This window comes from Periplaneta americana, chromosome 4, assembly GCF_040183065.1.
Source record: "Periplaneta americana isolate PAMFEO1 chromosome 4, P.americana_PAMFEO1_priV1, whole genome shotgun sequence".
Taxonomy (NCBI): Eukaryota; Metazoa; Arthropoda; class Insecta; order Blattodea; family Blattidae; genus Periplaneta; species Periplaneta americana.
In genome coordinates, this window is record NC_091120.1 from 83,842,751 (window position 1) to 83,909,969 (window position 67,219).

The 67,219-nt window shown below is 33.9% G+C and overlaps 2 protein-coding genes and 1 non-coding gene across 3 annotated transcripts; 1 reads left to right on the forward strand and 2 right to left on the reverse strand.

Moving 5' to 3' along the window:
• Positions 1-7,291: 7,291 nt before the first annotated feature.
• On the reverse strand, positions 7,292-40,938 carry LOC138697993 (protein TAPT1 homolog). The gene is made up of 9 exons (XM_069823634.1): positions 40,671-40,938; positions 40,246-40,427; positions 40,022-40,119; positions 39,762-39,939; positions 38,822-38,957; positions 30,063-30,160; positions 22,828-22,978; positions 19,070-19,239; positions 7,292-17,384 (listed from the first exon to the last, which is right to left on the reverse strand). Exons 1-9 carry the CDS (start codon positions 40,936-40,938, stop codon positions 16,599-16,601), a joined length of 2,067 nt encoding a protein of 688 aa, XP_069679735.1. The 3' UTR covers positions 7,292-16,598.
• Positions 37,400-37,476, reverse strand: TRNAC-ACA (transfer RNA cysteine (anticodon ACA)). The gene has a single exon. It is a non-coding gene; the product is annotated as a tRNA-Cys (tRNA).
• An 85-nt stretch (positions 40,939-41,023) lies between the features above and the next one.
• On the forward strand, positions 41,024-60,043 carry LOC138697994 (nuclear receptor-binding factor 2-like). Its single transcript, XM_069823636.1, has 4 exons — positions 41,024-41,292; positions 41,820-42,004; positions 43,000-43,128; positions 44,809-60,043. The coding sequence occupies exons 1-4, from the start codon at positions 41,254-41,256 to the stop codon at positions 45,386-45,388; spliced, it is 933 nt and encodes a 310-aa protein (XP_069679737.1). The 5' UTR covers positions 41,024-41,253; the 3' UTR covers positions 45,389-60,043.
• The last annotated feature ends 7,176 nt before the right edge of the window (positions 60,044-67,219 follow it).

Sequence of the window (67,219 nt, forward strand, 5' to 3'; positions counted from 1 at the left end):
CACAATACAACATCTTTCTTACTTCGTTTGAGAAAATACAGATATTTAAATTGGCAGCTGACTACTTTACAAGCATGTAATAATCTTGTTCAAAGTTGCTTTCAAGAGGCTACAACAGAATTGCAGTTACTTTGTAACGATACAAATTCACAATTGTCCCTACCTGGATTCTTCTTATGAAAGTATTACAACATAAATAGCATAGCCATACCTATCAGATGACTATCAAACTCCCTGCAGAACCAAAACACGCTACACCCACTTCACAAATTTATTAGCAACATATTCCGAGCTCTAACATTAAAATTAACATTAGCCTGAGGTGCCATCTATAGTTACATTACAACAAACCGCAGATTACATATGAGACGGTCAAGCAAAGGGATATAAGTGCACTTAAGTTATTTGTGAGAAAATATAGTTCAAAGTACTTAAGATTTCATAAATTCCGTGAAATTTTTTATTTCAACTTTAGTGTGTGATGTGGTTAAAAGATGCAGGCCTATCCCTTTGCCACTAAAATGTTAAAAGTTTTAGCTTGCCCTGGATGCACTTAACTCATGTTTTTAGAAATGTCACTTGTACCCCTTTGCTTCTGATCCTCTCATATATGAACATGTTCGGCTCACTTGCCTCGCTTAACGGACATGTTGACAAATGACGTCCTCCTTCCGTACATTTATATTGACTATTTCATATTTTGTGGTTGTGTTTCTGAAAATCAGTACAATGCTGTATTTTGTATAAAGCTAGAGTGAAGCCTGGACAGATTTCAGAGATCAATCATTACTAATAATTAAAACTCTCCGTAAATCTGGTTCCTGATATAAACTCAAAGTTCGCGTCATGGACATATTTAAGACATAAAAGACGTGAAACAAGAAGTTTTATTGCAACCAATTATTATCACTATATAAGATACAATCCGATAATCACCATATTTTGAAATTCAGGGACAGGATCACTATGACAGATGAAAATGGCAGAGCCTCCTTATAATTTAAATAAAGTTTTATAATTCTCGACTCCCCCTCCCCCCCCCCCTATTTAATTCAAGAGTTACGGTACCAGTACAGAATAAAAAAAGAGAGATAAATTTATTCCGTAAATCTGTTTCCTCCATTCGATTGGAGTGTAAACTAAGCAATTATGTTTTCTACAAAAATTTAACGGAGAAGTTCTCCTCCACCCCCCCCCCCCAAAAGTAATAATTATATTTGAAAACAAAAACTGACATTCTTAATCTGTTGAGAGAAGGGAGAGGAAACAAACATTTAACGACTATAGAGCTTTGCTTATAGTTTGTTTCCTAATACAAACATTATAACGAAAAATTGCATGGATAGCTAAATAATTATACGCACATTTTAAATATTTTCTCCACTTACATGTGGAGAGGTGGTGTGTCTGTGGTCATAGTTGTCAAAGTTTCTACCCGGATCAATCATTTTAATTATTTTTGTAGAAGAAACATCCCCACTCTGCTGTTCACCACTTGCACCAAAGAAAGCAACAAGCAGTAATCTGTTATTGACCTGTGTCTTTGTATTTGTGAGGTCGCTAACGGCTCAATTATGATGTCGCAAAAAAAAGTGTTATAAATGAATTACTTATAACTTCTGAACAAATAAACAAAGCAAAACGAGAATACCATCGTGTAGACAAAGAAGTCCCTTATCTATCATAAACATCCCTACGAAACTGGCCAAACCTTCAAGGCTGCCGAGATGGGTGAGGCAAAACATGCCTCGAAAACTGCATTCTGGCGGCCATTCTATGCGTATAACTCCTATGCGATGTCAACCAATGTGGTAACGAGTATGACGAAATAGACTACATAAATGCGAATAAAAAAATTATCCAGGGTAAATTGGATCCACAACTTTCAAAAAGTAGTCGTGAAAATTTTTTAACTTCAGATTGCTTTGAAATTCCAACATTGAGAGAACTCAAAAGTGTAGACGAGCACTACAGGAGAAAAGTGCAAGACGTATCAAACAAGTACAAGAGACAGCAGAGAGAGTGCAAGAGAATGGTGTCACATGTGAGTTCTGTGGACTTTATGGCTGTAGAACATCGACCAAAGCATCAACGAAGCATTAATATAACCAAACAACTGCACTCCAATGTTGATAATAAACAATCTCAACAATCACAACTACCACAATCACCAAAACTACCCATGATTGACTACGATAATCCAAAATTATCTACTTCTAAAACACTGTATCAATGTAGAAGTGTTTTTCTCCCAAATTGAAAAGCTCTTAGCTTGTCCTTATTCACCCTCGGTCTGTAATCATACCCTGCATGTTCAGCACAGGCAATTCTAGCCTTCAAGCGAGGTAAAACAGTTGACATAAAATCTTAGAATCACATGGAGGCACACATTTAAAAGATGCTGGTATTCTACATCACTGTTACATCTCATCTCATTCAAAGGCTGTCTGTGCTGAACATGCCTGCTGTAAACCATATATCGATCTTTAATCTGTAAGCATACACTCGGTCAATAAACAAATTCAAACATTTCTTATGCCAAGTCAGCCCAATACTTCCCTGACAAAATATGTAGTCCCAATCCATATACTCCAGCTCATTTTACTAGTCTTTTTTTGGGTCTGATGGTGTACCAGGAGCCAAAATTCATTGAAGGTTTTCAGCAATATGGGGACAGATTTCAGAAAGGAGTTGAATGCCACTCCATAACCACTACTAACAATAACATTTAGCTAGTCTGTGCCATGACTCCGACAAACTGATGAATGATTATACATGGTGTGCTAATTAGTCTTTATTTTTTCATATAAAATGTTTATAACAAGCTTCGGTTTCATAAAGTCTATTCAAGATGTACACCAAAACAGCTCACTTAAGAGCATAAACAAAATCATCTGGACACCTATTAGTGATTATTGGATTATTATAATAATCAGATATTGGAAGTTTAGGCATTATGAATCATTAAAACAGGCAGGCAAAAAGGCATTATAAATAGCTAAAATACGCAATAAAAGGCCATTACAAAAACCTTGCACTAGACCCACAACTTTGCACTTTCCACAAAGGGATTTCGCAGAAAGAAAAGCTTTACATAAGTCGAATGCAAATTGAGATTTTCGACCCAATGTTGCAATTGAGGACCGTTTTTGCAAAACATGCTAACTGAAAAAACTAAATTTTACAGGAGAGACAAGAAACTGAATGCAGACAAGTAGATTATAGGTGCAACCATCACACTTTGACACACTATAATGAAGAGAAATAATTCAATTTTACTAAGATAACTTTATCATCGTGTAGAGGCCTGCTTTATGTCAACGAATCCACCAAAATCTCTATTTTGAAAATTTTGCAGTTAGCAAGTTTTGCAAAAACGGTCCTCAATTACTGTTGGAAGCAAAAATGAAATATTTAGCTAGCTACAACATCACAATGAAAACTAAAAGAAAAATAACCAATGATTGATAAAATGGCAAACTTACTAGTGTTAATTATATAAGCACATGTGGCTTACAGCTATTTCGGTGTATAATGAAGCCACACGTGCTTATATAATTAACACTAGTAAGTTTGCCATTTTATCAATCAAGTGTTAAAGTATTGTACGCAAGATTCAAGATGAAAAAATAGCCGTTAAAAATAACGTTAGACCCCCCACTCATTTTTTTTTTATTTTTATTTTAGTGGGTTATTTTACGACGCTGTATCAACATCTAGGTTATTTAGCATCTGAATGAGATGGTGATAATACTGGTGAAATGAGTCCGGGGTCCAGCACCGAAAGTTACCCAGCATTTGCTTGTATTGGGTTGAGGGAAAACCCCGGAAAAAATCTCAACCAGGTAACTTGCCCCAACCAGGATTCGAACCCAGGCCACCTGGTTTCGCGGCCAGAAGCGCTGACCGTTACTCCACAGGTGTGGACCCACTCATTGTTGCCTTGTCAAATAAACACAAGCAATAATTAAAATGCTTACTGTTATACATTTTTGCAGGGCAGCACTCATTGTTGCAAAGAGAATATGAACTGACTGAAAGACAATAATATACATTCGGTGAAGTCACTTTCATTGTAACGGTTATAGAAATAAAATAAAATATACATGTAGGCAATTTTTAATATTAAATTAATAAATAATAGATAAATAGTCAAATTAAGGCAAAAAAAAGCATTTATTTTGTAAATTAGGCATTTATATTAAAAAAAAGGCAGAAAAGGGCAACATAAAACTGTGACTTTTCAATCACAAAGGTATAATTCGTACAGATTTACTTTCAAAATGTTTAACACATTTAAAAAGGCATTCTGCCAAAGTTCCGGTCTCTGAATAATAAAAGTAGATCTTTCTTTTTGGAAAGAAATGTCATTGGATCATTTCGAGTCAGAGACACAATGGCAGAGTATATGGAAACACCTCGAATGAAGTGAAAAGAAAAAAATATCAGAATTCATCTTACATAGTAAAAGTGGTGTTTATAGCATCCTGAGACTCAAGGGTTAATAATGAAACATCAAGAGATTTAATTGTGAACATGAATGTTATAACATGCCAAGACAAACATACAGTTCAAAACAAATGCTGAGGTCTATCAAAAGGTGTTTTAATGTTGAACAATCCACATACTGTCGTTCATACTGTTGAAATGCTTCAGAAACTAGAATTCGAGATATTGGAGTACCCTTCATTCACTCAAATTATAATCTACTTGGTTCACTCAAAGATGTCTTAAAAGATCAATTTGCTAGGGATAAAAGGCTGAAAGAAACAGTAGACATGGATGAGAGGCCAACCAAAAACTTGTTTAATTCTGAAAACAAAAACTTGCAATGCTGGAGCAAGTGCATTGAAAAGTACTGATGTGCTTGTAAGGTCTCTAGTTTTGTTACAATACATTTTAGAAATAGGGCGTGGATAATTATTGACTCCTGTACAACTAAAAGTTATAACGAAAAATCGAAGACTTTATACATTTATAAACAAATACTTTTACATTGAAATAAAGCACAACACTGTTATTTTGTATCAAATATGAATGAGGTCTCGCCCACCTCATTATATTTTGCTCGACTAGTATGACTAGTCAATTTGTTTTTATACCATTAAGTACGAGAAAAATTCGTACCGGCACCGGGAATCGAACCCAGGACCTCTCAGCTGTGTGCGCTGAGTGCTCTCTAACCAACTAAGCTATGCCGGGACCCGATTCACGACGCCGGCCGAACTCCTCTCGTAGTATCGTGTTACGGCCTTACTGCCTGCACTTGAGACGATACATGTCATATATGTACAGTACAGGAGCGCATATTACATGACTTTATGGCCATATTCAACAACAGTTTCTTTAAACTGTTAACATCATATATGTATCAAATATGAATGAGGTCTCGCCCACCTCATTATATTTTGCTCGACTAGTATGATTAGTCAGTTTGTTTTTATACCATTAAGTACGAGAAAAATTCGTACCGGCACCGGGAATCGAACCCAGGACCTCTCAGCTGTGCGCGCTGAGTGCTCTCTAACCAACTAAGCTATGCCGGGACCCGATTCATGACGCCGGCCGAACTCCTCTCGTAGTATCGTGTTACGGCCTTACTGCCTGCACTTGAGACGATACACGTCATATATGTACAGGAGCGCATATTACATGACTTTATGGCCATATTCAACACCAGTTTCTTTAAACTGTTAACATCATACATGTATCAAATATGAATGAGGTCTCGCCCACCTCATTATATTTTGCTCGACTAGTATGACTAGTCAGTTTGTTTTTATACCATTAAGTACGAGAAAAATTCCTGTACATATATGACGTGTATCGTCTCAAGTGCAGGCAGTAAGGCCGTAACACGATACTATGAGAGGAGTTCGGCCGGCGTCGTGAATCGGGTCCCGGCATAGCTTAGTTGGTTAGAGAGCACTCAGCGCGCACAGCTGAGAGGTCCTGGGTTCGATTCCCGGTGCCGGTACGAATTTTTCTCGTACTTAATGGTATAAAAACTGTTATTTTGGTGAAGAATGGGTAGAACGGAGAAAAATTCTCTCTGGCACCGGGATTCAAACCCTGATTTTCAGCTCTACGCGCTGACACTTTATCCTCTACGCCACACCAGATTCAAATTTTGATGCCAGATTGAATACTTCTCAGTTTAAGTTCTACCTCTCTGTTCCGCTTTGGTGGCCTACCCTCATGTACTGTGTCACAGAATATGTGACAGTGGCACAATGTCCAACACTGTGTACAGAGGTGCACTCATTACGAGTGACTAAGTGGCCGGGGTCAGACAGAACATGGCGCCATCTTCAATCACAAAGTGATTACCGGTACTTACACTTATCATATTACAGGTAAGAATTACTGCACGGAAATATCATATGTACTTCAGTATATCATAGTAATATGATACATCAAGCAATATAGTAACTGCTATTTCATTCATTCATAGTGTTCTGTCTGCTTTCACTGCAAACCCAGCTTTCTCCAATCTTTCCTATTTTCTGCCTTCTTCTTTGTTTCCATATATGATCCATATATTTTAAAGTCTTCTTCTGCCTCGAACTCTTAAACCATTCACCATTCCTTCCAGTGATCCTTCAGTAGGCAGTTTCTTCTCAACCAGTGACCCAGACAATTCTTCTTTCTCTTTCTGATCAGTTTCAACATCATTCTTTCTTCACCAACTCTTTCCAACACACCTTCATTTTTTATTCTGTCTGTCCACTTCACATGTTCCATACTTCTCCATATCCATATTTCAAATGCTTCTATTTGCTTCTCTTCACTTCGTCGTAATGTTCATGTTTCTACACCATGCAATGCCACACTCCATACAAAGCACTTCACTAGTCTCTTTCTTAGTTATTCTTCCAGAAGTCCGCAGAAGATGCTCCTTTTTCTATTAAAAGCCGTTATTTTATATAGGTACTTTATTACATAAGAATGACTGTCGACTTGGAAAGGAAAAGGAAACAGACTTCACACTGTCTGATTAACATTAAAAAACAGTATTATGTGGAGACCTACAAGAAAAGATCAATCTTTATTTACTTATGACCAGATAATGCAAAATAATGTCATTTTACATAGTAGCTTATGTTAAAAACAAGGTAGCGATGTTAATATGTATCCATCCCCTGACAGAAATGTCCACGTAAACAAACTTTTCATATTCTTACCTCAATGAAGTTGACAATGCTGCAGATCCCACAATGAAACATTGCAAATTCCTCTGAAAAATGTATTTTAAACAAAGAAGAAATTAACAATAATCATATAAACGTAATAATTAACTTAGTGGAATTTATTTTCAAACAAAAACATCAAGAACTGTACATAAAATTATAAACTGATGAGTAACAAATTACGAAAACTGAAAACCGGAGAGCAAAGTAGATGACACATTAAAAAAAATTCAGATTAGACTCAGTGAGGGGCAGATATATTACGTATGTCTAAAAATACTTTTCTTCTCTCAATCCTCTCACCTTGTTTTAGTATGCAATCCTGTTGCCCTCACAATTGTGTTTGGATTATTGATTTGTTACATCTATGCATCACCTTTTTTGTATTATAATTTCACATCTTTCCGCCGTTTCTCTTACAGAACAAAATACAGACTACAAATGTTCACAATTTAAGATGACATTTAAGAAACACATGCACAGCCTGACACTTAAATCAACTTTCTTTTACAGTAATATGCCTTATTCTCAAATACATGCAACTCATAAGAGTCGAAATTTTATATGACGCATAAATATCTTTACTTAGATGTCAAATAATTTAATTTTTGACAACAATAATTTCATCTGAAAACTTTAAGCACCACATTCATAAAATATTTTCTATAATCCATAAAACTCAATTAAATAAAACTGAAAGGTGACATATTTTGTTTCTAGATCTGTACAAAATGTATCCTATTACATAAGGTAAGATGCGCTTTTTATTTTAGTAACAATAATACTTTGCGGCCAGTTCTAGGTCGATAATATTGTCTTCATTTTGTTGTATTTATGCACAACTAAGTAGCCTAATCTGCTTCCTCTAAACATTGCGTAACTACAAACAACATTTGAAGCATAGCAATAACCAGAAGATGAAATTAATCATTGAACATCTAACGCATAATAAAAAATGTATTATTTCCAAACTAACAATATATTTCTCATTCTCCTGATTTAAAATTTATAGCGAGTAATGTACCGTACATAACTATCATTATCACATGCCACAAAATCTGCTCTGCATCCCGGCCACATGATCGACAACTCTAAAATAGGACATCACCACTTCTTTTACAGTCATTTTATGATACTTCATTACAACGGTAAAATGAAAAGGAAAGAAGTGTAACACACTGAGTTATGTCACTACCAGATACTGCTTGTTGGACAATGCTGCATGACTGGTTTGCAAAAGATTGAATGAACTCACAGTATATTCAATTCATTCGTAAGTTCAAATTCTGTGACTGTTTTTACAATGAGAATTTTACCATAAACATAATAGTCTGATGTAAACAGTATTGATGAACAGAGAGCGGAATTTAGGCAAAAACCAATTTTTTTCATTGATAGATACAGGCTTGAGATTTAATATTTACATTTTTCATGGAAATATAGGTATAAATAAAGGGGTTTTGTAGTGCCTATTTTTAAGTTTTAAAATTTGCATCTTTTTCGTAACTGTTTACTGTTTTTCTTAACATCCTGTACCATTTACATTCCAAGATAGATAACAACTCCTTCCTAGCAGTGAACAACACAATAGAGAAGTACTGTACCTCCAGGTCACCCCTTCTCATTCTTACAATCTTTCTATCTAAAAATTCCAACTTTCAGTTTGCCTGGGTAGCGTAGTCGGTATAGCATTGGCCTTCTGTGCTCGAGGTTGCGGGTTTGATACCAGTCCAAGTCAATGGTATTTAAGTGTGCTTAAAAGCGATAGGCATATGTCAGTAGATTTATTGGCATGTAAAAGAACTGCTGCAGGACAAATTATTATTATTATTATTATTATTATTATTATTATTATTATTATTATTATTATTATTATTATTATTATAGCTTCCTTTGTCTGTCAGCAATTTAATACAAACTCGCTGGGTTGTACTCGAATAAGCATTCTCTTACATTCCAAGACAGAAACAACCCATTCCTTTTTTCTCACCATTTGTAAGTACAGCAGTCAGTGACACAATAGCCACAATAGGTGCTGATGAAGCAAACTAAAGAAATGTGATTGGTGAATGAAAAACACTAACTTAAAGACAGAATATCTTAATTTTGTGTAGGCCTATGCATGTATATCCTTGTAAAATGTTAAATGTGTGGAGGTTTCTTTTAATCCCAGAATTTTGCATTAAATAAATGTTGAATCTTGTATTAGTGACGTTCTTCCAAAAAAAAAAAAAAAAAAAAAAAAAAAAAAAAAAAAAAAAAATTTTATTTTATAGAGCCTAAATAAAGCAGTTTAAGAGCCTATTTTAGGCGCCTAAAATGCCACTTTTTAGGGCCTAAAATTCCACTCTCTATTGATGAATTTCTATCATAAAATTTAGAATATGTTAACTTAATTTTTTTTTGTAAAATTTTCCCTGTTAATTACTATTATTATTAAAAGTTCTCTGGATTTTCTTATCGTTGCCTGTCAATTGTTCCATTATACAACATTTTCACAAATATTAACGTATATAGGCCTGTATCATACAAAAATTTAGGATTGTACAGAGTAGTGAAGTGCATTCCATTAACTTTCCTACTCAAGTCTCAATCTCAACTGCTATCCATAATAAAACCAGATTTTACAGACAAAGCTCTGAAGATTGAACCACTGCCTGTATAATTGCAACATCGAAATAGAGTAAATTATATTTTTCAATGCTGGCAGCAGTGTTGGTATTTTATTTAAGATGTTTACAACTACCAAATTACTGGGCATCAATATTCAATTGGATGAAAAATGGCTGACAAATTTTACCTTTAGCCCTCATCAAGGACACAGTTCTGTAAATCCGCAACACGGATCTCCCAGCTTTCCTTCCCTCCTGGAGAAAACCATTTCAAAGATTTGATCGCCCTGTAAATTCTATCACCCTGGGCTGGGTTTAAATCTGCAAATCTCAAATTCCACAGCTAGCACAGTGACCAACAGAATGCTGAGGACAATTCCATATGCTAGTTCAGAGGCAGTGGCAAGCCCACAATCTCAAATGACCACAAAGCCTTATGAGCTTTCCTGGACCATTCTAAATTAGTTATAATGCCTAAGCAAATACAAGTGACTAGGCTGTAACAGATAATTATACCTGATGTGGAAGGAAAGAAAACAACAAGATTGTGGTGGTGATGGTGGTGATGACGATGACGATGATGGTGGTGGTGGAGACTATGAATGATTATAAAAAAAATATGTTCAAGTTATATTCTGTACAGTCACAAGGTGCAAGAAATACTAGCAGTAAACCCTCAATTCAACAGATCTCAGATTTAACGGACAATTTTTTGCTAACATTTTTATTATTATATTTTTTTAAATAATTTTATTATTATTATTATTGTGGTCACCAGCACGCTTTATGTAGTGAAATAAAATACAGTCCTGTGTGATGCAGTGATGCAATTTGTGTCCTGCAATCATCATTCTGATTGGTCAACAGATGAATCACGCTGTATGTAGACTAGACGGCATTTTGGAAAATGGTCAGCTGCTATATGTACCGTAGCATTTCTGGTATGTGATGTCACAAGCTTGTACAGTAGAACCAATTGGAATCAATCTATAACAAGTACTTCCCGAGTTCGTTTGTTCATATGTGAGTGTTTCAATACATTGAATAAGTAAAACTGACATTTACTGTGTGTGTATAAGATAAATAACTGGAAGAAGAGACTGTAAAAAGACAAGTATTGCACAGGTAGGCGCGGAAAATAGTGTTTAAAGTGTATAATTATTTTAAAAACGTTCACATGCAGAACGTTGCCGGCCATCTTGATGCTGGCTGCAACATTGCCAACACGCAAGAAACAACTGCAGAAGCATGTGGTGTGGATTTGTAAACCGTGCAAAGAATATTGTTATAAAATTGTGAAGGAAAGAGGGTTTGTTTGGTGTCATGCTTACAGTAATCAACAGCTAAGGTCATTACTGTCTTTTGATAATTTAAATCCTCTCCTGGGCTATTTGTATTGCACATGCACGTGAAGTACGATGAGGCAATGTTGTACGCTGCCTTGCTCTATCTGTCTCTCTCGACGCAAACCTAGCAGACTACCACCTTCCGAATTTCCATCAACTCTAGTGAGATAAAAATGGACGTTAGTCCTGTATGACATGGTGATCTATTATTATGTCAGCACCAGAACAATGGTACATACATTTAATATGTAACATTAATATGTTAAAATTATAGTGTTATATTTAAAAATATTACAGTTTCTAAAAATTAGCAATTTAACAGACAGCCTTCACTCCCAACAGTGTACATTAAATCAAGGGTTTACTGTATTTTTATATAACAGCTTAAATCAATATTCTGAACGATTTTAACAAATGATATGTGCATTAAAATTAAGTTAAAAGATATCCTGAAGGAATTCCTCTTATTATAAATCACACACCTATAATACAGAAAAGTAGTATAAAAATAATAAGACAAATTGAACAACAGACCAATATTATCAAACAACCATAGTGCCAAACCCATAGTCGACATAAACGTCACAATTCTCAATGTCAATAATAATAATGAATTACGTAACTGCAAGTACAATTTCTTTTAAAAACATAACAAAAAAAAAATTAACTTGCACAACAATTAAACATAAAAAACAATAATGTGCTATTAGACAAAAGGGTCTATGCGGGCACAGTGTCATGTGGCCATTGGATTCAGGGCAGATTCATGCAATATGTATGAAACATTTTGATCTTCCTGAACTATTCACACTTAAACCTGTTACTAGTAAAATATAATCGTATATTGATGGTAAAGAAGAGTAGCACAATGTGGTAAATGAGCTTCAGGCAAGAAATGGAATTGGGGGCAGAGTGTCCTGTCAGTAAAACAGCTTCTTCATTCGTGAAAAAGTCAAGAAAAAGCCACATTACTATTAAACTAATACAACTGAAGACCGTCTATTCATTCTTGTTTCATTCTAGCAGTTTGCATAGACTTCACTCTTATGTAAGCAGTTTTAGGAAATAATCTCTGATTAGTAGTTATAACTTAAGAGAGATTTCTATGATAAGTTTACAACTTCAAGTATATGTAATGTACAAAGAAAGGTGTGGAATACAGTACATATCATGAATTTCAACTATGTAACTCAAAATAAATTTTAAATATCATTATAGTAATGAATAAGTCAAGTATGAAAACTTAAAATCACAAAATTCGTGATTCAAATATTGGAGCAGATATAATGTGCTACTCAATGCATGAAAAAATTTTATTTTATTTTACTTCAAGATGTGACATAAAATGTAGTCAACATTTTTCGCTACATAAGTATCAGAGAAAATGAATAGAAGCAACTACATCATCAAGAACACCAAAAAATATGAGAATTAGTTAAGGTATATCTAACATTATGTAAAAAAAACATATTTAACAGTCTAATTCAAACGGGGAAAAAAAATGTAAATAGGATATAAAGAGAAGAAAGAAACCTGAAAATAATGAAGTTTAAGTTTTTAAAACACAACATTTGTGCAGTATCATATTTGAAGACAAACTTTTACAAGTTTACATTACGTAAAATTCGAAATTCAACCCAAGCATATCTCAAATTTAATTAACAATATTATTTGAAGTCTTATTCCATAACTATTGATATCCATCCAATGCTTCCTTTCTATTGTTTTACATGTTTTGTTTGTTGTTCATAATGTAACAGAATATTACAAATTCAAGTTGAAGATAACAGATTCCATAATCTGCGACCATCTCTGTGTCCCAAATATTTAACAGATGAAAAGAAATACTGTGTATTCCATTTCAAGACAGTACAAAGAGAGCATAAAAATTCTCCACTTTACCCTGTTACTTCCCTCACCCAAAAAAAAAAAAAAAGCAGCACCATTGAATTTATTACAAATGGGCTACAAAAATAATAATAAATCTAAAAGAATCTAGTACAGGCTTGTTTCCTATATGTCTTATAAATTCAACATGTGGCATGTCTAATCTTGTGATGTGAAAACCCTGGATTCTAGCACCATGTTATAGTAAATAATATGTACAATGTGACACTTTACTAACCATGCTGGAAACCATAGTACAAATCCTGCTAAGTGCAATGAGAAATTTGTTGTGCAGTTGCATAAGGTTTTTGTAGGACATTTTCGCTCTCTGTGTAACTTGAATATTTTTCAACATTACCACCCATAAAATGGTGAATAGTATAATAAATGTAATGCGCGCATGAGTATCAAAATTAGTAGCAGATGCAATGAAAAATATTTTTAGACCTAGTCCAAAAACCTAGGGATGTCACATACACATAAACTCAAAATCATGTCCACATCAGATACTTCTTCAGTACTAACACTCATTTTAAAACAGTTATGCTTTGCATCATTCAAAATATAACATGTAATAACCAATTACTAAATTAATGCTCTTAAGAGTTAAATTTATGTTCCACAAAATCAGAATGACTCACCAATAAGGATATAATGCAATCAGAAAAACAAACTTCTTTTGTTATACCTTCAAACTATTTATAGCAATGAATTGAAATGTCTGTTTAAAAACCAAAATAGATACAAAAGAGAAATAAAGGAAAGTACATTAGTAATTCTGAAGTATTTTAAAGTCAACATTTTTACTAAGAAATGACAATTCTAACATTAGCGTGAATTTACTTAATGAAATATTTGTATAATTTTAAAAAGGAGTAAGCCTACATAAAACCTCGCTGAATGTAAACTTGAGCATTTTAAATAAAAATTGTTGTTCAAATCAAACTTAACTTTTGTTAACAGTAATAATCAAAGTTGCTCTTTTAATTGCTCAGAAATACATTGTTTTCAGTTTATTATTCTGAAAGTATGTTATTACAGAAATAAATAAATAAAGAAGACTCAACTAAAAAGTTATCGGAACTTAAATTAAGATTACTTCGTACATATAAGAAACAAGCCTAAAACAGCATATTGAAATGCTGCACTAACATAAAACAAATTGAACACACTCAAATATTTACAAAATTTACAATGAAGTTAGCACAATCTAATGTGTAACTTGACCAACAATATACATATATATCTCTCTCTCCATTATGATCTTGACTTCGTAAATGTTATAATTAAAAAAGAATCACAGAACACAGCTGCATGTATCTCCTTCAATACTGATGAAGGTAAATCAGTCACACTGTAAAACTATGAAGTTATCTTATTCATTATTTCAGTCATAAAATACGAGGCTTGATTACAGTAAATATATTGTAATTTTAAGTTTAATATGATATATTCAGTTACATTTATTAAGGAAATTAATTGTAATTATAGATAAAAGCCAGTATACGAAACTTTCGATATATAGGACACAATTTCATTTCAGAGTAAGAGAATGTCATATTTATAAATGGATAATAAAGCCCAAAATCTTAGCTAAATAAAAATCTGAAACTTTTATAGAAATTGAATATTTTATGTTCACAATATTGGTGACATGGAAATTTTACACACAGCTGAAATTACGTACAAAACTTGTATATTTTATTTTTATACAAAATTAAGCGCAATACTTCTTTTCCAAATACTATTATAAAAATACTTCATTGTATTTTTTGTAAACTTACTTTACTGTTATCTCAATATTATAAAAATGTAATAGGAAAGAACTTTACGATAATTTCTACTTAGGCCTACTGTCTCACAGAAGAAGAATAGTTAGGGGGAATTCTCCTGTCAGTATTGCACTTTTAACATAATTATAAATAAATGTTATTTTTGTAGAAATTCTATACAATTAAATAATATTTCATTCCCAGAAGCAGAATTTCATTAAATCTCTTAACTTACTCTTACTCACACTTAGAATTATCTCTAATGTCAATATGAGGCATCGGCATTTACAGTAATGTACATATTTTCTCAGAAATACCCCAGACTTCCTGAAATGTCATTATTACATAAACCTTTACAATGCATTACTTTTCACTTTAAACATGCAAACTTCTATGAGAAGTAACGATAAAATTAAAGGGCTAAATTTAAGTTAACATTTCTAATATATAAAACATAAGAACAGAACCTAAGTTTTAAGACATTGTATTACTTTTTACTTTCTCTGTTATTCATAATCGAAGTGTTACGTTAAAGGGTATGAGCGCGAGTGGAGGAGAAAGTGACATGTTGACAATTAAAACCCACAAATCTAAAAAATATCAATGGTATATTTGACTATGATTATGCACAGATGTGACAAATCCTGAACTAACCCTACCACGTAATAGTATAATAAAAAAAATAAAAAGGACAGCTCCAAGGTCCAAACTCATGAAGTCAATTCAAGCTTTATCTTCCCTAATACAAAATTTGTACTCAAATTCACTGAATCATAGAATTTCGTCCATACCTATTCTTCTCTAAAATAATCTGCACGTTAATATGTCTGCTTAGCTTCAACTGTAAATAAAAAAATATTTAACCCTACTGCACTTTTAAAAGCAAACGCTATAATAAACTTAGTAACAGTATTTTTATTTATGAATACTGCATTTGTAACAAAATATTTGCTTTAGATGTAATTTCAAATTCCAAAATTACCAGGAGATTTAATTTACACAATATTATCTTGTAATCTCAAGCTTTATTCTAATTCATTAGCAGTATGAATAGAAAACTAAAGGTGATGTCAATATTATTCTCGTTCCATATATTCATGCTCTTGTGCGGGTTTACTGCTTGGATTGAACATTATTTACAGGGCAAATAAGGATAATAAATTACTTAGAGATCATATTCTTTCCTATGCAGATGAGTTTTCCATTGACTGCAAATAAAGAATGCCAAGAAGACACTGATTTATTTTACATAAGTGAAGCTTTCTACGAAGCAATTCATTCAAAAATATTTAATCTTTGTGTATCTACGAGAGATTGCATCTTAAAATCATTACCTATTCGAATGCAGAGAAGGTGCACGCTAATAGGTTTAATTCTATATGTAAACACAGCGGAGTTAGCACCTATGTATTCTTTAGAGAGCTCAAATGGATATTTAATATTACACCCGTTTGTGCAAACTTCTAATCGAGATGGATGATACAAATTTCAGATTAAAATTCCCATTCAAAGCACTGTACAAAATAAAGACCTTCTTACTGCGCCAGTTTGTTCACATACTCTACTAACCAACAAAGAGCATGAAATGATGAAATAAAACCGGGAACTGTAATCAAGCCTCTTAATTACTAAGACACAAAAATGTAAAGCTTAAATGTGATACAAAATGTCAACAGAAATGGTTAGTAAATCCCATGACTTTGGTTCCTATGGAAGAACAGGCCTCTTTTTTGTGAATTCACATTCATTACAACGTAAAATAAAATAACAGTTGAAGGCACAGATTCACTATCAGGGTGGTGGCAGTTCAGTCCGTTCTGACTCGACTAGATGTGGGATTGAGGGTTCAGATTCTGCCCTTTTCTTTGCAAAATCTTCATTTGCAAAAGAGGATGAGATCTCTTGAGAAAACGATTCTTTGGTTTCACTGTCGACATTAGCATGAATATTGGGCACACTTCTTGTTAGACAGTCGTCCATATCTGTCTTTCCAGACAATTCCTTCTCTGTTTCTGCCTCCTCCTCTGCTTTTAAAAGCTCCTCATTGAGGCATACATTATTGATGCTCACTGCACTGTTGGAGAATATGGCAGCAGGACCAAGAGCACACTCGGGAGGTTTGTCCTTTTCCGATCTCTCATTCCCATCAGACAAAGGTACCAGATCCACTGTGATTGAGCGCTGGAGGGGAGGTCCGACAATGGATGAACTCAACACTCGAGTGGGGCTAGTGGTCTGATCCCGCATGTCCTTGCTGAGGTCACGCACCACTGATGATGCGGGATGGTGAGGCCGACCATTCACAGGACTTGTGGCACGACTCCAGGCAGGACTGGCTGCAGCTGCGGCCTTTTCTTGCTGATGTTGTGAGATAAGATCACACGCCTTTCCAAGAATTACAACACTATTGAGGATGCGGAAAGAGGCCAGACAGAGGTAGGATATTATGAGAAGCACTACAGCTGCTGGTCCATCCAAATGTAAGGCATGGCACAACACACGTACCATCACAACACCTAGAGGGAGTGGGATGAAGCCCATGCGACGTGCCACCAGATCTGAGTGATCAGAGAATGCCTGCAAAACAAGTGAAGGTAATCGAGTCCACCTAACAATTTAATTTTCAAGGAATTTGTAGGCCAATATCTAGAATTTTATCTGCCTACATTACTTGAGATCTTTGATTACCGTATATACTCAAATAATCCCCATATATTTTTTTGCAAAAATTGACAGCTGAAAATTGGGGTGTGGGTATTATTTGCAGTAAGGTTGGTACCCTGACCTTGAAGTAATAGCGTGTGTTGCGCAAATCTGCAGATGGATCAAGAGTGCCTGGGACTCGACTGAGCTTTAAGAAGTGTGGGATTATCAATTCATTGGATGGAACAGAAGACGATATGCTGTGGCAAGATGACGATGATGATGATTTCAACACCAACAGCTCTTTTGCCAGCGACGACAAAAGTGATTATGAATGAGGTAAGTTATTTTTTATCAATATTTTGCTGTTCTTACTCATGCAAGACGTAAAATTAGAATTATTTTTCTTTTATTGCAGGTGCTGGATTGTGTTGCAACATGAACAATATAGTAAATACATCATGTAACAATTTTTCTTTGTAATAAAAGTGGTGGGGGGGAGGGATTATTCGAGTATATACGGTATAACCCTTTGCAGCATAGTGGCTGTACAGAAGAACCACCATTTTCTTTCTTTCTAAATTTTATGGCACGGATATTCCATCAAGGAACCACCTCTTGAGTATACAGAGAGGTGTCACTTCTGTTTTGATATTGTGTGCAGAGTTAAAATGTTGAAAAAAATTGATCGAAGCTTTGTTATGATCCATGATATCAAAAATATAAAAAATTAATTTGTGCTGCAAAGGATTAAAGACAACTTGAAGCAAACCAGACCATTTATGATCTAATTTCGTGATTGAAAGGTAAATGGAAGAAAATGACAAGGATACGAAGAAAATGCACAGAAGCAGATGATGATGTACGAGGAGGAGGAGGAGGAGGAGGAGGAGGAGGAGGAGGATGCAATTCGATATAATCTGAAATATTATATAAATTGTTTTTTTTTTTTTCATTTTATTTTTATGTTAAAATTAATTAATTGTTTTTGTATATGTTGTTGATTACATTTTTTCAATTATAGTTTATTTTTACTGTAAAGGTTATATTATTAATTTATAAAAGTAGGAGGAGGGAGAGGGGGAGGGGGAGGGGGAAGGGGGGAGGAGGAGGAGGAGGAGGAGGAGGAGGAGGAGGAGGAGGAGGAGGTGGTGGTGGTGGTGGTGGTGGCTGTGGCGGTGGCTGTGATGACGATGATGATAAACAAAGAAAAAAATATAAAGATAATAAACAAGAATTGAGGAACATTATAAAATTTTGCAGTTAATGTAAGCTTAGATTGCGAAATTGTTGGTATTTTGTACCATGTTGTAAATGAAGTACCAATTTAACATTTCGGAGCTACATCATCAGGAAAAGTAAGAGATAGGGAACTTATCATTGCATGTATAATCATGAGCTATTCTCCAACACTGGATGTAGCTCTGAAATGTTGCAAGGTTTCACAATGCAAAAATCTGAAAATTTCGCACCACACTGAATATTGTGAAACTCTTGAATTTCAAGTAATGTTTACGGTTTGTATGTTAATACATTCACCAATAAAGTAACATGAAAAGTAATGCATAACAAATTGCCGAAAAATTACCAGCCTAGATCACTAACTGGATGTTACTTACGTGCTTCTGACGTGTTTGTGCCATGTCATAGGCCAAGCTGATAGTGTAATCACGATACACATCAACCTGTAGTTCATTAAAACGTGTGATAAAGGCGTGTTTAATCCAATCCACTAGCACCTCGGCAAACAGCACCATCAAACAATCTGGTATCAATACCCAGAACCTCTCTACAACAATTACAACAACTCAAGTTACATAAATCTACAATTACATATGTGAAACATAAAAATATTCAAGATTCGAGTTGAGTAATTGCTCGTCCAGAAAGATTGTCATACAATATACAATAGGAAGTGACAATGTCATTCAAATAGTCTGGACACAAGTTCACATGATACATTCAACTGTAGCAGTTATATAGTGTTAGATGCTAGAACTGTTTTTGGAAGACAACAGGCATTACCTATTTCAACATATGTTAAGTATACAACTCTGTCAAAAGAAGAAGCTCACAGTTCAGAGAGTGGAAGATGATAAAAGAAACTGATTTATAAATTTAAACACAGAAAGAAATATGTACAATCAACTCAATATAATTGAATTAATATACAGATCTGCAACTCATAAACTCCAAATGTCAATTTATACCATTCTTATCAGTAATTCTAAAATGTATGATTTCACATAAGGAATTGTACGTTTCATACAGGTCATTGCACACATCATTATTCATTATAACAGTAATTCAAAGAACACTACCGGCTCAAGGTTATGGTAGAAACCGATTTATTCTATCAATAATTCCCTTGCGCATTTTTATTCATACAGCTTCAATCAACAATAGCATGCACAAAATTTTATTTTTATTTCATAATATGAAGTGGTGCCCATTTGCAGTCACATATTACTAGCATGTTTTAATGAAATTTTCATTTACTCACAAAAGTTTTTCATCTGTAATTCTAATATGTTCCAATATTTTCAAGTTCTTCTACAGCAATGGTATTCAACCTATGGTACGGGTATGTGGGGTTGTTTCAAGGGGTATGCATCCCACTGACTATGTATGTAAAAATGCTGACATTTATTTTATTATACTTGTTGATAATTATTGCAGTTTACATATTTTCTTTTAAATTATCATCACTACTATTATTGCATCAATAACTACTGTATAATAATAATAATAATAATAATAATAATAATAATAATAATAATAATAATAATAATAATAATAATAAATTTATTTTACATATAATATCAATCACAGTCTTTTGTTATTTCTTATATAGTTGCAATAATGCAGTTTGGGGGTACAAAGGAAAAAAAAAAGTTGTATTTTGGGGCATGCTAGCAAAAAAGATTGAATACCATTGTTCTACAGTAAGCCGTTATTCCTGTAGACTTTATTTATATTTTTTAGAGTTCATCATACACAACACTCACATTCAGTATGGTTTTGAGGAACATGTGGACTATAACACTCTAGTAACGTATCCAGAGAAAAGGGATTATAAAGAATGGACACTGAGCGAACTTTCCTGTGTTTTGTTTCTCTGTGAGCCAGCGTTTAGTTTCACTTTCAAGCACTAGAGGTTAGTGTAATCGAGCATACGCTAAGATAATAACTGAGAATAGAGTTGAGACACAGGATCCAAACATCGCCTACCTTATTGCATAATCTCAGTGACAAACTAGTTGTAAAAATAATATTTTAAATTTCAGATATAATAAATTATATTATAAAATAATATAATACATTATAAAATTAAGTATCGAATTCGTTTAATATTTGTATATAATATAATATAGTATATGGTTTTACTTCTCGTAAGAGTTTTGTTTTTCCATTTTCAGCGCTATCAAATCATTACATATTTTAATTGTTGTTGGGATCAACGTCTCAACTCTCATTATAAAGGAACTCTAGAGTCTAGACATTACAGTTAATGATGGATTTATTATTTTATGGATCCAATTTATTTTATTTGAGTACATAATGTACTTAAATGTATTAATTATGCGTTATATTTCCGCTGTGTCGACTACTAGCTGGTGCAATGTCAGCGCCAACTCTAGGGAGAAAGCAGAATCTCACGCTTTAGCTGGCTTGAAGGTCACTGAAATTAGTCCGGCTACATCAAAGGTACCAATGCGAAGTGTCCATTCTTTATAATCCCTATTCGCTGATGTATCTATATATGTATTTATTAGCACTGAAATTGGGTATGCACCTGGTGGTAGTGCTGTTATATAATATACAATAACTCCTACAATAAACAATGATTTTGCCATGAAAAGAAATATCTTATTAACTGTTCTAAAAGTAGTATATTTGCGTGCAGTATCTCTCTGTACTTAAAGTAACAGGGCCCTATGGTTCTTCTTGCATTTACAGCACACCATATGCAAATATTGTAACTGAAAGAAGAATATTAGGGCCCAAATTTATTTTTAACACATTTTAAATGCAGCAGTGTACGTTATTAAAAGACAATATCTATATTTTCAACAAGACTACCACAACACACTTTGCCTGAGATTCTTTTGAATCAATAAAAAAATTTTCTGTTGACAACATCTATACTAAGAGAGTTATGGCCAGCATGTTCCCCAGATCTCACCGCGTGCAAATATTATCTGTAGAGAAACTATTTTTTTTTCTTTTTGGTTCAATGGCATGGCCCGTAACTTTGTTATTATTTACTCCAACTCTATGATTGTACTCAGAGATGTCGCCAGTGCCAAAAAGTATAGACCACTTAGTTCAATGCATTACACTCATAATTAATGATTATGATAATGAAGAATTTGTTTAACATTATTCATTGTTCGATACTCTCTTTTAACATTTATAATCACTGAATAACTTCAGGATATCTTTGCTGTGTTAACTTTTGCAATTTACCTGGCTGGCTAGTTTTGAAGTGGTATCCTTCATTGACCAAAGCCTAGTCAAGATTTCCTTGTCCTAGGCTTCGGAAAATGAAGGATACCACTTCGAAACTAGTCAGCCAGGAAATTTTGTTTAAATGTCACAGGGGAACAGGATACTCGGAGAAACCCCTACATTGCCTAAATTCAATGTGAATCAACTGGGATTTGAATCATGGCTCACTGGCTTACAAGTGCAGTGTGCTAGCACTGAATCACTGTGGCAGTTATGTAAAAAATATAAATAAAGTCTGCAGGAATAATCCATATACAACAGAGGAACTTAAATAGAATATCAGCGCAGAAATTAGTAGAAGAATTATGGATGGAGAACTTTCACAAGTGAATGAAAATTGCTTTAAAAGATGCCAGGAATGTGTGACTGCAGATTGACACCACTTCGAACAATTCCTAAAACACAGGTTACGAAATAAAAATAAAATTGTATGCATGCTACTACTGTCTGAGTGGTTATGCCGCATCTCCGTTTCCCCCACCCATTTCTCCTGGCCCCTTTGTAAAGGCTAATCTTAGCTATTTCCTGAAAACATTTTCTGTTCGGAATTGGATTTTTACATAATATTATACAATGATTTAAAAAAGGACACCATTAAGTAACTGTCACGTGATTTCCCGTATTTCGATGACCCTGCAACATAACCAAAACAGTATTAGTGTACAAGTAGAAATGCTTGGGAAGATTACTATTGAATAAAGCCAGTTTCTGGCACAACCTTGGGCCAGTAGTTCCTGAGTAGTAGCAACTGCAAGCAGAAAAAAAAATTATATATTTATATTGTAGTTGTTCGTGCTGTCAATAATGGAAGATTTCAAGAGCATGTATTAATTTAAGCATAAGCAAAAACATTGTAAATACCTACCTTCCTTCCATGAATACTCTTTCATAGTTTGCAAAACCACAATGAACAGCAACACAAAGAGATGGAAGCGTTCCCGCACATCACTGCATGAAACTTGGAATAAGTTGTTCTTATCAAATTTCTTGAAGACACTTCCTTTCAGCTCAACAAACTGAAACATTTTATTTAAGTTCTGAGTAAAAGGGAAGACAAGATGACACAGTTAAAATATTTAAACAAACTAAACAAAATAGATTTACAAATAGTTAGCTTCTATTGTAATCTTGCATGATTTATGATAAATAAGATTATTTCCATTATTCTGCAGCCACTATGACAAGAAAAATTAGCTATGCATTTTCTTAGAAAAAAGATTTATGTATTATAATTTATTTCATTACAAGTATATGAAAATAGATTTGCAATCTAATAAAGAAACCAAAGCACGATTTATGCAATTAGCAGATAGGGGAGAGAGGGGATACAGTGGACATGGGGATACAATGGACATATGCAAATTTCCCTCTATATGATCTTCCATGTTGGCATCAATGACCAGAGATATTCATTTGTTCATATCTTATGAAAGTACAGTGTTTTTGACCAGAAGTACAAAGAAGATTTTCGAACAGCAACATTTTCCAGTTTTTCGTAGTTTTGATGTAAATCTTTAGGTAAGTGCTATTCTCTATTAAATAGTTTCTTTTCAAATCATAGTGCAAGTTATAACGTTTTACATTTGTGGATATTATGAGAATTCATTTCATGTATAATGCTTTAGCGAGGTTGAAATCCTTTGTGAAAGAAAAGGAAAAAAGTACCAAACCAGAACATGGGGATATATTGGACAGTGATGTCCAATGTATCCCCTTAAATTAATATTCTTTTTTATATTTTTAAATATGTCTACATTAGATCAATGAACTATTTACTTTATTTGTCTGCAGATGCCTCGAGTCTACACAAGAAAAACAGATCGTGAGTTTTCTGAGGCGGATTTTAAAGCAGCAGTTGATGATGTATTACATAATAATATATCTCTGCGAGCTTCTGCAGAACAGCATGGTGTCAAAAAATCCCGCTTGGCAATGTATGTGAAGAAATCAAGGGAGGTTGGGTTTGATTCAATTAATTTCAAGTCCAATTTTAAGAATCGTCAAGTAATTCCAGGTCACATGGAAGAAGCTCTTGCTGATTATTTGTTGTCATGTTCAGCTATGTTTTATGGGCTGACACCAAAACAAACAAGACGATTGTCTTTCGAATATGCTAAAAAGAATGAACTGATGACAATACCTGCATCTTGGGAAGCAAATAAGGAGGCTGGTTTGGATTGGTTCTCAGCATTTTTGAAAAGACACCCAGCACTCTCAATCAGAACACCAGAAGCTACAAGTCTAGCCAGAATGCAGGCATTCAATAGAGTAACAGTGGGCCAGTTCTTTGATAAGTTGGACATTGTGCTGCAGAGACATAAATTCATGCCGCATCAGATTTTCAATTTAGATGAGACTGGCTTGAACACTGTAGGCTACCACCTGTGGTAAAAGTAATCGCAAAAAAAGGTGAAAAACAGGTAGGACAAGTGACTTCCAGGGAGCGGGGTGAACTTACGACACAAGTTGGTATCATTTGCGCAAATGGGAATGCCCTACCTCCTGTGTGGATATTCCCCCGCGTTCGCTTTGACAAAGCACGCATGATGGCTGGTGCACCTACAGGGGCTTTGGGTCTTGTCCACAAGTCAGGTTGGATGACAGCAGAAAATTTCTTGAACGTTTTGATATTTTTTAAAGAAAATGTACGTTGTTCAAATGGAAATCCGGTGTTGCTGATCATGGATAATCATGAGTCCCACTTGAGTGTAGAAGGCCTAGATTATTGCAAGGGAAATGGCATTACCATCTTGACCCTTCCACCACACACATCCAATAAGCTTCAGCCCCTGGACCGCTGCGTGTTTGGTCCTTTCAAGAAATTCTTCAATGGAGCAATGAACGCCTGGCACCTTAGTCATCCAAATGAAAGTGTGACAATCTTTGAATTACCACGGATGAGTTGCATGGGACAGAGCAGCAATCCCAGAAAACATTAAATCGGGATTTAAATCTTGTGGAATTTCTCCATTTGACCGAAATATATTCTCCGATGAACATTTCTTGTCATCTGTAGTATCAGATCGCCCACCTCCAGTGCTTTTGAACCATCAAAGTTCTCCAGGATCAATTGCAGAAGAACAAGCAGGATCTAAAGTAGAAGATGCTATAATTACTTCAGTTGTCAGCTCTAGAACATTAGAAACTCCAACATCTTCGACAACCGAAAATGCATATGTCAGTCCTGAAGAAGTAAGGCCCTTTCCAAAAGCACCACCTCGCAAATTGTCCTGTCGTGGGCGAAAAAGGGGTCGTTGTATGATAGCAACAGATTCTCCAGAAAAAAAATGAGATCGCAGAACGGAAGTGTAAAAACTCAAAGGGAAAACAGGCAGAGAAGAGGAGAGTTCGTCAGAGGTCTTCATCATCTTTAGAGGAAGTTGGTGAGAATACCTCTGACTCAGATCAAGACTCACATGAAAATGAAGTTGAACCCATTTACTCCCTACATTCTGGCGATTTTGTAATTGTCAGAGTTAGTGGCAAAAACACTTCAAGAAATTATGTAGCCGAAATTGTTAATCGTGCCGTGGATGGATATGATGTGAAATTTTTCAAACGTCAGATCGCTTCTAATCGGTTCATTGAAACTGATGAGCCAGTTTCATTTGTGTCATACGAGGAGACTGTGCTGAAGTTACCTGAACCTATCAAAGACAACAAAAAGCGTTTTGAAAATATGACCTATTTTGACTTTGATTTCATGCCATTTTGTATCCAATAATGTATTGTGTTGATTGTACATATGTGAATTTAGTTGTAGTTTGTTAGTATTATTGTATTTGAAATTTAGAGACCATGTATGATCATTTTTTTCTGTACACAAAATATTTTGATTTCTGTCCAATGTATCCCCATATCTGGGGATACTCTGGACAAAGTGTATTTCTTCAAATATATTGAAATGATGATTTCAGTTTTACTGATATGAAAATGATTTAAATTTTTAATGACAGCCAGATGTCCAACAAATCAAAACCAGGTGGAAAGAATCTTTTTAATTAATAAGCTTAGTGCACAAAAATTTAATAAGATAAACTGTCCAATGTATCCCCTCGCTCCCCTACAGTTATAGTAACAAATTAGCTGGAAAGAACATTTAACAATTTAAAATTCAGTGTTTTCATAATGAAATGCTTTAGTAAAGGTACATGTATTTTGTTTTCCATGTAATACTAATAGTAAAAGACACCATTAACTGAATTTATAACAAATCTAATTGTCTATATTATGATTAGAAGTGTGGCCATTAAAAAGTCACTGAATTTAAAAGCAGAGCATTTTCTACATCAAGCAAATTATAATGATAACTAAAAGACTGAGCAATCTGTATATCATAAAATCAAATGCATGAATTCTTCAGTCACAGTTAACTGCCTGTTCTTTACTTCCTACAGAAGTATTACAAAATATACACAAATTATGACGGAGAAATTAAGGTCATTTACTAAGATCTTAAAAATTTATTTGTATGGGTATTTCTTCTCATACGTTAGTTTGGAGTTCATCTAATGTTCTGTTGTGACCAATTCAATTCCCAGACCTAACACCCTGCTACTTTTATTTGTGGAGCACTTTAAAAGACAGAGTGTATAAATCAAATCCACCAACATTAGATAAACTACAAAATAACATATGAGAAAAAAAAAACAACATTTTGAAAGAGGAGTTGCAATGTGTGAATAAAAATTTGTTTATAACACTACAATATATCTCTCAAAGCACTAAGAAAACAATTTAAACTTTTTTTTTGAAAGAATAAGCAATGTTAGGCATGTTCACAATTTTAATTTGCAAAATAATGGTACTAACTTAGCCTTGTCTGTTCATCTGATTTATCTTGTTCACAATTTTAATTTGCAAAATAATGGTACTAAATTAGCCTTGTTTGTTCATCTGATTTATCTTGTTCACTTTAATTTTCAAATTAATGGTACTAAGTTAGCCTTGTCTGTTCATCTGAATTATCTTGTTCACAATTTTATTTTGCAAAATAATGGTACTAACTTAGCCTTGTCTGTTCATCTGATTTATCTTGTTCACAATTTTAATTTGCAAAATAATGGTACTAAATTAGCCTTGTTTGTTCATCTGATTTATCTTGTTCACTTTAATTTTCAAATTAATGGTATTAAGTTGTCTTGTTTGTTCATCTGATTTATCTTGTTCACAATTTTAATTTTCAAAATAATGGTACTAATTTAGCCTTGTCTGTTCATCTGATTTATCTTGTTCACAATTTTAATTTGCAAAATAATGGTACTAAATTAGCCTTGATTGTTCATATGATTTATCTTGTTCAGCTTTAATTTGCAAATTAATGGTACTAACTTAGCCTTGTCTGTTCATCTGATTTATCTTGTTCACAATTTTAATTTGCAAAATAATTGTACTAAATTAGCCTTGTTTGTTCATCTGATTTATCTTGTTCACTTTAATTTTCAAATTAATGGTAGTAAGTTAGCCTTGTCTGTTCATCTGATTTATCTTGTTCACAATTTTAATTTGCAAAATAATGGTACTAACTTAGCCTTGTCTGTTCATCTGATTTATCTTGTTCACAATTTTAATTTGCAAAATAATGGTACTAAATTAGCCTTGTTTGTTCAGCTGATTTATCTTGTTCACTTTAATTTTCAAATTAATGGTACTAAGTTAGCCTTGTCTGTTCATCTGATTTATCTTGTTCACAATTTTAATTTTCAAAATAATTGTACTAACTTAGCCTTGTCTGTTCATCTGATTTATCTTGTTCACAATTTTAATTTACAAAATAATGGTACTAAATTAGCCTTGATTGTTCATCTGATTTATCTTGTTCAGCTTTAATTTGCAAATTAATGGTACTAACTTAGCCTTGTCTGTTCTTCTGATTTATCTTGTTCACAATTTTAATTTTCAAAATAATGGTAATAAGTTAGTCTTGTCTGTTCATCCGATTTATCTTGTTCACAATTATAATTTGCAAAATAATGGTAATAAGTTAGTCTTGTCTGTTCATCCGATTTATCTTGTTTATAATTTTAATTTGCAAAATAATGGTAATAAGTTAGTCTTGTCTGTTCATCCGATTTATCTTGTTTACAACTTTAATTTGCAAAATAATGGTAATAAGTTAGTCTTGACAGTTCATCCGATTTATCTTGTTCACAATAATTGTTATGATTTGCAAAATAATGGTACCAGTACTAATTTAGCCTTGTCTGTTCATCCAATTTATCTTATTCACAATTTTAATTTGCAAAATAATGGTATGAACTTAGCTTCGTCTGTTCATCTGATTTATCTTGTTCAGTTTTAATTTGCAAATTAATGGTACTAAGTTAGCCTTGTCCATCTGATTTATCTTGTTCACAATTTTAATTTGCAAAATAATGGTACTAACTTAGCCTTGTCTGTTCATCTGATTTATCTTGTTCAGTTTTAATTTGCAAATTAATGGTACTAAGTTAGCCTTGTCCATCTGATTTACCTTGTTCACAATTTTAATTTGCAAAATAATGATACTAACTTAGCCTTGTCTATTCATCTGATTTATCTTGTTCAGTTTTAATTTGCAAAATAATGGTAATAAGTTAGTCTTGTCTGTTCATCTGATTTATCTTGTTCACAATTTTAATTTGCAAAATAATGGTACTAATTTAGCCTTGTCTGTTCATCTGATTTATCTTGTTCAGTTTTAATTTGCAAATTAATAGTACTAAGTTAGCTTTGTCTGTTCATATGATTTATCTTGTTCACAATTTTAATTTGCAAATTAATGGTACTAAATTAGCCTTGTCTGTTCATTTAATTTATATTGTTCACAATTTTAATTTGCAAAATAATAGTACTAAGTTAACCTTGTATATTCATCTAATTATCCCGATACATAAGAATGTGTGTGTTTCAGTTTGCTGACTGCTGACCATGCAGGGACTGGAGTGTTGGCAAGTGAGTAGTGTGTGCATGCAGCCACAGCATCACTGAAAGTGAGCTAGGTTAAAATGATGGCTCTTTATATTGTGTAACTAATTAGCTTCATGCTTATTGTAATTTTTTCTAATAATATTTTTATATTTACGAAAATTTACACGTAAAAATGTTATGTAAAATACATTATAAGTTTATAATGAGACTAATTATAAGTTTATAATGAGACTATGTTCATCTCTTTTCATTCAAAAACTCGATACAGTAGTGCATCATTTAGCAATAAGGAGTCCATCACTACATCTTTCTGGGCAGAAAAATCACAAAAACTGCAATGAAAAATAGAAATAATTCAGTAAATAATAATTACTACTTTTTCTCAGAAAACTGTTATTCCACTTCATTGTCTCATCTGTTTATTTTATGTAATACGAAACAAAATGAAGAAAATCATCTCATATGTTTGATTACAAATTAATAAAGACATGTTGGTCTTTTACTAAAGATTATTACTCTTTATGTGCATTATTCCAAGATAAGATATTTAATATGCACAAAATTCAACCAATAGTTCAGGAGAAATTTCTGTACACAGACAAACAGATAGTGTGCCCTAAATCAGTTATTTTGGTATTTGCTGAACATATATATTTTGAGAAAATCTTGAAATCAATTTTTGCAGCAATAAAATAGTTTATCTTCACAATTTGCATGATAATAAAGTAAAAGGAAACTCAGGAAGAAAGAAAAGAAAGAGGAAAGGAAAGTAAGAAAACTTAACTCCAATATCTGTCAAATACAAAAAATCTGATCAATAGTCGATCTATTGCACCTAAAATGATATTGAAGTTATTCTTCTCAAAAGAATATTGGACAAAATTTTGCACGAAGTCAACAAAAATGATATTTCTCGAAAATTACTACAGTTAGTCTTGTCCCCCTTTTTAAAGATAGGTACAATTATGGACTCACACTTTCCCACTTTCCCAAAACAAGTGTTCCAGAATGCAGATCTGCAGGTATGTTTCATGTGTTCTCAGAACTCTTGCAACAATAAGTTTAAGATAGGAAAGAAAACTATTTAACATACAAATCTTATAGGACTGGAGTAGTTCAAAATAATGACTATAAGCGTGAAGCCATCAGTATCTCATCAAACACACGTTCAAGAGCAGTGTCTGAACTCACATTGTTGGACATCATTATAGTCAACAAGGCCTTATTATTAGAATTGATGGCAACATTCAGAGTTGTTGCTTGGAACAGCACCAGCACACTGTGCAAAACTGAAGTAATGTTAAGGTTCACATAATGATCACCAAGTAAAAATTCACAAAACAGTTTTTAATATATCTTTGGCGCAAAACTCCTTTCCAATCTGAAACAGCTTAAGCAAGTCATTCAAGTCTATATTTAATTTAAAAAAAGATAATAATAATAATAATAATAATAATAATAATAATAATAATAATAATAATAATATGAAGATAACATACTTCCTCATTACATATTATGCAACAATTCAGTTCCTATATCATGGTGTGAATGATCTCAAATTATTTTCTTAAACTATTATTCAAAAGACATGACTCACATGAAATAATCTGTGTACCCAAATAATTTATAATGTAAAACTTCAGTTATACATTTCCCACTCATATGTTTCTTTCTGAAGTCCCGGCAAAGTTCCTATACTTTCCATGTTCATTTATTTCAGTTATACGTTTTTCCCACTTTATATGATTGTATTTTAAGCCCTGGGAGGTACAAAACTTCATTTATACATTCTAATTAAAATTTTCTCGAAATTAGGTTTGCGATGAAAATGTAAGAACGCAAAAATACCGTATTTACGCCATCACATATAATACCCACACCAATTTTTTAAGCCTACAATCCTGAGAAAAAAAAAGTGACGAATATATTACGCACCTTTGCTAAAAACCACTCAAGATTAAAATTATATTATCAAGACAGGTTATAAAGGTATTCTCTTAACTCTAGCTATACATCACATTCATCCTCATTTCCAGTATCAAAGCTGGAACTTCTGGTCAACAGATCTGATTGACAGTAACTAATATCATGTCACTCTTTCATCAGTAAATTCTTTTGTTTTAATTAAAGACATGCAATTGTTGAGAGTTGTATTCATAAAATCTCATAATAAATGAAAAAATGCTATTAAGTCATTATAGTAGTTAAAAATATTATTCTTATTAGTAATTTTTGTCAAAAATGGACAAGAAATTACGAAATAAAAGTATGCAAAAGACGAGAAAATGCGAACTCGCAGTGGCTGTTTCTCGTAACATAAATATAGCATTAATTTAAATTTGTTCGAGTGTGAGTGTGAATACAATATGCACCCCAGTTTTCAACAAGACATTTTGTCAAAAAATATGCATATTATAATCACATAAATATGGTACAATAATGTGTTCATTGTTAAGATATGGCTGGCTTTGAAATTCCTGGAAATTCGTTGCCACTCATTCTTGTCTCCGCATGTGCTAGCTTCAGTAAATCGGTTATGCACCAGTGGGAGAATCAATTTAGAGAGGGGAGAGAAGTACTCGTATGTGCAGAGGGAAAAAATGGGACACTTTAAACAATGAGAATCCAGATCCAAAACTGTGACAACACTCAATACAACTATCCTAATATCTCTCCAAACTGAAAATATTTTAACACTAGACTCAACCTGATATGACGAGAAGGTTGGTGAGTGGTTTTTGAATTGCAATGAGTGGAAGAAACAGGAAGTGTTTTTGTAACAGACTTTTTTTTTTTTGGAAAATAATCACATATTATTAATTATTAATGCTATTTTAGATGTAATTACAAATGGGTTTACAGCTGTTAGAAATGTTAGACACCAGTAACATTCACACACAAAAAAAAAAAAAAAAAAAAAAAAAGACTTCCTAAACGACAGCTTTCTTCTGTCTTTTTTTTCTCATCTGAGAGACTGACACTGACAAAATTTGCAACAAAAGGTAGACAGAAATATTTATATATGTCGCCTAATAATTAATTTCTCTTAGCAAAGATTTTATTGTTGATACGAACTTCACTGTCTCATTTGTCAATTCATTCTATCTAATACAAACATTTACAAAGAAAATTATCTGCTGATTTTTAATGCATTGTCATTTTGTGTTAATAAACATTATTATATTTCATGCACATCAATTCCTAATAAAATGACTCATAAATACTGAATATGAACAGAATATATCCAATTCTTTGGAAGTAATATAGGTATAGACACAAATGAAGACAGACAGGTAGAGAAGTGGCCAGTTTAACCCAATCGCCTCGAATGAAGAGCTGTGGTCGCACGAAATTTACCACACAAAAATATATTAGTGAGGCATATTAATCAGTAAGTCATACTTTCAGCTACAACCTCTGATAAACTGTGCATCAAAAATCTTGTAGGATTATTATTTATCAAGTTTTTTTACAGCGCACTGAGCATTCATCCACAAACTGGGCATTAATTCCGAGTGCAGAGAATGTAAATAATTTAAATACGAGTCCATTGGGTTAAAATCACTTTCGATATCAGGAATGCTAAAAAGTATATTTCCACAAAGCTTCGAAATCGACTTTTATTTTTTTTGCAGCATCACAATACTTCTTCCTCATATTTCGTATAATGAGTAAGTAAAAACACATACATATTTCAAATTCTGAATTCACTGTGACTTCTGAACACAGTTATAATTAATTCTTTTAATATGCTTTAGAGCAAGTAATTTTACGCACTTATTGAGTACCAGTATTCAGCATTTTCCTTAACCTGCAAGAAGTTGTACCACAGTTCAAATGGCCGTGTGTGATCTACTATTTTGAATACCTGACTATACAAGAATACTTTGGATACATTCTTCCCCTAGCTGTTTCTTTATGTCCCTTGTTTGTTTTGGATTTGGAATTTAGAAAAAAATTGCTTTTCATCTGTCAGTGAGGGTTGAAATACTAACCTCGGACATTTGCACTGTGCACAATCCCATATGTTATCAAAGAATTTTTTTTTTCTAATGACTGTTAGTCATTCATCCATATGAAGCCCGTTGTATACACCAATTTACTGACAGAGTAGTTGCCCAGGGTGCACCATAAGAGCCTGGTCTACACTAGACTCATGATGAGATGATGATGGAGATTTGTTGGGATGCCACAAGGGAACCAGAGTGCTCTGAGAAAACACCTGGACCACGGACTTGCCAACATAAGTCGGGAAATGTGTGATTATACCTTTGAAGATGACTTTCTCTTTCAGTTCGTGTACTATGAGGAAGCGAAAATTGTGTATGTAACATAATGAAGATTCTGTAGAAAATCGCTTCACATAATAAAGAGTAGTCCAAAAAATGTATGAACTTCTTATTCATCAATATCTTTGGAAGAAATTGAAATTCAGAGCAAGAGTGTAAATGTAATGTAATGTTTTTCAACAGACAGTGTAAGCACTGAGGTCCTTGAGCAATAGAACAATGAAGCTAAAGCAACACGGCTGAAGCAAGGTTGTTGTTTGAACAATGGAAGGCAGTGTTAAAATGGTACCTTAAGTTTGAAAACATTAACGAGGTACAGCGACAATGGTGGAATGAGTTTGGAACACAGCTAATAACATGTTTAACAATTACATGTATTCAGAATAAATTCGAAGTCAATGATAGTGTTGGTGATGTGCACAAACAAATATCCAAGCAACCACGGACAACAACAACTCCAGCTACATCTGCTGTGGTGTTATAACAATTTACGTGCTCACACAAAGGTCTGTATAACAATGTTAATTGATCAAGTGTACAACGAATTTTGAAGAGTGCAAAGTGGAAAATGTACATTCCAAGATTGCTGCATACGATAACTGAGGTAGTGTTAAAATGAGCATACATTTTTTTGAGTTACTGTGTATATTTGATAACTGCAACATGGTATTTGTTATATGTATTATTACCAGAAAGTGATTCCTACAACTGAGTGCACACAGAATCAGACGTGGCACGTCGCAATGCTACATTTTGTCTGTTGGTATTTCTCTCCCATTGATTTCTTATGATAGGGTGCACACAGAATCAGATGCAGCGTAACAGTCGCGAGCAGACATGACGAGACAACATGGGATGACTGCAGCATACTGCGCATGCTTTAATAGCCATATCCACAATTGCAAGCTTTCACAATCTACAGATACTATTGTTGTGTAGTGCACATTATTCATAATGGAGCTTGATGCAGATAAATTAGTTGTTTTAATACAGGAAATATATGTCCTGTACAATCCCACTTTAAAAAAATATCACGACAATAATGTGGTTTCTAAAATGTGGGAGGAAAATGCAAATGAGACGAAACTACCAGGTTAATAATAATAATAATAATTTGTAGTAGGCCTACTTCTCTGCTCTATACTCATTCATTCATTCATTCATTTAGTGTTCTGCCCAAGGGCAGGTCTTTCACTGCAAACACAGTTTTCTCCAATCTTTCCTATTTTCCGCCTTCCTCTTTGTCTCCTCATATGATCCATATATCTTAATGTCGTCTATGATCTAATATCTTCTTCTACTCCGAACTCTTCTCCCATTCACCATTCCTTCCAGTGCATCGTTCAGTATGCAGTTTCTTCTCAACCAGTGACCCAGCCAAATCCTTTTCATCTTTCTTATCAGTTTCAGCATCATTCTTTCTTCACTCACTCTTTCCAACACAGCTTCATTTCTTATTCTATCTGTCCACTTCACACATTCCATTCTTCTCCATATCCATATTTCAAATGCTTCTATTTGCTTCTCTTCATTTCGCCATAACGTCCATGTTTCTGCTTCATACAATGCCACACTCCATACAAAGCACTTCACTAGTCTCTTCCTTAGTTGTTTTTCCAGAGGTCCGCAGAAGATGCTCCTTTTTCTTTTAAAAGCCTCCTTTGCCATTGCTATCTTCCTTTTCACTTCCAGGCAGCAGCTCATGTTACTGCTTAAAGTACACTCCAAGTATTTGAAGCTGTCCACTTGCTCTATTGCCTCATTTAGAAATCGCAAGTTTATCTTCTGTATTTTTCTTCCTATGACCATGCTCTTCGTCTTATTTGCATTTATCTTCATCCCATACTGCTCACAGCTGTCATTCAGTTCCAGTAGCATATTCTTTAGTATCATCTCCTCTTGTGCCAACAATACCATAACATCAGCAAATCTTATGCACTTTATTCTTCTTCCTCCTACTATCACTCCTCCCATGTTCTGAAAACAATTCTTCACTAAATTTACCAAGTATATGTTGAACAGGATAGGTGATAAAGGGCATCCTTGACATACTCCTTTCCCTATTTCATTTCCTTCTGACATTTCTTCTCCTATCCTATGACTCGTTTCATATGAAGATAACTGAATAGCCTTGTCTTTTTCCAATCCATGCCAATTTTCTTTAGGATCCCAATCACTTTATTCAATCCACTCTGTCAAAAGCCTTTTCTAGACCCACAAATACTACATACACTTCTTAATTCTATTCTAGGTATCTTTCGCCGATTGTCTGTAGCAGTCCAATTGCATCTCTCTTACCTTTTCCCTTCCTGAAGCCAAACTGCTCTTCTTCCAACAGTTCTTCCATCTTAGAATATAAACGTCAATTCAGTATTTGCAAGAGAATCTTCACTGAGTGTGATATTAGACTGATATTCCTGAACTCGTTACATTTCTTAGTATCTTTCTTCAGTATTGGAATCAACACTTCTCTGTAAAATCTTCAGGCCATTCACCTTTCTCATATATTTCATTGCGTAGTGATAGAATTTGCTTCTTGTCTTCACCCAAGCATTTCACTAATTCAATGGGGATTCCATCAACTCCTGTTGCTTTCCCATTCTTTATTTCCTTAAGTGCTAGTTCAACTTCTTCCCTTAAAATAAAAAATCTTTTTTCGTCTTTTGATATGGCTTCTTCGTCTTCTATAGCTAAGTCATCTGGACGATTCCTTGTCTCATATAACTCTTCTACATATTTCGTCCATCTGTTTAGTATTCCTTGTTTGTCTGTCATTTCATTTCCAATGTCATCCTCTATCAACCACATGGATTTCTTGTTATTATTTGTGAAGTCGAAACACTTTACTTCACGGTACATTAAATCATATTTTTCTTTTCTCTCTAGATCCTCTATTTCTTCACATTTCTCTTTCATCTAGTCTTCATTTGCTTTATCAGTTTCTCTTCTTAATTCCTTGTTTAGTTTCCTGTACTTTCTTCTACTTTCTTCTGTGTTGATGTTCTCCAACATTTTCCCTGTGACCCAAGGTTTCTTAATTCTCACACCTTCTGTGTATCCTACTGTTTCTTCTGCTGTTGTCTGTATACAACTTTTTAAAGGAGTCCAGTATTCATTACTATTCTCAGGTGTGGATTGTAATATAGCGGCTTTCTCTTGGAAATTTGCTTCAAATTTTCTTATTTCCTCTTCGTTCTTCAGTTTTTTCATGTTCAATTTCTTCGTCACCTGTCTTCCTCTTAACTTCTTCTGACGAATATCTACTTCGCCTATCAGCAGGACATGATCTCAGTTAATATCCATTCCTGGTAGTCTTTGCATTTTTTTAAGCAATTTCGGAAACTTTCCTGTACCAGTATATAGTCTATCTCATATCCCCTTTCGTCCCTTGGGCATGTCCATGTATATCTTCTTCGTTTATGTTGTTGGAATAATTGCTCTGTACTATCACTCATTATTGAATTAATATTTTTAATTTTTGTGGCTCGTGAAGTAGTCATAAACATACAAAATGACGTTTGTGCGCTACATCAGTAATATTTCATTACAAAACACTTTCAGTTATATAGATTTTTAGGTGTATTAGGCGTCCTTAAGAAATAATAACCAAATACAATATAATTTCTGATATAGACAGTTCTCATTCATTGACGTCATTTTCTGGCTAGTGCAGTTTTCCAAACCCACACAGCCAGCAGTTCAGTTGTCGCAAGCAGTGTTAAGCTGTCACATGGCACTGTGAAACACTAAAAAGCAAACACAGCATCGCAAAGAGCCGCACCGTGTCTGATTCTGTGTGCACCCAGCGTAAGGAGTACTTCACTTCACAGGTGTGTAATGACACACAGGCTAATTCACAGCCGTTTTGTCTTTCAGGTTATCACACTAGTGAACAGTTGGGGTTATTCTGCATAACAGGGATACACTGAGATGTAAACGAATTTTAAACCTTTCTCCAACCTTATGAGTGGCTAACAGTAGGTATAAACTAGTGCTCATCTACAGCGTTCATAAGTAGTAAAAAATGAGCATGAAGAGAGAGAATATGTGATAGTGCATATGCAGACAAAATAGAAACAAGTTTAATTTCAGGTTCATGTGTCATATCTAAACCTTTCAAAACTTTACTTTTAGCGAGATGAAATCGTTTTATGTTTCAATATTTTCCTTTTAAATCATATAACTACAGTAGAAACATAGTATAGTGATTTTATCATCATTTAATTCGAGAAAAATTCGTTCCGGCACCGGGAATCGAACCCGGGACCTCTCAGCTCTGTGCGCTGAGTGCTCTTTCCAACTGAGCTATGCCAGGATACGATCCACGGTGCCGGCCGAACTCCTCTCGTTGTAATGTTTTACGGCCTTACTACCTGCACTTTAGACAATGTAAGTCATACATGGAGGAGCGCATATTTAAATGACTTTATGGCCATATTCAACCTCAGTTTGTGACAACTGCTAACAGTTAATACATCACATATTCATTATATATGAGGTCTCGCCTACCTCATTCCGGTGCCGGAACGAATTTTTCTCGAATTAAATGATGATAAAACACATTGGCTACTTCATAATAGTCGTGTAATATTCAATGAGGTAGGCGAGTACGATCGTGATTTTTATCCATATTATTTTTTTTAATTATGTTTTATTTAATGATGCTCGCAACTGTTGAGGTTATATCAGCATCATCAATGTGCTGAAATTTTGTCTTGCAGGAGTTCTTTTACATGCCATTAAATCTACTGATATGACATGACTGACATGACACTTAAATCCCATCGGCCTGTCATCTTCTATCATTAATGTCTTTGTACACTAAACATTAAATTACAGAGAAATCTGGGATAATTCTAAAGATATTGTATAATGTAGTTGCACAATATTTAACAAGATAAATAAATTATTTGGAGCTTAGCAATTATGTACTGTTAGGTATGTTCTGTGTAATAGAACTTTTTATTAATGTTAATTCTAATTGCAATTTAATACTGCTATGTCGAGTATTTTATAAGATGCACTGAATTTTTCACGTAGGTGCATTCTCTCATCCGTAATTTTCACTTGAGCAAAAGTGACACCATAAGAAACGTGCAATATGGTTTCCATACTCCAAACAATTCTTTAAGTGTTCGGAATCTGTATGATAAGACTTTCTTGTGTTAAATTCTAACGCACCTTGTTTACATGTTTCGACATATTTATGGGTCATCCTCAGAAATGAGTTCTGAGGATGACCCATAAATAGGTCGAAACATGTAAACAAGGTACGTTAGAATTTAACACAAGAAAGTCTTACCATACAGATTCCGAAGTGATACAGTGTTAAAAGTTGTGTAATCAAGATGTATATATCTTTAAGTGTATTTAAAATTGTTTCAATACGTAAAAGAGAAGTCAAGCTGAAAGAGTGCTTGTTCCAAGAAAATGCTGCAGGAAACACTGTCCATATAATAATAAAATATGTCCTTATAGAAATGACAGATTATATCGCAATCTACTTTGATGAATATTTAATAACTTGATTTCAAATGAGAAGTGACACACATGTACACGCACACACACTCTAATGTCTCCTAATTGTGATAAGGATATTATGTTTTTAAATAACAATATGTAGATAATTCTACATGCAGTATTCAGACATCAAAAGGATACAGACATATGTTACGGCGAAAATTAAATGGGGGATTACTCCAAGATGCTCTCTTCTACGATCACGTGGTTCTGTGGCTGTCCAAAATAGGGCATCTATAGTGTCTTGACCAAATGCTGAGAATAATCGATCTCCTACCTGAAACACGAATTTTAAAACGTAAGCCAATACATACATCCATAATATATATGTAAACATGATTAACTTTTCGAATAATAACAGAAAAAAATCAAATGAAAATATGGCAAACATACAAAAAAATGTGTGAAAAGTTACTGAATCTACATCAATTCTATTATGATACCTAGTTATTTAAATTAATTATCTCAGAATTTTACAGTAATTTTACTAACAACATTAACTGCGGACTGAACGGTACCGAGAAAGCAGATATGTTAGCAAAGAAAGGAACTTATATCAACTTAAAAACAAATTTCAAGTTCCCATATGAATCAATAAAGCGAGTCATAAAAAGAATAAGTTACAGCAAACAGGCAAAACATCAAAATTCAAAATGGAAAGAATCATTCAAAGATCCAAAACTAATTCCTGATCTACCTCGAAAATCTGCCGTGGCCATGTTTAGATTGATTACTGGTCATGATTGCCTCAGTAAACACCTCCATCGTATTGGAGTAAGTTACTGAATTCACCTAAATGCTTACTGTGCACCAGAGAAGAGGACATGGAGATGGAGCACCTGGCTAATTGTGAAACTCTTAGGACATTTGTGGACCTTCCATCAAAATATTGGGAAGCGAGAAGGATGATGACTTCATTGTTAAATCCAGAGCATTAGATATACACACACACTAACAACATTAATCATTTAATTGGGCCTACATACAATTTCATCTGTTAAATCAACTCGAAAAATTCTTAATAACTGCATCAGCTCTTTATGAAAAGGTACTCTAGTCAATCATACAGAGCTATACTGACCTCAAGCATATTGTAAAAGATGTAGAGCTTAATTACAGATTGACTCTTAATCAAATGATACATCATAGATGTATCAATATAAGACATCATCATACTACAGGCAATTAATATGCAGGCCTTCAGTAAGTCACAAATTTCTGCTGGTTTTAAGAAGCTTCTTGACGACGATTTCTGCATCCTATAAAAATTACAAATGAAAAGTTTCACACAAGTCACTGATGGTTGTTCATAGTCGCAAACATCAACAATAACAGTCTTACCCAAAACATTCCATGATCGGTCGACTTATTACTGCCCAAAGTGCCAAGACAAATCTCATTGGTAGAAAGGTGTAAACAAATAGGAAAGAGTCAGCACACTGGAAAATGGATATGAAAAGCTAATGACATTTCTTTTCATAGCAAATGCAATGTAGCCTACGTAAATGAATTTGAAATGCATTGTAACTTGCACAGAAATAAATTTAAATTAATATTAGACTAACCTGAAAAAAACCATATGCCATAAATTTTTCAACCTCTCGCGGAATTTTCATAAAGGAATAAATTTTCTCTCTTCGAGCCGAATATCTCTCTTCATCATGCTCCAGCATATAACCACGGGTCAACTCAACACCAAGAAATTTCAACAGTGATGGATGTTCCATATTTTCTGCTGCTGCGTCATCTTTCATAGACATTAAACAATACACAATAATTGCATTTCACATTACTTAAAAGATTTCCCCATTTAAGCAATTGTGTGCTAAATATTTTGTTGAAGTATGTCAGAAACTTATGTAAAAGAAAAAAAGTATTAATTAAAATCATATAAGTATTAAATTTCTCAATTATATAATAAATTATTATATAAAGTTGTAACCTAACCTCATAATTTTACCTTTGTAGCCCGCATGCATAAAAAACTAACCTTTCCTTCTCTTCATCTCTTCGGTCTCTCGTGTCCCTCTAATGTCATCCCATTTACCTCTAAAGTCTGTACTCCGTAAGACATCTTCCACTTTGTTTTCATTGGCGTAATGAATTTTTGGCGTTGATCTGAAACGTAGTTTCTTTTCTGGTAGTGCTTCTGAAAATTCTTTAGTAGACATTGCGATTGTAATAATGACATCACGCCGCAAAAAGGCGTAGAAACAGTGAGTTAAATTAATACTAGAGGGCAGCAGGTGATTGTCCATAGCCTCTTAAACACAGAAGGTGATGAGACATATTTACACTTGCTTTCGAGAACTATAGTTCTTGTCAGCATGGACGTGTTGCTTTGTGTCAATGCTGAGTAATCCTAAAGTAATAATAAGTCACGATTTATATTAACAGCATATTAACCCAAATACATTATGTAAGCAAGGAATGCATACATTGGATATATTTCTCCATGGTGTGAGCGTAAACTCATGCGTTCCACGCAGTCTTCTATGCGCTGCTATGTAAACATTGCGAAGGGAGGAGTCAACAATATTTGGGTCAGCTGTAACCAATCGTGAATAGGGTTAATGAATATGGAGTTCATGGAATCATTTCCATTGAATGTGGTGAGTTCTTGATTTGCAATAAAGATTTACATTTTCAATATATCACATTGTCAGTATAGGAATTCACAGACAATTAATGAATAGCTAAATAACTTTCGTAAATGTCATTTCAGATCAACAATATAGGCTACTATCACAATTGAAACTTTATAATATTTCGATCATTATAATATTTGTCGTTTTACAGCATTTCATATTGATATTTCAAAATTGCTGAGCGATATTACTACAAATCCAATGGTGTAGACCTACACAGTGATGCCCTCGCTAATTTTATAATCATAAATTTTAGTGCTGCACAGGCATGTTTCCTTGTTCAGGAGTAGAACTCGAGGTTGAATGCGCCCAGGAATCATTTTTTAAACGATAAGAACCATCAGCTAGTGTGACTTCGTAGTCGGAAATATTTATCATGTAGTGAGATAACACTATCTCTGTATATCTGGGTAACTGAAGTTCAAGCTTTCCAGTAGAACTTAATTTTATTTCTATCACATTGCACTGACGTATTTGCATTTCATTCTCAGGCTCATCAATTAGAGAGACGCGCCGAAGCTCACTTGCTGCAGAAACATTTTGACGAATCAATTCAGTGCTATCAAAAGGCGGCCGAAAAGCTGAAGGAAGCAGAACAGAGATCAACTGATGGCATATTTCTACAGTCTGTCAGGTATCAACAAGAGCGGTGTATTCAACTGCAGAAAGTTATAAGGTAATCAAGTATACTGAAAGTTAAATTCAGAACTGTCAACATTTTAACATAATAAATATTAAAATTAGGCTTTTGGGTAATCAGTTGTCCGGATTAGCCTGACGTAACGAGCCCAACGAATAGGCGACATCTCTGGTCTTACCCTGATGATGGAACCTGTATGTAGTTCCGAAACGTTGGAAATGTCAAGTTCAAGGACACGGTGGATTACCCAAAAGCCTATTTCTAATCCCACTCACCATGAAAGCCCAAAAACTCATATATTACATATTAATTTATAGCTCAATTTGATTGATGTTCATTTTCATTGTAGTTTATGCATCGTTCTTGTGCGTCGTGTCATTATGGTTCATAATCTTCATCTCCCTTCAAAAAGAAATTCTGCTGTATATTTTTATATCTTTCCTGAACATGACATAATGTCTTTCACGTATGAAAGGGGATTCTGTGAAATAACTTCATAAATTAATTCATAAGTTGTTACAAAACTACTGGTACATGTTATTCATATATCTGCTTTGTGGTGCGGACTTTTGGGTTTTTTTGTAACTGGTATTATAGAATCATCCATACCAGCTCCATCATAGAAGGAAGGAAAAGGGAACCTATCTGTTGGTCCTGTCCAGTCTTGGAGGATTGGACTTCATAACAGACAAGTTCCCTTTTCTCTGCCTTACCTGATGATGAGGCTGATCAATACGTAGATATGAAATATTGGCTGTATATGCATCTGCCGTAGAGAGAGAGAGAGAGAGAAAAAACTAAAAATCTCGCACCACATTCACCACTGTGAGAGTCTCATATACTTAATAAGCTCTTCATATCTGCCATGCTCTGTCACTAATAGGCCTACAACAGGAATGCTTACTCCACTACATGATAAATTCTTCATTAAAAATGTTTTTTAAAAGGTAAAGTTCCATGAGTAATTGTGAAGCTTTCTTTAAGAAAATATTTTACAGTATAATTGACACAAATCATGTACTATTTTCTAGTATGAAGAAAAACCAATATCTGGTGGACAAAGCCCGACAACAGAAAATGGCTCAGGTTTTGACAAGGTTAGAGCAAACAAGTGATGAGAGAAGCCAAGAAACAAGTAATCTCCAGCGAAAGATTTACAGGTTTGTAGGCTACACTGAAATTGTGATTTATTGAAAACTTCATTTTAGTGAAAGTAAATGAGTAGAGTAAATTTTTGTCCTAATATTTTACTTAATATAGAGCATGTACTCAGCTACTGGTGTAACTCAGTCAACTGAGGTGCTTGCCTCTCGATTCGGAGTTGTGCTTGGGTGCGGGTTCGATTCCTGCTTGAGCTGATTACCTGGTTGGGTTTTTTTCCGAAGTTTTCCCCAATTATAATGTCAAATAATCAATGGCGAATCCTCGACCTCACCTCGCCAAATCTATCTCACTATCATCAATCCCATCGACACTAAATGACCCAGTAGTTGGTACAGCGTCAATAAATAACCAAGTAAAATAAAAAACATGTATTGCAGGTGAAGCATGTACATAATGAATATTCCTGGTGTTAATTTTTACCAAATTAAAAACAGTATTTTAATATGGTGAAGAATTCTCTCCAGCACTGGGACTCAAACCCAGGTTTCCAGCTTTACATGCTGGCGCTTTATTCACTAAGCCACACCGGATTCAAGTTCTGATGTCGGATTGAATCCCCCTCATTTTAAGTTCTACTGGTACCTACTGTGTTCCCCTTTTAATTTTGCAACTTTATTTTCAAACTTTTCCTTCTACTTTTCCAAAACCTGATTCATAAACTGAAATGTATTCCTCTTCTCGATGATGTATATCTTCATATCTAGTTTTAGTGAATAATGATTAATGAATCACGCTTACACCTTTTTTTTTCTCTCTGAGGTCTTGTATTCATTTTAATCATCGATACATTGACAGTCACTATCTTATGATGCTCATCTTCGCACTTTGTACTTCATTTCCTGCTTTATCAGAAATGTCTATGGTTCCACAGCCATAAGCCAGCAGAGCTGTGCAGTCCTAATCGAAATATTGGCCTTTAGATACATCTATCCATAAAGCAGGAAAAGGTGGGGTAAGGAACTGCTAGCCAGTGAATTTTGTTTGGAATCCTCCTTAATCAAGAATAGGGTTTTTTTACTATCCTTCCAAGAAATTTGATCCCTTCTTAAAAATAATGCAATGGCGAGCCTGTAAAACTATGCATCTTTCCTTTTCATCTCTCAAATTGTGAAAGCTGCACTACATTTACTCTCTGTTCGCATACAATAATAATAGTAATACTTCATTTAACTCACACTACACTAATGGAATCTGAGTTCGATCCAGAGCATTCTGAAATTTTTGCATCTATGAAGCAGGTTTTCTCCTCAGCCATTCTCATTCTAATGATGCTTTACTAACGTCTTCATCATCTTCCACAGTAATAGTATGTTGGAGACAAGAAGTGGAAGATTAAACATTACTCTACCTTGGGGACACGTGGTAGCATTCCGGTTAAGGCATAACATTGCTAGCCGGAAGGTCGGGGGTTCAATTCCCGATGGGGTCATGGGTTTTCCCATTGATCTAATCCTTCCAGCCGCACCATGGCCCTGGGGTCTACTCAGCCTTAACAGAAATGAGTACCAGAGACATTTCCTTGGGAGTAAAGGCAGCAGGCATATAGAACTGACATCCCTATTGCCATTACATGCCGACTGTCTGTAAAGGTGGGAGTCTTAACCTCTTGTCACCCTCTGGGCCGATTTGGACTGCCATGGGGTTGACTCTACTTTGCACTATATCTTGTGTTGCAGAACAATGGAAGAACAAGATTCTCTTTTAGAACAACTGGTACGTCGAGGGATAGAGAGCGACGGAGATGAGCTGGAGAGTGTCAAGAGTGAAAACATTGGAGCTTGTGGTGGAGAAGATGCAGTGAAGTTGAATTCGAGTGAGCCAGGTAGATTAGAAGGAAGCAAGTGGCCTAAAGACGATCGAACAGTAATAGAGGAACTACATACACTGAATCAGCAGCTACGAAAATTAGTCTCGCAGTTACTAACGCAGCTAGATGCTTGCTCAAAAGAGGCTGAAATGTTGCGTGAAAGAGTGCGGTTCTTAGAAGGGGAACGCCGTGTGAAGACAGATGACATCGAGGGTAGAAGTTCTGTGCCTGTGGTCAGGAAGAGCAGCCTCCATGTCATCACAGATTCAACAGGTGGCTCTTCCCCATTTGTGTATTCTCCTTGTAGTGAACTGAGTCCAGATGTGCCAACTGACGCGCCCCACATAGTTACACGAGAGTTACCTGTTCTCGCACCCTTAGAGATGCCAAACTTCGATTTTGGACTGTTTGAAAAGAGAGGTTCTACTGATCAATCTCCCATATCCTAGTTCTTCTATGTAATTTTGGAAAGGTTGAACTCTGTAAAGTACAATGTGGCCCTTTGATGCCCAGCATCTTCTCTTGCTTGGGTTGTGCCAATTACTTCGATTGGTTTTATAGTTTTAAAATTATTAACCTTGTATTTGTTTTAACAGACTGAAAATTCAGTTTACAAAGTTAATACTTTGCTCATTTTAATTAATTCAGCAATAAATGAATCGTTTTAAATAATTTGTTGATCCCATTTTCTAAAATTATTTTTATGCAGAGTGTGTAGCTTTAGACAATGTAATTCAGTGGTACTAGAAATCCTCCGAGGATTACTTATAGTTTATAGTTTCCCACTGGCTAAAGTCGCATAGTATTGCACACATTTTTAAATTTTAATTGAAGAAATAAAGAAAATGATAATTTATAGAATTTCGAAACACAGTATCTGTTAATTATGTATAGGGCTGTGACTTCAGTATATTTGTATTAGTTTGAGGTGAATATACGATGCCGGACAGAATGTAGTCGACGTGTTTCAAGTACAGGCAACAGAAGTGAATTTGACACATGCCTAAGCAAGCACATTCAATGTTTTGTATACGATTATTGCGTATTATAAAATCAAGACAATATAATCATTGTATATAAGAGTTAAGATCAGTTTTTCCGCATACAAGGTTATACTATCCAATACTCGGCAGTCATTTTCATTTGAAACTTTGAAAATGAATGTTGTTGTTTATTGTAGCAGGCGAACAACATGCAAGAAAAGTAAGGTACAGAATAGATGTGATAAATAAATTAATGTAACAGTTAAATATAGGGAAAGCAAAATTGTACGTCATATACCTTTTCGGCATTCTAAAACTGTAATGCAAAACTCTAAATATTAAAAAAAACATCTTTTCAGACTTATGTTTTACCACATTTGTGGCAATTTAAGTATGATTTCTCAACCTCACCAGCATTTTAGACCTTTCCGATATTAACCCTTATATACAAAAATTGTATTGTCTTGATTTTATAACACACAATAATCGTATACAAAACACGGAACGTACTTGCTTAGGCATGTGTCAAATTCCCTTCCGCTGCCTGTACTTGAAATGCCGACTACATTCTGTCCGGCGTCGTATGTTCACCTCAAACTAATACAAATATACCGATGTCACGGCCCTAATTATGTAGTACCACTGCTTTAACAGACTGATCTAGATATATTAGCAATTCTGTATTAATTACGCAAGTATTCAATGTGAATTTGGATGTTAAAGAATCGTAAAGCATCTGAAAGGAAACGGAAATAATTCTTGATTGTTCTTTATTTTTTAATTGTTGACACGAAGAAAAAGTTACAATTACTTGTTAAAATTAATAGCTTGCAAATAGAAGAAACTAATATTTAAATTTTTCCTAAGACCCTTAACCTTAAATGCCTTGGTAAATTGTTATGAGCAATAAATTTGCTTCACTCTTATTACGATCTTGCAGTTTTAATATTTACTGTTTTAATAATGAAGCAAAGGTTTGTTTCTGCAACAGTTTGCAATCATCATGAGCATGCATACATCGACATTACTGTTCATGCAGCAATAACTTGAAACTCTATTTGCTGATTGAAGTCAGGGATTCTTGCAGCATATCAAACTGTCACCAAATCATTTCCTTACTGTCAGAAAAATTTGCAGATCAGTGTCAGATCATATTAACACATGCACATTAAAATAGTTGTACTTTACCTTTATCCACTGGACTGGCACAGATGTACTTTTTGCATTAATATTTTATGTTTCCATGCTTATTTATTTGGTTATTAAAATATACTGTGAAATTTAATTACATCTTCTATATACGAGATTTGTAAATTATTTTATGATACATGAGTGTTTGTGCAGGTATCATACGCAATAGTTGAGGTTGAAACAGTTTTCAAACAGTTATCAAATCATCACAAACTCGCTGCAGAAACAAACGTATAAAGATTGGAATTTACCATCACAATTTAAAAATAAAGTGACATGACCAGATAAAATGTTTCTAATGTTACAGTTTCATGAAGTCTGCTTATAAAATATTGTTGATGTAACTCAATTAATTGTAGTAAGGCTTTTTAGCTACAGCAGTATAGTTTCACGTAAATATAAAGAAATTGTTATTCTTTTCTTTGATTTAAAATAAGGTAACTGTCTTAAAAAATTGCATTAATATTTCATACTGATGATGATACTCTTTTAATAGATAATAGATAAAACAATTTAGAAAAGAACTGTTGACTATATTGACGAATTTTCTTCAAAACAGCATGCTAAAATTAACTGAAAAATCATAGGTTTAAACACATGTAAAAATACAAAATCTGAAAATTAGTAAATCTATATGCATTAATGTATGTTACTTAATAACAAAAAAATACTAATAATGAAGAGATTTATAAATCAGTTTGTTCCCACCTTGACCTAAGCAAATGAAACGAGCTGGAAAATAAAAGAAAAAGCACATGGAAACCTTGAGATCAGTTACATGCAGTAATGTACAAAACAAAGTTAAATAAGTCCAAATCAGTAGTCTGAGGGTAAAACTGCTGTGAAAGTATAGAGATAAAATTGTCAAAATCACTAAACAATACTGAAAGAAAAGAAACTTATTCGTTAGAGCTCACTAAGGCAGCTGGATAGTTCAGTTGGTAGAGCAACTGGCTATGGATTGCAAGGGGTCTGAGTTGTGGCGGGTTTTTCTCATTGCCAAAACTTCCAGAAGGTCCTAGTTCACTCAGCCTCCTGTCAAATTAAGTACCGGTACCTACTGGATCTTTCCAAAGGGTAAAAGGTGACAAGAGCGTAGTGACCACACTATATACCTTTTTCTAGTGTCGAGGTAATGAAAGTCTGGTCCTTTACCTCTATGTCCCCAACGTGCCTTCATGGTCTTAAAGGGGATAGCTTAGAGAATGGAGTTTATCTTAATGAAATTTTAGTAAAAAACGTTATCTGAAGGAACATGATATATTCTATTAATAATACGATTTTATTAAAATTTGATATTTCTGTGTTCAAAAGTTTGTATTATTTGTTTATTTTTTAAATGTACATGACAAATACAATGATTTTTCAGAATAAGATGTGTGGAGATAAATAAAACGACACATGGATGATATACAACATAAGGTTTCAGGAGAAAATTACAGATCAAATACAAAAACTTTGATTATGCAGATGACAGAATGATTTGGGGAGAAAACAAAAGGAAATTAGAATCAAGATTAGAAAACTGAGATAAAGTGATCACAGAATATGGATTAAAGATAAATGAGAATAAAAAAGTAGTAATGGAAATATAAAGAAACACACCCAATAACTAAAATTCATTTACATGGGAAATATTTAGAAGAGGGGAAAGTTTTAATTATTTAGGAAGTGAAGTAAAATGAATAAAGATGGGAGAATGGAACGTGAAATTAGTAAAATAATATTATACTAGTTTTAAATGTTATCATCTAGTATGAAGTCTGTTAAGGAATAAAGATATACCTGCAAACTGCAATAAAATTATAACTATGGTCCTGGAACACAACTATGGCCCATTCAAATTTTGTACTCCATAACATAGTACCTCGTTTATCTGTACTGTAGTTTGAAGTCAAGTCACTGCAGCTGTCTACGAACGGTCTATGTTACTTCTACGATGTTCTTTGAATAGTTGTATTGTGGGCCATAGTTATGGGAAATGACGGTATGTCATATTTTAAACCAGTTTTGACATTATGCTCCGGAAACATGGACAGTGACAAAAAAAGATCAAAGCAGAATTCAGGCAACAGAGATGACATTTCTTCACAGCATAAGACAGAAAACAAGAAGGGATAAAACTGCAAGATAAACTGGATGGTAACAGAATTAGGTGATTTGAACATATGAGGATGAAAGATTACCAAAGAAGACACTGACATTAAAAGTTGGTGAGAGGTCTCCTCTCAGAAGAGGAAAGTCATGGATGGAAGTAATGAACGAGAATATGTAGAATGATCAAGAAAATTGGCTCATATCCCACACTTGACCCTCATAATCAGAGACACAAGAACAGATGCTGATGAGTTTGGATTAAAATGATATTTTAGGTTATTGAAGTAAGAGAACATCTGTGACATAATTCGAAATTTTGCATCCAAATATTTCTTACCATATCCTCACTGGTTGTTACAGGTTCACAAAAATGTACTGATATATATATATATATATTCTTTGCAAGACAGTAATTTTTAACGATAGGTCTATATTTTGCAACAGTTGGTCTCAAGGAATAATGAGGAATTCAATTTCGATCATGTAGAAAGTGATTCTATTTTTAATTTCTTGCATTTTCAGAAAGTTTACTGTTTAAAAAAAGGAGAGTAAAATTCAAGAACCTTAAAACAAATATACAAGAATTATCACTTGTGCTTGCATGTAAATGTTTGAACTACTTAGTAAAGATTAAATTATAATAACAGACTTATTACCACAGCTGAAAAATTTGAAGTACAAATATTATTATAATTTTAGGACTCTTTATGTGTGAGAACACATATTTATACATGTATGAACCAGCATCAAATACAATTTCATATCAGATCGGAAATGCTTTACTCTCAACAAAAGAAATGTTTCTCAACAGCAGATACATTTTCTTTATTGGTATTAAATTCTTAGTGAGATAGTTAATGAGTCATGAAGTAATCAGTTTGCTTTCAATACACGGTTTTACCTTTGTTACACTTTAGTCGAATACATTAAAGAGTGCACTGTGTGGTCAGTAATTTTTATGGTATAGGTTTGATGCATTATATTACTCATATGATTATGCTTGCCATAGTGTTTTTAACACTGCATAATACTATACTGTGATTGTATACAATTTTTTTAAGTGTTAATAGTCAGAATTCTAATTCGGGAGTTTATGATTTTTAAATAATCTCCAATAACTGCCTCCATTACTTTTCACTGTTCACTTTTCATGTAATATTTTTGTTGCAATTATTTAATACTTTATCAGAAAATTATGAACTATATAATGAGCCATGTTTTAACATTAACCTCAAACTCGAAATCAAACATATTTATCATGAGAATAATTCAGTTTTGTAATTCTAACAAAGTCGCAAGAAAATTATGCAGTACCGGTAGAGGAAATATTTCAATCCACGTGCTATTGACATTCATTGTTCAGCGATTACAATCGAGTACTGAAGTCTTTTCTCATTTACAAGTACTAGTAAAAACATTTCCTGTCTTAAATTAAAGTGCAAAAGTCTTTGTTTTGTCTGCTAAGAGTCTAAAAAATTACATGTGAAAGTTTCTCTAATTACCATGTAATAGGCTTTACATAGTATTATTTATTTGGAATAAGCTATAAAATGAATGTTGCTATAATAGACACGAAATTTTCTCATAATGCTTGCACTCACAGAAGGCATAAGGGACTTTCATTGCTCACTATACAATATTAGGTCGATTAGCTCTTGGTTAAAAAATTGAATGTTTGCACTCAATGTAGCTTTTATATAAGATATTTTTTCGTCTCATAGCACCAAATAATAATATTCCATTTTCTAGGTGATCTGCATTTTGACAATAACACTGTTTCAATATTTATGTTCAGATGTATTATAATAATTATTTTAATTTTTATCTTATTACTAGGACTAGGATTTTCTAGCACTGAAAGATAATTGTAATAAATGGTAGAGTTTAATGTTTAAATTCAGAATTTGACATGCAAGTCATATTAACATATGAAAAATTAATTAGGCAGTCAAACTGTGATGCATGGACTAGATTCCAAGTCCAGATTAAAAACACAAGCTGAATTTATACAAGAAGTGATCAAATTAGAAAACAATTCTTTGGTCGGTGAGAAAAGGCACATAAGTCAAAAAAGTCGATTTTTCTCTTGTACCTAATCACTAGACATCGGATTTTTAGGCACTAAAAATTGCAGTTTTAGGCGCCTAAAATAAGCTCAAAATTTGTAAAATTAGGCTCTATTTTAATGAAAATAGGCATTTTAGGCACATCAAGTTATCATACTTATTTCTTTCACTGAAATTTTTAGTTATACACTAAAATACGCACAAAAAGTATGTTTAAACATTAAAAAAGAATACTATATTATATTTATAAACAGAGCTGCACAAATTTAATATATTGAAACTAATGAAATAATGATTATTGATATCAAGATTACTCATTTTAAGTTATTCAAATTCAGTTCCATGCTCAGACTTTATTATAATTATCTGCACAGTACACCACCAGAATTTCTTCTAAATTCTCCACAGTTAACCTTTGCCTTTTGTCACTGAGAATCATTCTGAAAGCAGAAAAACTTCTTTCAACCGAAACTGATGTGAGAGGCGCAAATTTTAAATTAGGTACAATAGAAACATCAATACTTACTGGAACATTTACACTTTCCCCCGATATCACTCTTGTTACTTTTTCCAACAATGAAAATCCTACATTCTTATTTAATACGTTGTCCCACTTATTTTTAACTTTTTTCCCAGTTTCGCCCAAAGCAGAATGTATTTCACTTGAGCTTCCTTTACTATTGCTATTTGGCTACAAAGAGATTGTTTTTCACGTTCTAATTGTTCAATGCTTGCAGGTATGAAAGAAAAGTTTGATGTTATGTAGGCAATATCGTTTTCCACTCGTGAGTCATTCAGACAATCTTTCACTGCTTTCACACACGCTGCACTATCAGTTTCAGGTAATTTATCAATAACTGTGACCACTTCTTTAAAATACTTAGAATAATACACCACTGACTGAATCCAGGTTCCCCATCGTGTAACAACCGGCTGAGGTGGGAGTGGGATATCTGGAAAGTTCTCTCTGAATATTGAAATCCTGGATGGGGCTTTACAAAAACATTTTTTTTTTTGTGTTAGAAATAAACGAATTGACAAGAGGAAATTCATTCCGGATTGTTTTAGAAACCCTGTGAAGGCCATGTGCTAGACAGGTTACATGTGTGAGGTTAGGATAAAATGTTTTAAGAAGTGGAGCTGCAGCAACCATGTATGAGGCAGCATCAGTACAAAACAACAGAACTTTAGAATCGTCTATATTACCTGAGTATAAAGACTGTAGGCCTTTATTTACAAAATAAGCAATGGCTTGGCTATTCACTTTCGAAAGTTCCTTAACACATATGAGGTGTGGAATCGAAGGTCCATCAGGACTAAGTTTTCCTACTACCATATTTGCTATATACCTATTCATAGGATCTGAGGTTCCATCCACAGAGACCCATATGTAAGAATCACCTATATCCTCCCGAATGGAAGCTAAAGTTTCATTGTATATTCTGTCTAAGTAATTTTTTCTTAGGGTCGACTCAGATGGGATATTTTGTTTGCAGTATTTTTGTAAAAACTGTCTTAAAACCGGATTTTCAATTGCATTCCAGGGAATGTTAGCAGCAACAAACGCTCTGGTTAAATCAGCATAGAAATTGCTGCTGAGATTGGATGAAGTAGGCTGTGTTAGTAAAGTTTGTTGCAGTTGATTTTTCTGCTGAGCTTTAGCCTTATGAACCGCTCCTTGCACATGCTGCTTTAGGTGGCACTTCTTTTCTTGCGAAATCTAAAAATTTAAAGTAAACTGAATTAAAATAAAATTCTAATTGTTGTATTGCCGTATTTCTATCACAAAATTAGTGGGTTCGAACAATAAAAATTTTAATGACCTGCAAATACTTTAACTATCGGAATTTAAAAGGTTAAAGTGTAGTGGTCTTAAAAAGAATTATACCTCAGGATAGCTCAGTCAATGTATAAATATTATAGGCCTACTCATTAAAATTAATAGAATTTATATATTTCAACTATTGTTACATACCTGTTTGCTACAAATCTTGCAGAATATTATTTTTCCATCATAAGTGAATTCTGAATATTCTGTTAGCCGTTGCCGGATCAATGTAGATTTTGCACTTACATTTTTCGGCATTATCGCGTTAAACTTCACAGGAAAACGTCCTACCGCTCAAAACTTCTCAACACAAATAAGGTGAGGGAAAGAGCAACTGTTAACGAGCATTCAAATGAACCGTTGTTATTGAGATTCAATTGGACAAAAATACAAAGTTCCACTTATTGTTGCATTTCCTGGTAGTGTTAACACTAGGAGGGCCATTCTTTTAAATATTTTGTAACGGTTTACCCTACTAATTCGCAGTTTTACAACTTTTCATAAATATTTCAAAAACACTCTTTCTCCAAAAATTGTGATTTTATGACACTCTGAAGGGCAGTACAGCTAATCAGTTTCAGACCGAAAACAGTCTTTTTATAGTATAGTAAGTTATATATCTGAATCGGAAGCAGCACATGTTGTGATTGTTGCCTGCTTCAAAACTAAGGTTGGTTCTTTGTCGGCATTTATGCCTCCAAACATGTTAAATTCGGTGAAATCTATTGCGAGTGTCGTGAGATTCAAAACATTTTGTTTCCTTTATCAATGGTTTCATGGCCGGTGTGAAGCAAACTTTCCACTTTTTAAATGCCTTAAATTTCGCAGTGAATGCATGTATAAATTATAAAACGTAAGAGTAAAATGCGAAACTTTACAGTGAGTTAGGCATTTTTAGGCGAATATTAACAAATTAGGCTCTAATAACCGTTTTAGGGCATTTTAGGGCACTATAAAACTCTTTGAATACCTTTCAATTTCCATGAAACACAAATATTAATAATTATTTTTACTTTTCTCCTAAAGAAACAAAATAGGCATTTGCCCTAGAATCCGATGTCTGCTAATCACATAAGTCAAGTATTTTTTTCTAATTTTTTTAATAAAATTTCTTGTATGTTAAATTGAAAAGAGTCTTACTTTAACCAATATACATGAATTTCATTATTATACTTATATTCAGTTAAGAGTAAATTAAAAAAAGTCTCTCCTGAAAAATTCATTTTTTTTACTTATGTGCCTTTTCCCGCCGATTAGATACTGGTATTCCAAAATATAAAGAGAATCTGCCACACAGTATTAATCTAATTGATATTATTTTGACCACTTACGATCCCTTCTGAAGCAAAACCTCTTACAATAGAAACAATTACAGTAATACAAATTATCCATCAACTGAATGAACTCAAATGGACTAATGGTTCAGCATAGGTGGAACTTGTCAGTTCTTCTCTTCTTACAAAAAAGTAGGCGAAACATACAAATTTTGATGGTGAAATTGAAGCAATGTTTACATCTCTACAAAAGATATGTAGTGGCAACACTCCAAAAAAAAAATTGTAATATCTGATTCTAACGCTGTGATTCAAGCAATAGCATCTATCACATGTCCAAAATTAAGGAAATTCATACATGATAAAACAAATTCAAAATTTGGGTAAAAACATAACTTTACAATAGATTCCAGCACATTGTGGCGTAAATGAAAATATGAGAGCTGAAATTTTAGCAAAAAATAAATAAATAAATAAATAAAAAATGTTCATCAAATAGCACATAAGTTTTCATGAGCCTATAAAACGAATCATTTAAAAATAAAATCGCCTGTAATTATAATTTTAAATTAATCCGTGAAAATGATAATACTAGTTGGAGGAAGATACTCAAGGATCCTAGATTGAACCTGAAGTACCTCGTACATCAGATGTAGCCATGTTTAGGTTGATCACTGGACATGATTGTTTAAACAAACACGGCTGGAATAACAATCACACCAAACTGTGTCCTATGCCATCAGGAAGTAGATGGATATCTATCACATAGAAATCTTTGAAGTACTTAAGACACATCATGATCAATATATTGGGAAGCAAGAAAAAGAATTACTTTGTTGTTAAATCGAGAACATTAGATAGATACATACATATTTACATTCATCATATACTATGACAGACTGTGCCTCGGTACTCGACGAGTAATAAAGTGTAGGAATATACAATAGTTAGGAAGAACATAACATGAAAAGCGTCTCAGGTAAAACCATATCCAGGTGAAACATTAAGTATGCATCAAAGTATGTTGAAAAGATATTTATTGTAACATGATAACAGACTACACTATAAATTGTACAATACTAAAGTCTCGAAAAGGAAAAACTTAATGTTCAATACCATGCTAACATAAAATATCATGAACTAATCATAAAATAATTGAATGGGAATCAGAATTTCAACGATGTTACATTGATGAAGCTGCAGAAACGTTCAAGGAAGAAATGTGTGAAGCTTTAATTGGTAATTATTTCGCTCAAAAAATTTCAGAATAGCAAATTTCGTGATTTCTTAGAGAATGGCATTAAAAAGATAATCGATATTACGAAAACTTCATGTTAGCCATTGTTTGATAAAACAATTACAGAACCTACAATGGATCTGAAATATAGAAAACCTGCGAGTTTCAGCAGATGAGTCAACCGATTCTGTAGGAAGTCATGAAACCTAGCATATCATATTTTCTAATATATTAGTCTCTGGAAGTTGTTAATTATTGAACAATTATAGTCCCGTCACTCTAATTTCTGGCAGCCAGTCGCGTTGCAGGTCGGCTACATTTAAACGTGTGCGTCTTGTGATTCGCTGATTCATTTCTTAAGGCTCGATAAATACTTAATATAATCGCCCGCCATTTTAGCTCTTTCGTTGGCGTTCGCAGAAAGCACACGAAGACGTTATTTGCCACTCAATTATTTGCTGAATTACATTGCATTTGATTTATTATCATAGGAGCTACGACATGATAATGTTTAACTGTGTGGCAAGTAGATTCCTCGTATGGTAGCTCGGCAACGTAAGAACAAAAATGTCGAACGATACTACCTACCTAGACTTTATAGAGCCTTCACTTTCTAAGATGTAAGCAAAGAGGCGGAGTCACGCCGGAAATAACAGCGTCGGGACTATAGTGAGTTTTTTTTTTTTTATAAATCAATAAAATATTGTACTGGCAATATATATCCAACATGAAAATGTATTCTATCCGTCAAAAATGGAGCATCTTGAAGACAAAGTACTTGAGAAATCTATATAAATATATGGCATAGTCTATGTAACCTGCCTTGTGAATGCCATATAATTGCAGAAGGAATAAGAGCACATTACAGATTTTGACAAACTAATTGCAATTCATGTTAAAAGACTTTTGAAAGATCTCGCTCGTGTAGATACATTCTAAAAGTGTCCAGATATTCCCCTATTGCCAGTACCTGTTCGTTTCATACTCTATGGGGATGCTGGTTGGAATCCTGCACTTACTATTTCAGGAATTTTACAAAATAAAGAAATTATCAGTTCTTTTCATGATAATGATACAGCTACAATAAAAATTTCGAAATCCATCTTCAATGAAGAATGTATTAAGAAACAAGTAGAATATTTTGGATCTAATTTTGATTTTCTACTGCTTCCACTTTAGCTCTGGAAAAGTCTGACTCCAAATTAATTCGGCAAATATCTGTGATGAGGGAAATTGTAAATAAGATTAAGAATGGTTATCACGGTACAGGGGAAATAGTGTGCCAGAAAACGGAACAAGTTTATGTAAAAATCATAGATATAATGCTCTCTGTAAAATTTCTGACAGGATAGATAGCATGACATAAAATCAAGAGATATTGCTTATTTCAATTTATGCTCCTCTCACATTTGATAATTTTCAGAAGATATTTGTTATTTACTACAAAGCAAAACACTAGATTAGTATAAAACAGTAGTCGACAAGTTCAGTTTATCTTATATCAAATTATATAACTAAATACTTTATTACACAGACGAATACCTCTGATTGAGGTTCTCTTACCAGGCAGTACATCTCACTTGACGTTATGTGTCGGAGAAAGAACAATTGTTTGTATGCCTCTGAAATCTGATTATATGTAGCTGTAATATGTAGCTAATCAGTGATGGAGGGAGAAAGGAACTGGCCACCCTACCCTATTATCTCCTGGCCTAGTTGTCTCATAAGTGGTGCCATGTTGGTATCACTTGTGAGTTCAGACCTGTCTTCAGATAGTTGACTGGACGGTGTGACTTCTGGTGTTCCAAATAAGTACTTTAATATGATTTTTAATTACTTGTTTGCTTAAACAACAAGTCTAAGCCCCCTCACCACGTCAAGGTGAGTACCCACAAAAGAAGTAAATTAAAATCATCAGTACCAGTTGCAGAAGACAGCTCTGCAGTATATATTGATTACACCTTAACTCTGGCTACTAGCAACAGGTATCTATAATAAACACAGATCAAAATACTCTCATTTCTCATGAAAAACAAGAACTGAAAAGATTACAATGGACTATAGTGGACCTTATGTTGTCAGTAAACAGCTGGATACATTAAGAAGATTGATTGAGACAGTTGACTAAACACAGAGGAAAGTAAATACAAAACTTAATAACATAGTGTCATAGATACAGATTGCAGATTGGTATTATGCTCTAGATTGAATTTCTCTTGGTTTGCCGGTACTTTATCTTCAACATACCCTTGTATGTGGAGTGTTACTCTTCGTGATACCTTGTAGTAATATTATACAAATTTCCATTACTTCTTTTCAGTGCTCGAAAATCCTAGCCCCATTTATCATATATGCATTGCAAATATTGAACAAAATAAATCAATAAAGAACTTATGTTCTATGATTACATACAATATATAAGTGCTGCAAATTGAATCTTATTATATAAACAAGATATACTAGTAATTCCCTTTTAAGGAACTGATCACCCTATCCCATTATCCCCTGGCTTTGTTGTCTCATGATATGCCTTATTGGTGTCACTTATGAAGTTCCAATCAATCCTTGCACTGTTGACTAAACATACATACTGGAATTTCTTCATATTTTTTTTTATGTCAGGTCTGAAGGCTTGTCTTTTCCTGTACCAGTAGTATCATAAAATGGCTGCCAATTTTCTCTAATTTAAGGGCCTCCTATGTGTTCTTCCATACACTTTGCTGTGTCTTACAATTCAAATTTATCGTCAGTCTTTCATTTTGTCTTTCTTTAATCCTTGTCTTCACTTTCTCGACTACCTCAAAATATCTTGACGATAAAAAAGTATTTTATTTTATATCAGCACTTCTTTATAGGAATTTAGACACAATACTCCGAAGTTGCAGTAATTGTTGGATGGAATAAACCTTAAAAAAATTGGTACATTAAGACAAAAGCAGCCATACTTGAACTTACTATAAGACCAACTTGGAGAATATTGAAGGCATTAAACTCCAATTGTTTTCTGTTGGTGTGTACTGAAAAGGCTAATTATTCACAGCTACCAAATATTTTAAGTAGTAGTATTAATTTTTATTGTGGTTACAAATATTAAAATTTATTTTCATTTTCCTTCCCATGACTAATTTTTATCTTACAAGTTTAGAGGCAGCCAATTGTTCTCAACCTATGCAGGATTTTGATACTTTCATTGTGATTTAAGTTAAGAATTCACAATATCACTCGTTTGTTATTACTAAAAATTTATGCCAGATTTCATTGTAAATGGTTGAAGTCTTCCAAAGAAATCTACAAATAATTTTTGTAACACATTTTACATGTACACTTTGTTGATTATATTTGCAATTGAAAATAAAGAAACGGCTCTATGTCCCTTAACAAGACAATGTTTTAATTTACATGCAGAATATTACAATATGCCCATACTAAATTACAATAAAAATGTAACTGCTTTGAGAATTCAGTACCAATATTGTAATTTAAAATAGTTATATCATATAAGTACCTATGTTCTTTCTAGACATTACTAGATATGAACAGCTTCTTTATTTAAAAAAGAAAAACATTAAAAGAGATTTAAACTATAACTTTTCATCTCCTCCACCCCTTTTTCTGCTAAAAAATTTTGTATAAATTTACCTTACAAAATATATTATATACTACATTTTTCAAAGCATATAAATCCCAGAATTTTCTCCCAGCCTACTACTGTAGAAGTTCTACACAGTTAAATATTATAATATACTGTAGTACTGGAAATAAAACGTATTATTCAGTAATTTTCTCATTCATATAACCTTTTGTAAGTTCACAAGATTGTTTCACCAATCTCTAAATAATGGGCCTTTTAATCTGTTCTCACCACAATGTTCATTGGCCATGAATAGCAAGACCCAATTGACTGTATTGGTCAGCATGTGATCACTGCTTTAGACAACAGACTGCAAACACAGTACAAATTATACTAAGTTCTTCTGGAGGAAGGCAAAAATCTCCACTTTTCTCATTTGGAGAAAATCTGAGACCACTGAATTGGTAACCTCATATGGCATCACTTGAATCTCAGAAATCGTCATCAAAAATACTCCTCTAATATCATAATGTTACTAAGTTAAACGAATACGAAATATGTTTTGCATTTAAAATCTAATCACCTGTATGTGATGGTATAAGGAAGATTATTTCAATAAAATTAAGTGGAAAATTATCAGGTTATACTTATTGTGGAAACTTAGGTTGAGAACATTTGGGGAAGGAGCTGTGTTCAGAATGAAACTGCTTGGGCCTGTTTGTTCCTGCAATAAGCCCAGTATTATACAGGCCTCAAGGATTGTGTAAGAGGAATATAGTACTTGTACATTTATATTTTACCATTGTATGTTTTGTTACATGAACTTCAAAGGAATAAAACTTTTAATGGATTTTATATTTTTCTTCTACTTTCATTATTAATACCAAGGAAAAAGGAAACATATTTCACTTTTTAGTGTCAAGACCATACAGAAATAATTTGTTGTAAATTTTTTATAAGAGATTTTAACGTAAATATACATATTTAAAAATTGTCAATCTGAATATGTACAACAGTAGCACCATAAAATGAGGCAACTTTGTGACAATGTTTAAGGTTTTTAGGCATATGAGATGCAGTTTGGTTTAAAACCTTCTTTGCTTCATTTATTTGAAGTCTAACATCCTGTTTTCACATGTAAAACAAGTAATCAATTTAATCTTATGCAGAAGACATAATCATAATTATAATTTGTCACAATTTTACCCCATGGTCTGAGACAACTTTCATTTATTCATAGTGTTCCGCTCAAGGGCAGGTCTTTCACTGCAAACTCAGCTTTCTCCAGTCTTTCCTATTTTCTGCCTTCCTTTTAGTCTCCAAATGTGATCCATATATCTTAATGTCGTCTATTATTTTATATTCTCTTCTGCCCCGAACTCTTCTCCCATTCACCATTCATTCCAGTGCTTTCTTCAGTAGGCAGTTTCTTCTCAGCCAGTGACCCAGCCAATTCCTTTTTCTCTTTCTGATCAGTTTCAGCATTTTATGTCTGGAATTTTTTACTGTGGAAAGACTCATCATACCATGTTTGCAGTTCTTAAGAAAGGTAAATATGGTAGCTTTCCGTTGCTTTCTGTACACCACTCTCTCTTTCGCATCTTAAAAGATCCCAGGTGGCCCCAGCATGGAGGTAAAGAGAGTGGATTTGACTAATCAGGCCCTGATTAAGGGTTAAATATCAGTTCTATCAGGGTTTTTGACTCTATCAGAGATTGGGAAATCCCAATTAGCCTTTGCTCCCCTGAGATAACTTTGTGACAATCTATTATAACAAAGAAATGTGAATTTCTGCTCATTTTATGTTGTGTTGGTGATTCATTTTTGTTATGTTGTCAGTCTGAATACTGTATGAACTGTGCTGCCAACGGCTTTTAAACTTTAGGTGCCAGAATTGAAATACTTCTTTGACCGGGATTAAAATCTCTGAGCTCTCATTTGAGGAAATTTTTACATTAATTAAAATATACGAGTGTCACTCCAAAAGTAATGCAAAACATTTATTTTAAAATTTACATTTTTATCCTACAGTTTTGATATTTTCACAGAATGTAGATACATCCTTTAGGAACAGAATGTCATTTTTCCACATAATTCCCATTCCTTTCAACTGTTACGCCATCTTGGAATGAGGGCCAGTATACCTGCACAGTAAAAGTCTGGACCAACACATCTGAGCCACTCTTTAGTGTGTGCATGAGGGCGTTATAATCTTCAAACCCTGTACTGCGAAGGTATTCCTTCAGTTTACCAAAGAGATGGTAATCGCAGGGTGCCAGATCAGGACTGTAAGGAAATGTCTCCGGTTCAAAATGGTGGAGCCATGTTTCATCTCTTGTCACAATTTTTGCAAGAAAGTCATCTCCACTATTCTCATACTGGTCCAAAAGTTCGCTGCACACTTTTTCGGGTTTCTTCGTGGGCTTCTGTCAATATCCTCGGAACCTACCTGACATAAACCTTTTTAACCCAAACTGTTTCAATATTCTGCACACACTTGCTTCTTCTATTTGCTACTTTGAGTGACAATTCTTTCACTTTTACGTGTTTGTCTGTCACAACCATGTTGTCAATACGCTGCACAATGTCAGAACTTCGTGCAGTGCAGGGTCTGCCGCTGTGAGGAGTATCAAGAATGCTGGCATGCCCTCTTTCACCAGATAATCTGCTTGCCCACCAACTAACCTTACTGCGATCTACAGTTGCATCTCCATATAACTTTTTCAACCTCTTGTGAATGTTTCCCACTGTCTCATTCTCACAGCACAGGAACTCAATAACAGCAAGTTGCTTCTGACGAATGTTAAGTACAGCAGCCATCTTGAAGGAGTGCTATCATGGCGCCACTCACGGAAACGACTTAAATTAAATTTGAATACAAGAGGGAAGGATGTATCTATGACTGCAAAGATGTAGAATAAAAATAAATTTAAAAAAATTTTGTGCATTACTTTTGGAGTGACCCTCGTACACTCTCATTTCTCAATATATGTTAACGATAAATATTAATCTGTTTTGCATTATTAACTTCTGCAAGTAAGTTTTTGCATGCTAGTCATAAGTATATATCACACCTTAAAATAAATAATACTATCGTGACTACCAAGAGTTAGTTTTGAGTAAATGCAAGATAAACATTTCAAAGTCTTATGAAAAATCAGGATTAACAAGTATCAGTATGAGTCCTACAGACTTTGCACTTAAACTTAGAGATACGACAGTTATACTGTTTGATAGAGGGTTAAATAAAGATTACAAAACTGCCTCTAACTCAAAATTCAATTTTTGGGAGTAACAACAGTATTATTCTAGGTGTGCAATATTCAAGAATTTGACTTCACTTTATGTCCAAGCTGAGCTGTCTCTGCACTAAGACAATTTCTATCCCACGGCTGGGGACATGTCTGCAGAGGTCAGTAATGCCTGCTGTAGTGCAGTATGTTACCTGTTTTGCTAATTTGAAAACTTATTACTATATTCATTTTTTGGAATCTTTTTTTAGACTTCTTCAATATGAACTGATAAAATCCTGAGAGAGGATAATCGTACATTCGTAAATTCAATACAAAATGGCGAAGTTGATATAACTGTGTAACTGCATGTCACAAAGTTAAACCATCAAGTTTCACTTATCTGGTCAACACAAAAATTAAAATTGAGTAAGACTACGTATATTTTCTGAAATTAATTATTTTTGCAGGAGGTGTTGTGGTTATAGTTGAGCGCAGACACTAATGATGTGGTAGCTAGTCATGATTCAGTTTGTACTGTAAAAGAAATCTGTAGTACTGTAACGACCATATTAATAACAATTGCGGAAAATTTGCGAACTATAACAAAGGAAGGGTGAGAAGAAATAAATACAGAGAAAGCATGTCTTGTGCTAATTTCTCTCTTATAAGTTACCGAGGTTGGCAAATAATGTATGCATTTTTTTTTCAGTATATTTCTTGTCGAAGTATATATAATAGCATTATCTAGTACAAAATATTTGTGTAAATATTGCTAGTACAGTGAAAATAACAGTAATTGGTAATATTAACGTGAAGAAAACTGTTTAGGTTACAAAACGTGTTTTTTTTTCTTGACTCACAGCTTTATGGTCGATTCTATGGTCACTCTCTCTTCCCCCTTCTGGTCTTTTACACCTTTGACCACTTCTTTCACAGCACTATATCAACATCAAGTGAAAATGAATGGTAACAGTGGTCAAACAGTACCTGTGAAGTACCATCGGAGAAGTAACAAGTGTGACAGTTTTTGCATCTCTTATGTCACTCAGAGTGGCGGCTACCATTATAATCTATTTTTATTTCGAGCATCTCTCTGCAATTCAGCCCCAGATACACTGCAGCATTAGTTCTGTTGTGTTGCCCTCATGTTTTCTTCATAGTCAAGTGAAGGCCTATGTGGCCTCAAGAGATGTCCTACAATAATATTTTAATTCTCAATCTAGTCTTTGGCCTGTAAAAACATATTTGGAAATCAGGGAAATTGACACAGCCTTATTTTTATCACTGCTTAAAAAAACCTATCATTTTCGACTGAGTTTGAAGCATTGAACTTCAGATACAAGTATAGTAACCAAGGGTGACTAATTTTATAGGTCATTTTCTCATTACAACTTATGAGAAAGTACCATATTCAATTTTTAGTCGCATTTCAGAATTTATACTTTTTTTTGTTAAATACATTAAGCTTAAATTGTACTATTTCAAATGATATCTTATTCAAGAGAAGAAGTCGAGAAGTCTTCAAGAGTTGATATTATGCAAATTTTAATAACTTTAGTTAAATTGACTCATAAATAAAATATAATTAATATGTGTACAATACTTCGCGAAAAAAGGCCACAGGCAAGAATAAATGCGATCCAAAAATCACTAATTTGTTACCATGGATGCCAAAGTGGATCTTGCTAAAATCTCGAAAACAATAGTTCCGTGTAATGAATTCGTGCAAAATATGTATAGTGAAACCTCTCCTTACGGACACCCCCAAGATACGGACAGATTTTTATGTCCCAACCGAAATAATATAGAAATAATGATAAATTTAATTCTCGTTTATGGACACTCTCAGACAGGGACAGGGACAGCTGTTTCACAGTTTTGAGAACTGTACAGAAATTCTTTAACATGAAAGAAGACAATAAGGCTCTCGTAGACTACCACTAGCCCAGCTGACTACCCCTTGTTAGCTGGAAGCGGGTGGATAAACGAAGTCATAAAATTTAACTTGTCTGATGGGTCCAAGGTTTCCGCGATCTTGAAATTATATTCGACACATGATAGGGTTAGTACGATTATTCTCTCCATTTCAAACAGTTCTGTTTCGAGAGACATGGCATATAAACTAAAGGTTAAGTTGAAAACTGTAAATTATAGTACTGGATAACTGCAGACCTAGAATAAAATTGCACGGCACAGTACTGTATTTTCCTTTTTTCTGTCTTATCTACTATAGTTCAAAGTTGCAAAGAATTTACTGTAGTACAGTATACTGTATTTAGAATTAAACTACAGTAATACATTTCATTTAAAGCGTGAAAGGATACATAATGCATATTATAAATTTACTGTTAGATTGGGGAGCCTCCCTTCCAATAAAGGACACCTACCAGATGCGGACAGATTGTTTCGTCCCTTCGATGTCCGTAAATGAGAGGTTTCACTGTATTTGTTAACCTATTGTTTAATACTGATATATTTAATTCTTTATTTCCTGCTACAGTACCAGGATGATTCAAATGAAGTCTACCTGCTGATATTTTTAGGTAGGTAACAATATGTAGCACATTCAAAAGGTAGTGCCATCTACATTTAGACATATGTCCCACTGTTAACATGTGACATTTTTGTGGGTGTTGGGTAAAGAAATATCGAATATATCCTTTGATATTTTTGGGTTAGAGATGAAATATCTGAGAAGAATAGTAGGAAAGACTAGACGAGACAGGATAAGCAATGAGAGAATATGAGAAGAGATAAAACAAAAAAAAAAAGGCAATTTGTGAGGTGGCAGAAGAGCGTCAGTTGAAGTGGTTTGAACATGTGAAGGGCAGAAAAGCAAAGCAAGTGATGGAAATGTGGGTGAAGGGTAGAGTAGGAAGAGGACGACTGAGAAACACATGGGAGGAAAGAATAGAAAAAGTTGTAATTTAGCGTGGGAAAACTAGGATGGAGATGAAGAGAATGAGCCAAGATTGAGAGGAGTGGATGAAATGGACAAAACGAGGTGCCCCGACACTTAGCGGCATAAGGGGCTAATGAAGAAGAAGATATTTTTGGGTAACAGTTTGTAGCCTATTCAAAATAAAATGCCATCTACATCGAGACATGTGCTGGATTCCTTTTTCATAAAGTGTTTGTGCGTGCTGGACAAACAAATAACGAATAGCTTGTATCACTTCAACATCCAAAGCAAAATGTCGCCCTCTGAGGGTACTTTTCGATATGAGAGTCACAAGGGTGCAAACCTGGATGTTCCAGTAACACTCATCGCATGTGCTGTAATTCCTCCTAGATTGTGTTTGCAATATGAGAATGGGCATTGTTGTGAAGAAGAATGACACCTCGAGTAAGGTTCCCATTCATCCCATTTTTCCTGGGACAGTCCCGTTTTCTGATCATGTGTCCCGGTGTCCCAACTTTTTTTCAAATGTCGCGCTTTTGAATAGCCTTTATAAAAAAATGGATTATGAAAGTTGTTCTCTTTTCAATAAGTAGCGCTCCTGGTGACTAATTCATAGAACATTATTTCTATTGCAATGCTGGTGATACTTAGAACGATGCTCTTTTCTTCTCTCTCCATGCTTATGTTGGCAGTATTAGTTATAATTTCCGTTTTCAATTACATTCAGTATCATAGCATCATGCCGAAACGATAGCATCAGAAGAGAATTCCCATTCATCAAAGGTGCAGATGAAAATGTGGAATGTACATTGTGCAATTTTATTCTAGATTTTGCATTTCACATGGTGGTCAGTCAGACATAGTCAACCACGTCCATAAATCTGAGAAATACTTGAATGAATCTTAAAATATTATCTTCACTCTTGTTCACAGCAGTGGCGTGCGGTAGCGTGACGTGAAGGGAAGCGGTGCCTGTATGTGTGCCATTGCTCGACTGGGATTCGATGCCTGTTGCCTACATACAGTGTTTCCATGGAATTGCTTCCCCAAAAATGTCATCACCACATGCCACTGGTTTACAGAACCTATCATCAAGTTATATTTTAATAATAATAATAATAATAATAATAATAATAATAATAACAATAATAACAATAATAACAATAATAATAATAATTTGAAAGATTGCCGAATGGGCATTAGAATGTATTTTTATAATTTCATTAAAATGTGATTGTGACATATGTGGTGGATTTATTAAAAAATTTGCAGTTTTCATTGTGTCGCGGTTTTTTACAAAATGTCCCAGGTTTTTAAGTAAAAAAATTAGAAATGTCCCAGTTTTTTAAAATTGCATTATTATGGGAACCCTAACCTCGAGACAACCGTTTTCTTTAATGTTTGTTCTAATGCAATCATGGATAGCACAGTAAAGCTGCACATTAATGACAATGTTGGGCTCTTTAAAATCAAGAAATAACTTTTACTTTCAAAAAAGAACGTAACATTACCTTTCAGGCTGATGTATGCTTGAACTTCTACATTTTGGGCAATGAATGTTTAAATTGAATAGTGGTTTTCTTCACTTCTAGTTTGTACTGGGACCATTAAGTCTCACTATCAACACCAATGTTGAGCAGACAGTCAACACCCTGTGTTTTAAAAAGGTGCAAATACTTCTCTGTTAATAACTGCAATATCAACTAGCAATCTTGGCCCAGGTCGATGGCATTTAAGTGTGCTTAAATGCGACAGGTTCACGTCAGTAGATTTACTAGCATGTAAAAGAACTCTTGAGGGACAAAATTTTGACACACCAGTGACACTGATATAATCTCGTCAGTTGTGAGCATTGTTAAATAAAACATAATATACAATTTTTCAACTAGCATATTCTA

Excerpts from the sequence above, each read along its gene's own strand:
- LOC138697993 (XM_069823634.1), bottom strand. The coding sequence starts at position 40,938 with ATGGACAATCACCTGCTGCCCTCTAGTATTAATTTAACTCACTGTTTC. Across the intron at positions 22,979-30,062 it reads CTATAATGATGTCCAACAAT|TTTGTTGAGCTGAAAGGAAG; the intron begins GTGAGTTCAGAC and ends AAAATGTTTCAG. Across the intron at positions 17,385-19,069 it reads CACAAACACGTCAGAAGCAC|GCATTCTCTGATCACTCAGA; the intron begins GTAAGTAACATC and ends CTTGTTTTGCAG.
- LOC138697994 (XM_069823636.1), top strand. The coding sequence starts at position 41,254 with ATGAATATGGAGTTCATGGAATCATTTCCATTGAATGTG. Across the intron at positions 41,293-41,819 it reads AATCATTTCCATTGAATGTG|GCTCATCAATTAGAGAGACG; the intron begins GTGAGTTCTTGA and ends TTTCATTCTCAG. Across the intron at positions 43,129-44,808 it reads CTCCAGCGAAAGATTTACAG|AACAATGGAAGAACAAGATT; the intron begins GTTTGTAGGCTA and ends CTTGTGTTGCAG.